The following is a 60,948-nucleotide window of genomic DNA, read 5'->3' on the forward strand; positions in this document are numbered from 1 at the left end:
TGGTCGAGGGGGAGTTGGAGTATGTGGTGGAGAAGATTTTGGATTCTCGTGTTTCGAGACGGAAACTCCAGTACCTGGTCAAGTGGAAGGGTTATGTTCAGGAAGATAATTCCTGGGTTTTTGCCTCTGATCTTCATGCTGCCGATCTGGTTCGTGCCTTTCATTTGGCTCATCCTGATCGGCCTGGGGGCTCTGGTGAGGGTTCGGTGACCCCTCCTCAAGGGGGGGTACTGTTGTGAATTCTGTTGTCGAACTCCCTCCTGTGGTCGTGAATGGTACTTCGGCGAGTTCTGTCCATGGACTCCCTCTGGTGGCTGTGAGTGGAGCTGCTGCTTCTGAGGTTCCTTCCACAGGTAAAGTGATTTATCCTTTGGTTGGCTGCTCTATTTAACTCCACTCAGATCGTTACTCCATGCCAGCTGTCAATGATCCTGCATTTGTTCAGTTTGCTCTTGGATCTTTCTGGTGACCTGTCTACTCCAGCAGAAGCTAAGTTCCTGCCAGTTATTATTTGTTCATTGTTGCCTTGTCCAGCTGGATATCATGATTTTGCCTTACTAGCTGGAAGCTCTGGGATGCAGAGTGGCATCTCCGCACCGTTAGTCGGTGCGGAGGTCTTTTTGCACACTCTGCGTGGTCTTTTGTAGTTTTTTGTGCTGACCGCAAAGATACCTTTCCTATCCTCTGTCTGTTTAGTAAGTCTGGCCTCCCTTTGCTGAAACCTGTTTCATTTCTGCGTTTGTGACTTTCATCTTTACTCACAGTCAATATATGTGGGGGGCTCCCTTTTCCTTTGGGGAATTTCTCTGAGGCAAGGTAGGCTTTATTTTCTATCTCTAGGGCTAGCTAGCTCTTAGGCTGTGAAGAGGCGTCTAGGGAGAGTCAGGAACGCTCCACGGCTATTTCTAGTTGTTGTGATAGGATTAGGGGTTGCGGTCAGCAGAGCTCCCACATCCCAGAGCTTGTCCTGTGTCAGTTTAACTATCAGGTCGTGCCGGGTGCTCCTAACCACCAGGTCCATAACATATATGGGCCCATCATCAACTTTATGGAGCATTAGATGGGCCCATCATCAACTATATGGAGCATTAAATGGGCCATCATGAACTTGATGGAGCATTATATGGGCTCATCATGAACTGTATGGAGCATTATATGGTCTTTGGTCTTGGATATACAGTATGTACAGTATTTTGAGAATTTAATCGCTATAGTATGGATTTTTTTAAAAAGTCTTTTTTTACCGCGTTAAAAATGGATCTCAATACTTCTGATCCTGGACCAAAACAAAAACGCAGATCATATGAAGCTGGTTTCAAACTTAAGGTTGTGCCAAGACTCAGAGCAGAAGAAAGCAATAACAGTATAGCAAGTAGGGAATTTTGTGTTAACAAGAAACAAGTGAGGGAGTGGCAGAAAATGAAAGCTGACTTGGAAAAGATTCCAAAGGCAAAAGAAGCTCGACGTAGTTTAAAGATGTCATACGAGGCTCTAGAGACTGAATTGCATAAATAGGTTATGGAGTGTCGTCAAAATGGTTACTGCGTAACATGCATGGGAATTCGCTTACGTGCCCTTCATATCGCTAAAGAAGACAAATTGAGCGCCCCAGGCATTGAAAATTTTGTTGCATCAGCAGGATGGTGTATCCGCTTCATGAGTAGATTTGGCCTATGTTTGCGGCAAAGAACAAAGATTTCACAGAAGTTGCCAAAAGACCTTGATGAAAAAGTGATGTCATTCCATTCATTCATCATAAAACAAAGAAGGATCCATAACTATGACCTGGGAGATATTGGAAATATGGATGATACACCTATGACTTTTGATCTTTCAAGCAACAGAACTGTGGCAAATATGGGAGACAAAACTATTTTACTCAGAACCACAGGAAATGAAAAAACCGTTTCACAGTCGTTCTTTCATGTTTGGCTAATGGAACTAAGCTGCGGCCTGTCATTATTTTTAAAAGGAAAACATTGCCTAAAAAGGTCAAATTTCCACCACAAATTACAGTGCGTGCGCATGTTAAAGGATGGATGGATGAAGACGGAACAAAAAAATGGCTGGATGAAATTTGGAATGGACGACCAGGAGCAACCTTAAAGAAAAAACCATCATTGCTAGTCTGGGATATGTTCAGAGCACACACATCTGATGACATAAAAAAACTGGCAAAGTCTTCTCAAGTTACTTTGGCGGTTATGCCAGGTGGACTTACATCTGTATTGCAGCCCCTAGATGTGTGTTTAAATAAACCTTTCAAAGACCGTGTGCGAAGGATGTGGCATGAATGGATGTCATCTGGTCAAGCCCGAATGACAAAACTTGGAAATCTGATGAAGCCGGACATAGAATTAATAGCAAGGTGGGTTTGTGATGCATGGGAAGAGATTCCAGAGGACATGGTGCAACGGGCCTTCAAGAAGTGTGTCATTAGTAACGCTATGGATGGCAGTGAAGACAACGCTTTGTATGAGAATGACAGCAGTGACGGTGATGGCAAACTCAGTGATGATGACAACGTCTATGCAAGATAACCTCTTACTACCTGAATTTGAAGCTCTGTTTGGAGATACAGATGAGGAATCCAGTGAATTTGAAGGATTTTAACTTTTGTTTTAGCTTGGTTGCTGATTGATCTATGGTTTTTGTACTTTTAAAGTTATTGTTGTTACCATATTGTTTTTGTTGACCCTTTTTTCCACTTACAGTGCTAATTTAATGTTTTCTTTTAAATAAATAGTCAAAAACACTTAACCTACTGATGTCTCAATCAATTTTACTTTTATTGGTATCTATTTTTATTTTTGAAATTTACCAGTAGCTGCTGCATTTTCCACCCTAGGCTTATACTCGAGTCAATAAGTTTTCCCAGTTTTTTGTGGCAAAATTAGGGGTCTTGGCTCATAATCGGGTTGGCTTATACTCTTATACTTGAGCATATACGGTAACTCTCCCTTGGTCTCCCTGCTCACAGACAATACACACAGTTCTTCCCCTTTTTAGTTACCTTCTTCAGCTTCGATCTTGGACATCCAGTAGTACTACACATCCAGGTAATACAAAGTCCACAGAGGCAACGAGTATCCAAGGGGGAATAACTTTAATAACAGGGTAGAGTTAAAGTTGCAAAATAATACAGCACTGGATTCCTGATCTTTCCCTGACAGTTCCACAGCTGCACCCACAGCAGCCTTGGTAGCCAAAAACCAAACAGACAGTCCTCCACTCGCCGGGCGTAGCCCTTCAGAAGCTGGGGGCCCTTCGGGAATTCTGAGGCCCGTACTGTGATCCCTTTGTTTTGCTGCAGCCACAGTTCCTTTCCTCACAGGACAGCAGTTCCCTCGCTCACCGAGGCCTGGCAATGTCCGTCTCTCACACCTCTGCCTCTCTCCAGCTCCATGGGAGAAAATTACAAATATATAGTAAGCCACCAAGAGAGTAACATGACGTTTCGACTATCCTGAGTCTTACTCATATAATCTCTTAGTATGCTAGTAATAAGTATGCAAAGCAAATCCTTGATTAAAGGGAGCGCCACTCAGCAGACAAGACTTCTCAGGTCCCACACACAGGGCAACAGCCCTTTATTGGCTACACACCGCTTCGCCACAATTTAGCACTACTCATACCTTTAATCAAGGATGCACTATGCATACTTATTGGGCCTCTATCACACTTCCGTCTTTCTTTTTCCGTCACAATGCGTCGTTTTGTGAAAAACGGATCCAGCAAATGGTGCTGCTTGATCCGTTTTTTTTTTCTCATAGACTTGTATAAGGCTTCTTTCACACTTGCGATGGTACGGCGCGACATACCGACGCATGTTGTGAAATTTGTGCACGACATGGGCAGTGGATGCAGTTTTTCACCACATCCGCTGCTCATTCTAAAGTCTGGGGAGGAGGGGGCAGAGTTCCGGTAGAAAATGGCGGACGTGACGTACGGAAAAACGTTCCCTTGAACGTTTTTTCGTGCCGACGGTCCGCCAAAACATGATGCATCCAGTGCACGACGGACGCCACGTATGGCCATATGTCACGATCCGTCGGCTATGGGAAAAAAAAGCATCCTGCAGGCACATTTGCAGGATCCGTTTTTTCCCAAAACGACGGATTGCGACGTACGTCACACGACGCAAGTGTGAAAAAAGCCTTAGCGACGGATTGTGACGGATGGCCACACGTTTCATCCGTTGTGCGCTAGATCCGTCGTAAAACTGCTGTCAGTCGGGCAGAGACAACGCACAGAGGAACGTTTTTCTGTACGTCGGAAAATCGCTCAGCGATCTGTTGCTGACTGTCAAAAGACGGAATCCAGCGACGGATGCTGTCTTTTGAAACTGAGCATGCGCGGAAGAATTTTGCGTCAGGGAAATTTTCTCTCTCGCGCTCTCTTTTTACTATTGATGCTGCCTATGCAGCATCAATAGTAAAAAGACATAATGTTAACCCCTTCTTGACCTTTGACGCCACGTAGGCGTCATGAAAGTCGGTGCCAATCCGACCCATGACGCCTATGTGGCGTCATGGAAAGATCGCGTCCCTGCAGATCGGTTGAAAGGGTTAACTCCCATTTCACCCGATCTGCAGGGACAGGGGGAGTGGTAGTTTAGCCCAGGGGGGGGGTGGCTTCACCCCCCCCCCGTGGCTACGATCGCTCTGATTGGCTGTTGAAAGTGAAACTGCCAATCAGAGCGATTTGTAATATTTCACAACACTGATGTGCCCCCACCCCACCCCACCGATCGCCCCCTCAAGCCACCGATCTGTCCGGTACACTGCTCCGGCTCCCCTCCATCCTGTGCTCCGCTCCCCCCATGCTCTTGTCCGCTCCCCCCGTGCTCCAATCACCCCCCGTGCTCTGATCCAACCCCCCTGCACTCCGATCCACCCCCGTGCTCCGATCCACTCCCCCATGCTCCGATCCACCCCCCGCGCTCCGATCCACCCCTGCACTCCGATCCACCCCTCCATGCTCCGATCCCCCCCCCCGTGCTCCCTTTCCTACCCCATCATACTTACCGATCCTCCCGGGGTCCGTCCGTCTTCTCCCTGGGCGCCGCCATCTTCCAAAATGGCGGGCGAATGCGCAGTGAGCCCGCCGAATCTGCCGGCTGGCAGATTCGTTCCAAAGTGCATTTTGATCACTGAGATATAACCTATCACAGTGATCAAAATAAAAAAAAATAGTAAATGACCCCCCCCCCTTTGTCACCCCCATAGGTAGGGACAATAAAAAAATAAAGAATTTTTTTTTTCCACTAAGGTTAGAATAGGGTTAGGGTTAGGGTTTCGGTATGTGCATACGTATTCTGGTCCTCTGCGGATTTTTCCGCTGCGGATTTGATAAATCCGCAGTACTAAACCGCTGCGGATTTATGGCGGATTTACCGCGGTTTTTCTGCACATTTCACTGCAGTTTTACAACTGCGATTTTCTATTGGAGCAGTTGTAAAACCACTGCGGAATCCGCAGAAAGAAGTGACATGCTGCGGAATGTAAACCGCTGCGTTTCCGTGCAGTTTTTCTGCAGCATGTGTACAGCGATTTTTGTTTCCCGTAGGTTTACATTGAACTGTAAACTCATGGGAAACTGCTGCGGATCCGCAGCATTTTCCGCATCGTGTGCACATACCTTTAGAATTAGTCTATGTGCACACGGTGCGGATTTGGCTGCGCATCCGCAGCGGGTTGGCCGCTGCGGATTCGCAGCAGTGTTCCATCAAGTTTACAGTACCATGTAAACCTATGGAAAACCAAATCCGCTGTACCCATGGTGCGGAAAATACAGCGCGGAAAGCATGTCAATTCTTTGTGCAGATTCCGCAGCGTTTTACACCTGTTCCTCAATAGGAATCCACAGGTGAAATCCACACAAAAAACACTGGAAATCTGCAGTAAATCCGCAGGTAAAGCGCAGTGCCTTTTACCCGCGGATTTTTCAAAAATGATGCAGAAAAATCTCACACGAATCCGCAACGTGGGCACATAGCCTTAGGGTTAGGGTTGGAATTAGGGTTGTGGTTAGGGTTGTGATTAGGGTTATGGCTACAGTTGGGATTAGGGTTAGGGGTGTGGGGGGGTTAGTGTTGGAGGTAGAATTCAGGGGTTTCCACTGTTTAGGCACATCAGGGGTCTCCAAACGCAACATGGCGCCACCATTGATTCCAGCCAATCTTGTATTCAAAAAGTCAAATGGTGCTCCCTCACTTCCGAGCCCTGACGTGTGCCCAAACAGTGGTTTACCCCCACATATGGGGTACCAGCATACTCAGGACAAACTGCGCAACAATTACTGGGGTCCAATTTCTCCTGTTACCCTTGTGAAAATAAAAAAATGCTTGCTAAAACATCATTTTTGGGGAAAGAAAAATGATTTTTTATTTTCACGGCTCTGCGTTGTAAACGTCTGTGAAGCACTTGGGGGTTCAAAGTGCTCACCACATATCTAGATAAGTTCCTTGGGGGGTCTAGTTTCTACAATGGGGTCACTTGTGGGGGGTTTCTACTGTTTAGGCACACCAGGGGCTCTGCAAACGCAACGTGATGCCCGCAGACCATTCCATCAAAGTCTGCATTTCAAAAGTCACTACTTCCCTTCTGATCCCCGACGTGTGCCCAAACAGTGGTTTACCCCCACACATGGTGTATCAGCGTACTCAAGAGAAACTGGACAACAACTTTTGGGGTCCAATTTCTCATGTAACCCTTGGGAAAATAAAAAATTCTGGGCTAAATAATTATTTTTGAGGAAAGAAAACGTATTTATTATTTTCACGGCTCTGCATTATAAACTTCTGTGAAGCACTTGGGGGTTCAAAGTGCTCACCACACATCTAGATAAGTTCCTTTCGGGGTCTAGTTTCCAAAATGGGGTCACTTGTGGGGGGTTTCTACTGCTTAGCCACATCAGGGGCTCTCCAAACGCGACATGGTGTCCACTAACAATTGGAGCAAATTTTCCATTCAAAAAGTCAAATGGCGCACCTTCCCTTCCGAGCCCTGCCGTGTGCCCAAACAGTGGTTTACCCCCACATATGAGGTATCGGCGTACTCTGGAGAAATTGCCCAACAAATTTTAGGATCCATTTTATCCTATTGCCTATGTGAAAATTAAAAAATTGAGGCGAAAATAAATTTTTTGTGAAAAAAAAGTACTTTTTCATTTTTACAGATCAATTTGTGAAGCACCTGAGGGTTTAAAGTGCTCACTAGGCATCTAGATAAGTTCCTTGGGGGGTCTCGTTTCCAAAATGGGGTCACTTGTGGGGGAGCTCCAATGTTTAGGCACACAGGGGCTCTCCAAACGCGACATGGTGTCCGCTAACGATGGAGATAATTTTTCATTCAAAAAGTCAAATGGCGCTCCTTCCCTTCCGAGCCTTACCATGTGCCCAAACAGTGGTTTACCCACACATGTGAGGTATCGGTGTACTCAGGAGAAATTGCCCAACAAATTTTAGGATCCATTTTATCCTGTTGCCCATGTGAAAATGAAAAAATTGAGGCTAAAAGAATTTTTTTGTGAAAAAAAAGTACTTTTTCATTTTTACAGATCAATTTGTGAAGCACCTGGGGATTCAAAGTGCTCACTATGCATCTAGATAAGTTCCTTGGGGCGTCTAGTTTCCAAAATGGGGTCACTTGTGGGGGAGCTCCAATGTTTAGGCACACGGGGGCTCTCCAAACTTGACATGGTGTCCGCTAAAGAGTGGAGCCAATTTTTCATTCAAAAAGTCAAATGGCGCTCCTTCCCTTCCAAGCCCTGCCGTGCGCCCAAACAGTGGTTTACCCCCACATATGAGGTATCAGCGTACTCAGGACAAATTGGACAACAACCTTCGTGGTTCAGTTTCTCCTTTTACCATTGGGAAAATAAAAAAATTGTTGCTAAAAGATAATTTTTGTGACTAAAAAGTTAAATGTTCATTTTTTCCTTCCATGTTGCTTCTGCTGCTGTGAAGCACCTGAAGGGTTAATAAACTTCTTGAATGTGGTTTTGTGCACCTTGAGGGGTGCAGTTTTTAGAATGGTGTCACTTTTGGGTATTTTCAGTCATATAGACCCCCAAACTGGCTTCAAATGTGAGGTGGTCCCTAAAAAAAATGGTTTTGTAAATTTCGTTGTAAAAATGAGAAATCGCTGGTCAAATTTTAACCCTTATAACTTCCTAGCAAAAAAAAAATTTTGTTTCCAAAATTGTGCTGATGTAAAGTAGACATGTGGGAAATGTTATTTATTAACTATTTTGTGTCACATAACTCTCTGGTTTAACAGAATAAAAATTCAAAATGTGAAAACTGCTAAATTTTCAAAATTTTCGCCAAATTTCCGTTTTTATCACAAATAAACGCAGAATTTATTGACCTAAATTTACCACTAACATGAAGCCCAATATGTCACGATAAAACAATCTCAGAACCGCTAGGATCCGTTGAAGCGTTCCTTAGTTATTACCTCATAAAGGGACACTGGTCAGAATTGCAAAAAACGGCAAGGTCTTTAACCCCTTTCTGACATGGGACGTACTATCCCGTCGAGGTGGGGTGGGCCCCCATGACCATGGACGGGATAGTACGTCCAGCGCGATCGGCGGTGCTCATGGGGGGAGCGACGCCGATCGCGGCCGGGTGTCAGCTGTTTATCGCAGCTGACATCCGGCACTATGTGCCAGGAGCGGTCACGGACGGCCCCCGGCACATTAACTCCTGGCACACTGCGATCAAAGATGATCGCGATGTGCCGGCGGTATAGGGAAGCTTCCCGCAGGGAGGGGGGCTCCTTGCGGGCTTCCCTGAGCCCCCGCAGCAACGCGATGTGATCGCGTTGCTGCGAGGGTCTCACCTCCCTCCCTGCTTCCTCCAGCCCCGGATCCAAGATGGCTGCGGATCCGGGTCCTGCAGGGAGGGAGGTGGCTTCACAGAGCCTGCTCAGAGCAGGCACTGTGAAGGCTGCAGCGCTGCATGTCAGATCAGTGATCTGACAGAGTGCTGTGCAAACTGTCAGATCACTGATCTGTGATGTCCCCCCCTGGGACAATGTAAAAAAGTTTAAAAAAATTTTTCAAAATGTGTAAAAAAAAATAAAAAAAAATATCCCTAAATAATGAAAAAAAATAAAAAATATATTATTCCCCTAAATACATTTCTTTATCTAAATAAAAAAAAAACAATAAAAGTACACATATTTAGTATCGCCGCGTCCGTAACGGCCCGACCTATAAAACTGGCCCACTAGTTAACCCCTTCAGTAAACACCGTAAGGAAAAAAAAAAAAAAAAACGAGGCAAAAAACAACGCTTTATTATCATACCGCCAAACAAAAAGTGGAATAACACGCGATCAAAAAGACAGATATAAATAACCATGATACCGCTGAAAGCGTCATCTTGTCCCGCAAAAAACGAGCCGCCATACAGCATCATCAGCAAAAAAAAAAAAAAGTTATAGTCCTGAGAATAAAGCGATGCAAAAATAATTATTTTTTCTATAAAATAGTTTTTATCGTATAAAAGCGCCAAAACATAAAAAAATGATATAAATGAGGTGAATTACTTGTACGATGGACTCCTCGCCAGAGATGGACTACACCTCAACAAACCTGGGAAACACACATTCGCCAGAAGACTCGCTACACTCATCAGGAGGGCGTTAAACTAGAAGAAGAGGGGACGGGAAGAAAAACATTAGACTTGAACAAAGAAGACCCAGGAAAATATACTCAGATGGGAGGTAAGAACATTTCTAAAACAATCCACAGCGAGGAGATTGGAACAAAACAAAATCCTCTAAACTGCATGCTCGCAAACGCCAGAAGCCTGACAAACAAGATGGAAGAACTAGAAGCAGAAATATCTACAGGTAACTTTGACATAGTGGGAATAACCGAGACATGGTTAGATGAAAGCTATGACTGGGTAGTTAACTTACAGGGTTACAGTCTGTTTAGAAAGGATCGTAAAAATCGGAGAGGAGGAGGGGTTTGTCTCTATGTAAAGTCTTGTCTAAAGTCCACTTTAAGGGAGGATATTAGCGAAGGAAATGAGGATGTCGAGTCCATATGGGTCGAAATTCATGGAGGGAAAAATGGTAACAAAATTCTCATTGGGGTCTGTTACAAACCCCCAAATATAACAGAAACCATGGAAAGTCTACTTCTAAAGCAGATAGATGAAGCTGCAACCCATAATGAGGTCCTGGTTATGGGGGACTTTAACTACCCGGATATTAACTGGGAAACAGAAACCTGTGAAACCCATAAAGGCAACAGGTTTCTGCTAATAACCAAGAAAAATTATCTTTCACAATTGGTGCAGAATCCAACCAGAGGAGCAGCACTTTTAGACCTAATACTATCTAATAGACCTGACAGAATAACAAATCTGCAGGTGGTTGGGCATCTAGGAAATAGCGACCACAATATTGTACAGTTTCACCTGTCTTTCACTAGGGGGACTTGTCAGGGAGTCACAAAAACATTGAACTTTAGGAAGGCAAAGTTTGACCAGCTTAGAGATGCCCTTAATCTGGTAGACTGGGACAATATCCTCAGAAATAAGAATACAGATAATAAATGGGAAATGTTTAAGAACATCCTAAATAGGCAGTGTAAGCGGTTTATACCTTGTGGGAATAAAAGGACTAGAAATAGGAAAAATCCAATGTGGCTAAACAAAGAAGAAAGACAGGCAATTAACAGTAAAAAGAAAGCATTTGCACTACTAAAGCAGGATGGCACCATTGAAGCTCTAAAAAACTATAGGGAGAAAAATACTTTATCTAAAAAACTAATTAAAGCTGCCAAAAAGGAAACAGAGAAGCACATTGCGAAGGAGAGTAAAACTAATCCCAAACTGTTCTTCAACTATATCAATAGTAAAAGAATAAAAACTGAAAATGTAGGCACCTTAAAAAATAGTGAGGAAAGAATGGTTGTAGATGACGAGGAAAAAGCTAACATATTAAACACCTTCTTCTCCACGGTATTCACGGTGGAAAATGAAATGCTAGGTGAAATCCCAAGAAACAATGAAAACCCTATATTAAGGGTCACCAATCTAACCCAAGAAGAGGTGCGAAATCGGCTAAATAAGATTAAAATAGATAAATCTCTGGGTCCGGATGGCATACACCCAGGAGTACTAAGGGAACTAAGTAATGTAATAGATAAACCATTATTTCTTATTTTTAGGGACTCTATAGCGACAGGATCTGTTCCGCAGGACTGGCGCATAGCAAATGTGGTGCCAATATTCAAAAAGGGCTCTAAAAGTGAACCTGGAAATTATAGGCCAGTAAGTCTAACCTCTATTGTTGGTAAAATATTTGAAGGGTTTCTGAGGGATGTTATTCTGGATTATCTCAATGAGAATAACTGTTTAACTCCATATCAGCATGGGTTTATGAGAAATCGCTCCTGTCAAACCAATCTAATCAGTTTTTATGAAGAGGTAAGCTATAGGCTGGACCACGGTGAGTCATTGGACGTGGTATATCTCGATTTTTCCAAAGCGTTTGATACCGTGCCGCACAAGAGGTTGGTACACAAAATGAGAATGCTTGGTCTGGGGGAAAATGTGTGTAAATGGGTTAGTAACTGGCTTAGTGATAGAAAGCAGAGGGTGGTTATAAATGGTATAGTCTCTAACTGGGTCGCTGTGACCAGTGGGGTACCGCAGGGGTCAGTATTGGGACCTGTTCTCTTCAACATATTCATTAATGATCTGGTAGAAGGTTTACACAGTAAAATATCGATATTTGCAGATGATACAAAACTATGTAAAGCAGTTAATACAAGAGAAGATAGTATTCTGCTACAGATGGATCTGGATAAGTTGGAAACTTGGGCTGAAAGGTGGCAGATGAGGTTTAACAATGATAAATGTAAGGTTATACACATGGGAAGAAGGAATCAATATCACCATTACACACTGAATGGGAAACCACTGGGTAAATCTGACAGGCAGAAGGACTTGGGGATCCTAGTTAATGATAAACTTACCTGGAGCAGCCAGTGCCAGGCAGCAGCTGCCAAGGCAAACAGGATCATGGGGTGCATTAAAAGAGGTCTGGATACACATGATGAGAGCATTATACTGCCTCTGTACAAATCCCTAGTTAGACCGCACATGGAGTACTGTGTCCAGTTTTGGGCACCGGTGCTCAGGAAGGATATAATGGAACTAGAGAGAGTAAAAAGGAGGGCAACAAAATTAATAAAGGGGATGGGAGAACTACAATACCCAGATAGATTAGCGAAATTAGGATTATTTAGTCTAGAAAAAAGACGACTGAGGGGCGATCTAATAACCATGTATAAGTATATAAGGGGACAATACAAATATCTCGCTGAGGATCTGTTTATACCAAGGAAGGTGACGGGCACAAGGGGGCATTCTTTGCGTCTGGAGGAGAGAAGGTTTTTCCACCAACATAGAAGAGGATTCTTTACTGTTAGGGCAGTGAGAATCTGGAATTGCTTGCCTGAGGAGGTGGTGATGGCGAACTCAGTCGAGGGGTTCAAGAGAGGCCTGGATGTCTTCCTGGAGCAGAACAGTATTGTATCATACAATTATTAGGTTCTGTAGAAGGACGTAGATCTGGGGATTTATTATGATGGAATATAGGCTGAACTGGATGGACAAATGTCTTTTTTCGGCCTTACTAACTATGTTACTATGTACTGACCCGAAGAATAAAACTCATTTATCAATTTTACCAAACGCGATCAAAAAATGTAACGTGCCCGAAAATGTTACCAATAAAAACGTCAACTCGTCCCGCAAAAAACAAGACCTCACATGACTCTGTGAACCAAAATATGGAAAAATTATAGCTCTCAAAATGTGGTAACGCAAAAAATATTTTTTGCAATAAAAAGCGTCTTTCAGTGTGTGACGGCTACCAATCATAAAAATCCGCTAAATAACCCGCTATAAAAGTAAATCAAACCCCCCTTCATCACCCCCTTAGTTAGGGAAAAATTAAAAAAATGTATTTATTTCTATTTTTCCATTAGGGCTAGGGTTAGGGCTAGGGTTAGGGTTTGGGCTAGGGTTAGGGCTAGGGTTAGGGCTAGGGTTAGGGCTAGGGTTAGGGCTATGGTTAGGGCTAGGGTTAAGGCTACAGTTATGGTTGGGGCTAAAGTTAGGGTTAGGGCTATGGTTAGGGCTAGGGTTAGGGCTACAGTTTGGGTTGGGGCTAAAGTTAGGGTTGGGGCTAGGGTTAAGGCTACAGTTAGGGTTGGGGCTAAAGTTACGGTTAGGGTTTAGATTACATTTACAGTTGGGAATAGTGTTGGGATTAGGGTTAGGTGTGTGTCAGGGTTAGAGGTGTGGTTAGGGTTACTGTTGGGATTAGGGTTTGGGGTGTGTTTGGATTAGGGTTTCAGTTATAATTGGGGGGTTTCCACTGTTTAGGCACATCAGGGGCTCTCCAAACGCGACATGGCGTCCGATCTCAATTCCAGCCAATTCTGCGTTGAAAAAGTAAAACAGTGCTTCTTCCCTTCCGAGCTCTCCCGTGTGCCCAAACAGGGGTTTACCCCAACATATGGGGTATCAGCGTACTCAGGACAAATTGGACAACAACTTTTGGGGTCCAATTTCTCCTGTTACCCTTGGGAAAATACAAAACTGGGGGCTAAAAAATAATTTTTGTGGGAAAAAAAAGATTTTTTATTTTCACGGCTCTGCGTTATAAACTGTAGTGAAACACTTGGGGGCTCAAAGTTCTCACAACACATCTAGATAAGTTCCATGGGGGTCTAGTTTCCAATATGGGGTCACTTGTGGGGGATTTCTACTGTTTAGGTACATTAGGGGTTCTGCAAACGCAATGTGACGCCTGCAGACCATTCCATCTAAGTCTGCATTCCAAATGGCACTCCTTCCCTTCCGAGCCCTCCCATGCGCCCAAACGGTGGTTCCCCCAACATATGGGGTATCAGCGTACTCAGGACAAATTGGACAACAACTTTTGGGGTCAAATTTCTCCTCTTACCCTCGGGAAAATACAAAACTGGGGGCTAAAAAATAATTTTTTGGGGAAAGATTTTTTTTTTCAATTTTCACGGCTCTGCGTTACAAACTGTAGTGAAACACTTGGGGGTTCAAAGCTCTCACAACACATCTAGATGAGTTCCTTAGGGGGTCTAGTTTCCAAAATGGTGTCACTTGTGGGGGGTTTCTACTGTTTCGGTACATTAGGGGCTCTGCAAATGCAATGTGACACCTGCAGACCATTCCATCTAAGCCTGCATTCCAAATGGAGCTCCTTCCCTTCCGAGCCCTCCCATGCGCCCAAACAGTGGTTCCCCCCCACATCTGGGGTATCAGCGCACTCAGAACAAATTGGACAACAAATTTTGGGGTCCAATTTCTCCTGTTACCCTCGGGAAAATACAAAACTGGGGGCTAAAAAATAATTTTTGTGGAAAAAAATTTTTGTTTTATTTTTACGGCTCTCCATTATAAACTTCTGTGAAGCCCTTGGTGGGTCAAAGTGCTCACCACACATGTAGGTAAGTTCCTTAGGGGGTCTACTTTCCAAAATGGTGTCACTTGTGGGGGGTTTCTACTGTTTAGGTACATTAGGGGCTCTGCAAACGCAATGTGACACCTGCAGACCATTCCATCTAAGTCTGCATTCAAATGGCACTCCTTCTCTTCCGAACCCTCCCATGCGCCCAAACAGTGGTTCCCCCCACATATGGTGTATCATCGCACTCAGGACAAATTGGGCAACAAATTTTGCGGTCCACTTTCTCCTGTTACCCTCGGGAAAATACAAAACTGGGGGCTAAAAAAATAATTTTTGTGGGAAAAATTTTGTTTTATTTTTACGGCTCTGCATTATAAACTTCTGTGAAGCACTTGGTGGGTCAAAGTGCTCACCACACCTCTAGATAAGTTCCTTAGGGGGTCTACTTTCCAAAATGGTGTCACTTGTGGGGGGTTTCAATGTTTAGGCACATCAGTGGCTCTCCAAACGCAACATGGCGTCCCATCTCAATTCCTGTCAATTTTGCATTGAAAAGTCAAACAGCGCTCCTTCCCTTCCGAGCTCTCCCATCCGCCCAAACAGTGGTTTACCCCCACATATGGGGTATCAGCGTACTCAGGACAAATTGTACAACAACTTTTGGGGTCCAATTTCTTCTCTTACCCTTGGGAAAATAAAAAATTGGGGGCCGAAAGTTAATTTTTGTGAAAAAATATGATTTTTTATTTTTACGGTTCTACATTATAAACTTCTGTGAAGCACTTGGTGGGTCAAAGTGCTCACCACGAATCTAGATAAGTTCCTTAAGGGGTCTACTTTCCAAAATGGTGTCACTTGTGGGGGGTTTCAATGTTTAGGCACATCAGGGGCTCTCCAAACGCAACATGGCGTCCCATCTCAATTCCAGTCAATTTTGCATTGAAAAGTCAAATGGCGCTCCTTCGCTTCCGAGCTCTGCCATGCGCCCAAACAGTGGTTTACCCCCACATGTGGGGTATTGTCGTGCTCAGGACAATTTGTACAACAATGTTTGGGGTCTATTTTCTCCTGTTACCCTTGGTAAAATTAAACAAATTGGAGCTGAATTAAATTTTTTGTGAAAAAAAGTTAAATGTTCATTTTTATTTAAACATTCAAAAAATTCCTGTGAAGCAGCAGAAGGGTTAATAAACTTCTTGAATATGGTTTTGAGCACCTTGAGGGGTGTAGTTTTTAGAATGGTGTCACACTTGGGTATTTTCTATCATATAGACCCCTCAAAATGACTTCAAATGAGATGTGGTCCCTAAAATAAAATGGTGTTGTAGAAATGAGAAATTGCTGGTCAACTTTTAACCCTTATAACTCCCTAACTGCACGGGACGCCGGGGCTGCGCGGGTTCATTGAACCCAGGCGGAATCACCGCATCGTATTCATAGACTGTGTCTCCGCAAGATAGACATGCTGCGGTCTATAAAGAAGTGCCGCATGTGCGTATACAGAGATCCGCCACCTGCGTCTTTGTACGCTTAGTGGAGACGGGATTTCATAAAATCCTCTCCACTATGCTGTAACATCTGGAGGCTGCGGATTGGACGCTGCGACTGTACGCAGCACCCAAACTGCAGCAAATATGCCACGTGGAAACATACCCTAATAGTTTATATAGGTCAGTGTATACAGGTCAAATGTGGAGACAGATTCCCTTGAAGTATGTTATGGCATATTGATGGTCAATATTAAGGTTTTAACCAGTTAGAAGAGGCAATCATGTGTGTCCAGATCTAGAATACCCTAAAAATATCGTACTGCAGTTACATACAGGAAATCCAGTGTGACAGCCGAAGCCAAGACGGCAGGAAGTCGTCACTACAGTGAATAAATGCAATGTGTAATACGCATGCGCTCAAAATAAGAAGCACGCTTGGAACGCAAGCCATCACACTCAAGTACTGCGCATGCGTTAAGGTCAGTCATAAGCGGAAGCCGGGCTGTGACATTGCCTGTCACCTCCCACAATCCTCTGCGTAGAGACAAGGTCAGGATTGTGACAGTAAGATGGCCGGTCATATGCGGCTGTTTCAGGGAGGTCTGAGGAACCTCGTGTACGTGCAGATGCGCCGCTCTTCTGATCAGGTAATGGCGGCTGCGTCTGAGTGACGGGTTGGGCTGGAAGGGGACGAGGGCACCATCACTTGCTTGTCGGAGAGGTTTGTAGTCAGGCCTGGTACGGGGCAGAACCCATTGGAGTGGCAGGTGGGGTTATGTAGTTATGGGCTGGCACCGCACTGGTGGGGACGTTCTGGTAATGATGTGCAGGTGCGGGTCATAATGGGAACTACTACTCCCCTCTGGGCATGCTGGGAGTAGTAGTCAGCTTCTCTCCTGGTTCATCCTTAGCATGGCGCTGTCTGGGGGGGGGATACTGCTCCCTGCATGGCGCTGTCTGGGGGGGGGAGAGAGGGATACTGCTCCCTGCATGGCGCTGTCTGGGGGGGGGGGGGGGAGGGATACTGCTCCCTGCATGGCGCTGTCTGGGGGGGGATACTGCTCCCTGCATGGCGCTGTCTGGGGGGGGATACTGCTCCCTGCATGGCGCTGTCTGGGGGGGGGATACTGCTCCCTGCATGGCGCTGTCTGGGGGGGAGGGATACTGCTCCCTGCATGGCGCTGTCTGGGGAGGGGGATACTGCTCCCTGCATGGCGCTGTCTGGGGAGGGGGATACTGCTCCCTGCATGGCGCTGTCTGGGGGGGGGGGGGATACTGCTCCCTGCATGGCGCTGTCTGGGGGGGGGGGGGGATACTGCTCCCTGCATGGCGCTGTCTGGGGGGGGGGATACTGCTCCCTGCATGGCGCTGTCTGGGGGGGGGGATACTGCTCCCTGCATGGCGCTGTCTGGGGGGGGGGGAGGGATACTGCTCCCTGCATGGCGCTGTCTGGGGGGGGGGGGAGGGATACTGCTCCCTGCATGGCGCTGTCTGGGGGGGGGGATACTGCTCCCTGCATGGCGCTGTCTGGGGGGGGGGGGATACTGCTCCCTGCATGGCGCTGTCTGGGGGGGGGGGGAGGGATACTGCTCCCTGCATGGCGCTGTCTGGGGGGGGGGGGGAGGGATACTGCTCCCTGCATGGCGCTGTCTGGGGGGGGGGGGGAGGGATACTGCTCCCTGCATGGCGCTGTCTGGGGATACTGCTCCCTGCATGGCGCTGTCTGGGGGGGGGGATACTGCTCCCTGCATGGCGCTGTCTGGGGGGGGGGGATACTGCTCCCTGCATGGCGCTGTCTGGGGGGGGGGGGGAGGGATACTGCTCCCTGCATGGCGCTGTCTGGGGATACTGCTCCCTGCATGGCGCTGTCTGGGGGGGGGATACTGCTCCCTGCATGGCGCTGTCTGGGGGGGGGATACTGCTCCCTGCATGGCGCTGTCTGGGGGGGAGGGATACTGCTCCCTGCATGGCGCTGTCTGGGGAGGGGGATACTGCTCCCTGCATGGCGCTGTCTGGGGGGGGGGATACTGCTCCCTGCATGGCGCTGTCTGGGGGGGGGGGAGGGATACTGCTCCCTGCATGGCGCTGTCTGGGGGGGAGGGATACTGCTCCCTGCATGGCGCTGTCTGGGGAGGGGGATACTGCTCCCTGCATGGCGCTGTCTGGGGAGGGGGGATACTGCTCCCTGCATGGCGCTGTCTGGGGGGGGGGGATACTGCTCCCTGCATGGCGCTGTCTGGGGGGGGGATACTGCTCCCTGCATGGCGCTGTCTGGGGGGGGGGGATACTGCTCCCTGCATGGCGCTGTCTGGGGGGGGGGGAGGGATACTGCTCCCTGCATGGCGCTGTCTGGGGGGGGGGAGGGATACTGCTCCCTGCATGGCGCTGTCTGGGGGGGGATACTGCTCCCTGCATGGCGCTGTCTGGGGGGGGGGATACTGCTCCCTGCATGGCGCTGTCTGGGGGGGAGGGATACTGCTCCCTGCATGGCGCTGTCTGGGGAGGGGGATACTGCTCCCTGCATGGCGCTGTCTGGGGAGGGGGATACTGCTCCCTGCATGGCGCTGTCTGGGGGGGGGGATACTGCTCCCTGCATGGCGCTGTCTGGGGGGGGATACTGCTCCCTGCATGGCGCTGTCTGGGGGGGGGGATACTGCTCCCTGCATGGCGCTGTCTGGGGGGGGGGAGGGATACTGCTCCCTGCATGGCGCTGTCTGGGGGGGGGGGGGAGGGATACTGCTCCCTGCATGGCGCTGTCTGGGGGGGGATACTGCTCCCTGCATGGCGCTGTCTGGGGGGGGGATACTGCTCCCTGCATGGCGCTGTCTGGGGGGGAGGGATACTGCTCCCTGCATGGCGCTGTCTGGGGAGGGGGATACTGCTCCCTGCATGGCGCTGTCTGGGGGGGGGGATACTGCTCCCTGCATGGCGCTGTCTGGGGGGGGATACTGCTCCCTGCATGGCGCTGTCTGGGGGGGGGGATACTGCTCCCTGCATGGCGCTGTCTGGGGGGGGGGGGAGGGATACTGCTCCCTGCATGGCGCTGTCTGGGGAGGGGGATACTGCTCCCTGCATGGCGCTGTCTGGGGGGGGATACTGCTCCCTGCATGGCGCTGTCTGGGGGGGGGGGATACTGCTCCCTGCATGGCGCTGTCTGGGGGGGAGGGATACTGCTCCCTGCATGGCGCTGTCTGGGGAGGGGGATACTGCTCCCTGCATGGCGCTCTCTGGGGAGGGGGATACTGCTCCCTGCATGGCGCTGTCTGGGGGGGGGGGATACTGCTCCCTGCATGGCGCTGTCTGGGGGGGGGGATACTGCTCCCTGCATGGCGCTGTCTGGGGGGGGGAATACTGCTCCCTGCATGGCGCTGTCTGGGGGGGGGGATACTGCTCCCTGCATGGCGCTGTCTGGGGGGGGATACTGCTCCCTGCATGGCGCTGTCTGGGGGGGGGATACTGCTCCCTGCATGGCGCTGTCTGGGGGGGGGGGGGAGGGATACTGCTCCCTGCATGGCGCTGTCTGGGGGGGGGGGGAGGGATACTGCTCCCTGCATGGCGCTGTCTGGGGGGGGGGGAGGGATACTGCTGCCTGCATGGCGCTGTCTGGGGATACTGCTCCCTGCATGGCGCTGTCTGGGGGGGGGGGATACTGCTCCCTGCATGGCGCTGTCTGGGGGGGAGGGATACTGCTCCCTGCATGGCGCTGTCTGGGGAGGGGGATACTGCTCCCTGCATGGCGCTGTCTGGGGGGGGGATACTGCTCCCTGCATGGCGCTGTCTGGGGGGGGGATACTGCTCCCTGCATGGCGCTGTCTGGGGGGGGGGGGAGGGATACTGCTCCCTGCATGGCGCTGTCTGGGGGGGGGGGAGGGATACTGCTCCCTGCATGGCGCTGTCTGGGGAGGGGGATACTGCTCCCTGCATGGCGCTGTCTGGGGAGGGGGATACTGCTCCCTGCATGGCGCTGTCTGGGGGGGGGGGGATACTGCTCCCTGCATGGCGCTGTCTGGGGGGGGGGATACTGCTCCCTGCATGGCGCTGTCTGGGGGGGGGGGATACTGCTCCCTGCATGGCGCTGTCTGGGGGGGGGGGGGGAGGGATACTGCTCCCTGCATGGTGCTGTCTGGGGGGGGGGGAGGGATACTGCTCCCTGCATGGCGCTGTCTGGGGGGGGGGGGGGAGGGATACTGCTCCCTGCATGGCGCTGTCTGGGGATACTGCTCCCTGCATGGCGCTGTCTGGGGGGGGGATACTGCTCCCTGCATGGCGCTGTCTGGGGGGGGGATACTGCTCCCTGCATGGCGCTGTCTGGGGGGGAGGGATACTGCTCCCTGCATGGCGCTGTCTGGGGAGGGGGATACTGCTCCCTGCATGGCGCTGTCTGGGGGGGGGGATACTGCTCCCTGCATGGCGCTGTCTGGGGGGGGGGGGGAGGGATACTGCTCCCTGCATGGCGCTGTCTGGGGGGGAGGGATACTGCTCCCTGCATGGCGCTGTCTGGGGAGGGGGATACTGCTCCCTGCATGGCGCTGTCTGGGGAGGGGGGATACTGCTCCCTGCATGGCGCTGTCTGGGGGGGGGGGGGATACTGCTCCCTGCATGGCGCTGTCTGGGGGGGGATACTGCTCCCTGCATGGCGCTGTCTGGGGGGGGGGATACTGCTCCCTGCATGGCGCTGTCTGGGGGGGGGGAGGGATACTGCTCCCTGCATGGCGCTGTCTGGGGGGGGGAGGGATACTGCTCCCTGCATGGCGCTGTCTGGGGGGGGGATACTGCTCCCTGCATGGCGCTGTCTGGGGGGGGGGATACTGCTCCCTGCATGGCGCTGTCTGGGGGGGGGGATACTGCTCCCTGCATGGCGCTGTCTGGGGGGGGGGAGGGATACTGCTCCCTGCATGGCGCTGTCTGGGGAGGGGGATACTGCTCCCTGCATGGCGCTGTCTGGGGGGGGGGATACTGCTCCCTGCATGGCGCTGTCTGGGGGGGGGATACTGCTCCCTGCATGGCGCTGTCTGGGGGGGGGGATACTGCTCCCTGCATGGCGCTGTCTGGGGGGGGGGGAGGGATACTGCTCCCTGCATGGCGCTGTCTGGGGAGGGGGATACTGCTCCCTGCATGGCGCTGTCTGGGGGGGGATACTGCTCCCTGCATGGCGCTGTCTGGGGGGGGGGATACTGCTCCCTGCATGGCGCTGTCTGGGGGGGAGGGATACTGCTCCCTGCATGGCGCTGTCTGGGGAGGGGGATACTGCTCCCTGCATGGCGCTCTCTGGGGAGGGGGATACTGCTCCCTGCATGGCGCTGTCTGGGGGGGGGATACTGCTCCCTGCATGGCGCTGTCTGGGGGGGGGGGATACTGCTCCCTGCATGGCGCTGTCTGGGGGGGGGATACTGCTCCCTGCATGGCGCTGTCTGGGGGGGGGGGGATACTGCTCCCTGCATGGCGCTGTCTGGGGGGGGGGGAGGGATACTGCTCCCTGCATGGCGCTGTCTGGGGGGGGGGGAGGGATACTGCTCCCTGCATGGCGCTGTCTGGGGGGGGGGGGAGGGATACTGCTCCCTGCATGGCGCTGTCTGGGGATACTGCTCCCTGCATGGCGCTGTCTGGGGGGGGGATACTGCTCCCTGCATGGCGCTGTCTGGGGGGGAGGGATACTGCTCCCTGCATGGCGCTGTCTGGGGAGGGGGATACTGCTCCCTGCATGGCGCTGTCTGGGGGGGAGGGATACTGCTCCCTGCATGGCGCTGTCTGGGGAGGGGGATACTGCTCCCTGCATGGCGCTGTCTGGGGGGGGGATACTGCTCCCTGCATGGCGCTGTCTGGGGGGGGATACTGCTCCCTGCATGGCGCTGTCTGGGGGGGGGGGAGGGATACTGCTCCCTGCATGGCGCTGTCTGGGGAGGGGGATACTGCTCCCTGCATGGCGCTGTCTGGGGAGGGGGGATACTGCTCCCTGCATGGCGCTGTCTGGGGGGGGGGGGATACTGCTCCCTGCATGGCGCTGTCTGGGGGGGGATACTGCTCCCTGCATGGCGCTGTCTGGGGGGGGGGATACTGCTCCCTGCATGGCGCTGTCTGGGGGGGGGGAGGGATACTGCTCCCTGCATGGCGCTGTCTGGGGGGGGGAGGGATACTGCTCCCTGCATGGCGCTGTCTGGGGGGGGATACTGCTCCCTGCATGGCGCTGTCTGGGGGGGGGGATACTGCTCCCTGCATGGCGCTGTCTGGGGGGGGGGATACTGCTCCCTGCATGGCGCTGTCTGGGGGGGGGGAGGGATACTGCTCCCTGCATGGCGCTGTCTGGGGAGGGGGATACTGCTCCCTGCATGGCGCTGTCTGGGGGGGGGGATACTGCTCCCTGCATGGCGCTGTCTGGGGGGGGGATACTGCTCCCTGCATGGCGCTGTCTGGGGGGGGGGATACTGCTCCCTGCATGGCGCTGTCTGGGGGGGGGGGGAGGGATACTGCTCCCTGCATGGCGCTGTCTGGGGAGGGGGATACTGCTCCCTGCATGGCGCTGTCTGGGGGGGGATACTGCTCCCTGCATGGCGCTGTCTGGGGGGGGGGATACTGCTCCCTGCATGGCGCTGTCTGGGGGGGAGGGATACTGCTCCCTGCATGGCGCTGTCTGGGGAGGGGGATACTGCTCCCTGCATGGCGCTCTCTGGGGAGGGGGATACTGCTCCCTGCATGGCGCTGTCTGGGGGGGGGGGATACTGCTCCCTGCATGGCGCTGTCTGGGGGGGGGGATACTGCTCCCTGCATGGCGCTGTCTGGGGGGGGGGGGATACTGCTCCCTGCATGGCGCTGTCTGGGGGGGGGGGGAGGGATACTGCTCCCTGCATGGCGCTGTCTGGGGGGGGGGGAGGGATACTGCTCCCTGCATGGCGCTGTCTGGGGGGGGGGGGAGGGATACTGCTCCCTGCATGGCGCTGTCTGGGGGATACTGCTCCCTGCATGGCGCTGTCTGGGGGGGGGATACGCTCCCTGCATGGCGCTGTCTGGGGGGGGGGATACTGCTCCCTGCATGGCGCTGTCTGGGGGGGAGGGATACTGCTCCCTGCATGGCGCTGTCTGGGGAGGGGGATACTGCTCCCTGCATGGCGCTGTCTGGGGGGGAGGGATACTGCTCCCTGCATGGCGCTGTCTGGGGAGGGGGATACTGCTCCCTGCATGGCGCTGTCTGGGGGGGGGATACTGCTCCCTGCATGGCGCTGTCTGGGGGGGGGATACTGCTCCCTGCATGGCGCTGTCTGGGGGGGGGGGGAGGGATACTGCTCCCTGCATGGCGCTGTCTGGGGGGGGGGAGGGATACTGCTCCCTGCATGGCGCTGTCTGGGGGGGGGGGGAGGGATACTGCTCCCTGCATGGCGCTGTCTGGGGGGGGGGGAGGGATACTGCTCCCTGCATGGCGCTGTCTGGGGAGGGGGATACTGCTCCCTGCATGGCGCTGTCTGGGGAGGGGGATACTGCTCCCTGCATGGCGCTGTCTGGGGGGGGGGGATACTGCTCCCTGCATGGCGCTGTCTGGGGGGGGATACTGCTCCCTGCATGGCGCTGTCTGGGGGGGGGGGATACTGCTCCCTGCATGGCGCTGTCTGGGGGGGGGGGAGGGATACTGCTCCCTGCATGGCGCTGTCTGGGGGGGGGGGAGGGATACTGCTCCCTGCATGGCGCTGTCTGGGGGGGGGGGAGGGATACTGCTCCCTGCATGGCGCTGTCTGGGGGGGGATACTGCTCCCTGCATGGCGCTGTCTGGGGGGGGGGGGATACTGCTCCCTGCATGGCGCTGTCTGGGGGGGAGGGATACTGCTCCCTGCATGGCGCTGTCTGGGGAGGGGGATACTGCTCCCTGCATGGCGCTGTCTGGGGAGGGGGATACTGCTCCCTGCATGGCGCTGTCTGGGGGGGGGGGGATACTGCTCCCTGCATGGCGCTGTCTGGGGGGGGGGATACTGCTCCCTGCATGGCGCTGTCTGGGGGGGGGGGGATACTGCTCCCTGCATGGCGCTGTCTGGGGGGGGGGGGGGAGGGATACTGCTCCCTGCATGGCGCTGTCTGGGGGGGGGGGGGAGGGATACTGCTCCCTGCATGGCGCTGTCTGGGGGGGGGGGAGGGATACTGCTCCCTGCATGGCGCTGTCTGGGGATACTGCTCCCTGCATGGCGCTGTCTGGGGGGGGGGATACTGCTCCCTGCATGGCGCTGTCTGGGGGGGGATACTGCTCCCTGCATGGCGCTGGCTGGGGGGGAGGGATACTGCTCCCTGCATGGCGCTGTCTGGGGGGGGGATACTGCTCCCTGCATGGCGCTGTCTGGGGGGGGGATACTGCTCCCTGCATGGCGCTGTCTGGGGGGGGGGATACTGCTCCCTGCATGGCGCTGTCTGGGGGGGGGATACTGCTCCCTGCATGGCGCTGTCTGGGGGGGGGGGGGAAGGATACTGCTCCCTGCATGGCGCTGTCTGGGGGGGGGGGAGGGATACTGCTCCCTGCATGGCGCTGTCTGGGGGGGGGATACTGCTCCCTGCATGGCGCTGTCTGGGGGGGAGGGATACTGCTCCCTGCATGGCGCTGTCTGGGGAGGGGGATACTGCTCCCTGCATGGCGCTGTCTGGGGAGGGGGGATACTGCTCCCTGCATGGCGCTGTCTGGGGGGGGGGATACTGCTCCCTGCATGGCGCTGTCTGGGGGGGGATACTGCTCCCTGCATGGCGCTGTCTGGGGGGGGGATACTGCTCCCTGCATGGCGCTGTCTGGGGGGGGGGAGGGATACTGCTCCCTGCATGGCGCTGTCTGGGGGGGGGGGGGGAGGGATACTGCTCCCTGTATGGCGCTGTCTGGGGGGGGATACTGCTCCCTGCATGGCGCTGTCTGGGGGGGGGGATACTGCTCCCTGCATGGCGCTGTCTGGGGGGGAGGGATACTGCTCCCTGCATGGCGCTGTCTGGGGAGGGGGATACTGCTCCCTGCATGGCGCTGTCTGGGGAGGGGGAAACTGCTCCCTGCATGGCGCTGTCTGGGGGGGGGGGATACTGCTCCCTGCATGGCGCTGTCTGGGGGGGGATACTGCTCCCTGCATGGCGCTGTCTGGGGGGGGGGATACTGCTCCCTGCATGGCGCTGTCTGGGGGGGGGAGGGATACTGCTCCCTGCATGGCGCTGTCTGGGTGGGGGGGAGGGATACTGCTCCCTGCATGGCGCTGTCTGGGGGGGGGATACTGCTCCCTGCATGGCGCTGTCTGGGGGGGGATACTGCTCCCTGCATGGCGCTGTCTGGGGGGGAGGGATACTGCTCCCTGCATGGCGCTGTCTGGGGAGGGGGATACTGCTCCCTGCATGGCGCTGTCTGGGGGGGGGGGGGATACTGCTCCCTGCATGGCGCTGTCTGGGGGGGGGGGATACTGCTCCCTGCATGGCGCTGTCTGGGGGGGGGGGATACTGCTCCCTGCATGGCGCTGTCTGGGGGGGGGGGGAGGGATACTGCTCCCTGCATGGCGCTGTCTGGGGAGGGGGATACTGCTCCCTGCATGGCGCTGTCTGGGGGGGGATACTGCTCCCTGCATGGCGCTGTTTGGGGGGGGGGGGATACTGCTCCCTGCATGGCGCTGTCTGGGGGGGAGGGATACTGCTCCCTGCATGGCGCTGTCTGGGGAGGGGGATACTGCTCCCTGCATGGCGCTGTCTGGGGAGGGGGATACTGCTCCCTGCATGGCGCTGTCTGGGGGGGGGGGGGATACTGCTCCCTGCATGGCGCTGTCTGGGGGGGGGGATACTGCTCCCTGCATGGCGCTGTCTGGGGGGGGGGATACTGCTCCCTGCATGGCGCTGTCTGGGGGGGGGAGGGATACTGCTCCCTGCATGGCGCTGTCTGGGGGGGGGGGGGGAGGGATACTGCTCCCTGCATGGCGCTGTCTGGGGGGGGGGAGGGATACTGCTCCCTGCATGGCGCTGTCTGGGGATACTGCTCCCTGCATGGCGCTGTCTGGGGGGGGGATACTGCTCCCTGCATGGCGCTGTCTGGGGGGGAGGGATACTGCTCCCTGCATGGCGCTGTCTGGGGAGGGGGATACTGCTCCCTGCATGGCGCTGTCTGGGGGGGGGATACTGCTCCCTGCATGGCGCTGTCTGGGGGGGGGATACTGCTCCCTGCATGGCGCTGTCTGGGGGGGGGGGAGGGATACTGCTCCCTGCATGGCGCTGTCTGGGGGGGGGATACTGCTCCCTGCATGGCGCTGTCTGGGGGGGAGGGATACTGCTCCCTGCATGGCGCTGTCTGGGGAGGGGGATACTGCTCCCTGCATGGCGCTGTCTGGGGAGGGGGATACTGCTCCCTGCATGGCGCTGTCTGGGGGGGGGGGGGGATACTGCTCCCTGCATGGCGCTGTCTGGGGGGGGGGGGGGATACTGCTCCCTGCATGGCGCTGTCTGGGGGGGGGGATATTGCTCCCTGCATGGCGCTGTCTGGGGGGGGGGATACTGCTCCCTGCATGGCGCTGTCTGGGGGGGGGGGGAGGGATACTGCTCCCTGCATGGCGCTGTCTGGGGGGGGGGAGGGATACTGCTCCCTGCATGGCGCTGTCTGGGGGGGGGGAGGGATACTGCTCCCTGCATGGCGCTGTCTGGGGATACTGCTCCCTGCATGGCGCTGTCTGGGGGGGGGGATACTGCTGTCTGGGGGGGAGGGATACTGCTCCCTGCATGGCGCTGTCTGGGGGGGGATACTGCTCCCTGCATGGCGCTGTCTGGGGGGGAGGGATACTGCTCCCTGCATGGCGCTGTCTGGGGGGGGGGGAGGGATACTGCTCCCTGCATGGCGCTGTCTGGGGATACTGCTCCCTGCATGGCGCTGTCTGGGGATACTGCTCCCTGCATGGCGCTGTCTGGGGGGGGGAGGGATACTGCTCCCTGCATGGCGCTGTCTGGGGGGGGGGGAGGGATACTGCTCCCTGCATGGCGCTGTCTGGGGATACTGCTCCCTGCATGGCGCTGTCTGGGGGGGGGAGGGATACTGCTCCCTGCATGGCGCTGTCTGGGGGGGGAGGGATACTGCTCCCTGCATGGCGCTGTCTGGGGGGGGGGGAGGGATACTGCTCCCTGCATGGCGCTGTCTGGGGGGGGGGGGGAGATACTGCTCCCTGCATGGCGCTGTCTGGGGGGGGGGATACTGCTCCCTGCATGGCGCTGTCTGGGGGGGAGGGGGATACTGCATGTGGCGGTTGTTGCCTCTCCCCCTGTCAGTGCTGGTTTATGGCCGCCCCATTCTAGCTGTACATTTTACTCCCAAACTGCCAGTTTCCTTCTGTGGATTTTTCCCCACTACCTACTTGCATCAGCAATAAGTGAAGTCTAGTGAGACCGAGGGAGCGTGGCTGATTAGTGATGCCGTAGGGCTTACCGGGGCCTCTAGCATGGGGCACCTGGATAGCCGGGGACTGTGTGTGCTAACCCCCCTCATGGAGAGACTTATTTCATGTATCTGCCTCTGTAGACTACATACTGCATGTTTAACCACTTGAAATGTGTGAAATTCAGGGCTTAAAAAGAATATTAAAAAAAAAAAAGCTGCTAAGATGCCAGTTTGCTTGTCTTACAGAGGCCTATGTAAACCGAAATGGGACATATAAAGTGGTTTGAGAAAAGAAAAAAAGCCTTGTTATGGCTCCATTACTTTATACAGTATTTATTTCCTCTGTTCAATCTGATGCCCGTTGTGTGAAGAGGAGCCAAGCACTGAATGGGGGGATCGTTCTGATGCCATCTGTGACGCTGCCTCTCTATTCTCAGCTAGGCGAGTTGGGTAAAGGAGCAGGAAAAGGTGGCGGTGGAGGAGGATCCGTGAGAGAAGCTGGAGGAGCTTTCGGTAAACGTCAGGCTGCTGAGGAAGAGCGATATTTCAGGTAACTTGGTGTTTATCACAAGTGTATGTAAACCTGGTGGGGACATAAAGCTGGTGACCTGGGTGGAGTGCTGATTTGTGACTACTCCATAGAAGGGGCTGACCCCTCCATGCACGTTCCTTCCTGTGTAAGGTAACTGGAGCAAAGACCCAGAGAACCGCCATTAGAGGATTAGGGCACATGGCCAACAACAGGTATATTAGTAAGTTATGTAAATAACTATTCACAGCTAATTTATGAAGATTTTTTTTCTTTTCTTGGGATCACTTTAAATAGTGGAATTTACAGTTTTATGACTTTACTGACCTGGTCCTTCACACCAGGCACTGACTTCATTACAAGACAGTCTAGCCCTTTCACTGGAGTTTATCTCCTGCTGTAGGTACTAAGAAATGTACTCAGGCTTAACCCCTTAGTGACATCCGACGTAGACATACAGGTCCTTCTCAAAAAATTAGCATATAGTGTTAAATTTCATTATTTACCATAATGTAATGATTACAATTAAACTTTCATATATTATAGATTCATTATCCACCAACTGAAATTTGTCAGGTCTTTTATTGTTTTAATACTGATGATTTTGGCATACAACTCCTGATAACCCAAAAAACCTGTCTCAATAAATTAGCATATTTCACCCATCCAATCAAATAAAAGTGTTTTTTAATAACAAACAAAAAAACCATCAAATAATAATGTTCAGTTATGCACTCAATACTTGGTCGGGAATCCTTTGGCAGAAATGACTGCTTCAATGCGGCGTGGCATGGAGGCAATCAGCCTGTGACACTGCTGAGATGTTATGGAGGCCCAGGATGCTTCAATAGCGGCCTTAAGCTCATCCAGAGTGTTGGGTCTTGCGTCTCTCAACTTTCTCTTCACAATATCCCACAGATTCTCTATGGGGTTCAGGTCAGGAGAGTTGGCAGGCCAATTGAGCACAGTAATACCATGGTCAGTAAACCATTTACCAGTGGTTTTGGCACTGTGAGCAGGTGCCAGGTCGTGCTGAAAAATGAAATCTTCATCTCCATAAAGCATTTCAGCCGATGGAAGCATGAAGTGCTCCAAAATCTCCTGATAGCTAGCTGCATTGACCCTGCCCTTGATGAAACACAGTGGACCAACACCAGCAGCTGACATGGCACCCCACACCATCACTGACTGTGGGTACTTGACACTGGACTTCAGGCATTTTGGCATTTCCTTCTCCCCAGTCTTCCTCCAGACTCTGGCACCTTGATTTCCGAATGACATGCAAAATTTGCTTTCATCAGAAAAAAGTACTTGGGACCACTTAGCAACAGTCCAGTGCTGCTTCTCTGTAGCCCAGGTCAGGCGCCTCTGCCGCTGTTTATGGTTCAAAAGTGGCTTTACCTGGGGAATGCGGCACCTGTAGCCCATTTCCTGTGCACGGTGGCTCTGGATGTTTCCACACCAGACTCAGTCCACTGCTTCCTCAGGTTCCCCAAGGTCTGGAATCGGTCCTTCTCCACAATCTTCCTCAGGGTCCGGTCTCCTCTTCTCGTTGTACAGCGTTTTCTGCCACATTGTTTCCTTCCAACAGACTTACCATTGAGGTGCCTTGATACAGCACTCTGGGAACAGCCTATTTGTTGAGAAATTTCTTTCTGGGTCTTACCCTCTTGCTTGAGGGTGTCAATGATGGCCTTCTTGACATCTGTCAGGTCGCTAGTCTTACCCATGATGGGGGTTTTGAGTAATGAACCAGGCAGGGAGTTTATAAAAGCCTCAGGTATCTTTTGCATGTGTTTAGAGTTAATTAGTTGATTCAGAAGATTAGGGTAATAGGTCGTTTAGAGAACCTTTTCTTGATATGCTAATTTATTGAGACAGGTTTTTTGGGTTATCAGGAGTTGTATGCCAAAATCATCAGTATTAAAACAATAAAAGACCTGACAAATTTCAGTTGGTGGATAATGAATCTATAATATATGAAAGTTTAATTGTAATCATTACATTATGGTAAATAATGAAATTTAACACTATATGCTAATTTTTTGAGAAGGACCTGTACAGCACAAGTCGGGAGCGGGTGTATGGAGTTGGCTCATGGGAAGAGTCCACCAATATCTGAGTGATTTGCTGTGATATATATCGGCAGGATTTACCCCTATCAGCTGTGGGTGGAACAGAAATTTTCTCGCTACTGTCAGTCTGTTGAAGACCTCTATACCTGTCGTCATCATGTAGCTCAATTGAAACCCAGCCTGTGTCTAGGCTTCAAACGAGATTGACCTCCTTTTTTTTTTTTTTTTTTTTTTTTTTTGTTTTGTTTTGTTTGTTCTTTCCTATATACAGATCTAAAATAGATAGATACACTGTGTGCAGAATTATTAGGCAAGTTGTATTTTGATCACATGATACTTTTTATACATGTTGTCCTACTCCAAGCTGTTCAGGCTTGACAGCCAGCTACCAATTAAGTAAATCAGGTGATGTGCATCTCTGTAATGAGGAGGGGTGTTGTTTAATGACATCAACACCCTATATAAGGTGTGCTTAATTATTAGGCAACTTCCTTTCCTTTGGCAAAATGGGTCAGAAGAGAGATTTGACGGACTCTGAAAAGTCCAAAATTGTGAGATGTCTTGCAGAGGGATGCAGAAGTCTTGAAATTGCCAAACTTTTGAAGCGTGATCACCGAACAATCAAGCGTTTCATGGCAAATGGCCAACAGGGTCACAAGAAGCATGTTGGTAAAAAAAAAGCGCAAAATAACTGCCTATGAATTGAGGAAAATCAAGCGTGAAGCTGCCAAGATGCCATTTGCCACCAGTTTTGCCATATTTCAGAGCTGTAACATTACTGGAGTAACAAAAAGCACAAGGTGTGCAATACTCAGAGACATGGCCAAGGTAAGGAAGGCTGAAAAATGACCACCTTTGAACAAGAAACATAAGAGAAAACATCAAGACTGGGCCAAGAAATATCTTAAGACTGACTTTTCAAAGGTTTTCTGGACTGATGAAATGAGTGTCTCTTGATGGGCCAGAGGCTGGATCAGTAAAGGGCAGAGAGCTCCACTCCAACTCAGACGCCAGCAAGGTGGAGGTGGGGTACTGGTATGGGCTGGTATCATCAAAGATGAACTTGTGGGACCTTTTCTGGTTGAGGGTGGAGTGAAGCTCAACTCTCAGACCTGCTACCAGGACCTGGATGATAACTTCTTCAAGCAGTGGTACAGGAAGAAGTCGGTATCGTTCAAGAAAAACATGATTTTCATGCATGACAATGCTCCATCACATGCCTTCAACTACTCCACACCGTGACTGGCCAGTAAAGGTCTCAAAGAAAAAATAATGACTTGGCCCCCATGTACACCTGACCTGAACCCCATAGAGAGCCTGTGGTCCCTCATAAAATGTGAGATCTACAGGGAGGGAAAACAGTACACCTCTCGGAATAGTGTCTGGGAGGCTGTGGTGGCTGCTGCACGCAATATTGATCGTAAACAGATCAAGCAACTGACAGAATCTATGGATGGAAGGCTGCTGAGTGTCATCATAAAGAAAGATGGCTATAATGGTCACTAATTTTTTGGAGTTTTTGTTTTTGCATGTCAGAAATGTTTATTTCTAAATTTTGTGCAGCGATATTGGTTTACCTGGTGAAAATAAACAAGTGAGATGGGAATATATTTGGTTTTTATTAAGTTGCTTAATAATACTGCACAGTAATAGTTACCTGCACAAACAGATATCCTCCTAAGACAGCCAAATCTAAAAAAACCCCACTCCAACTGCCAAAAATATTAAGCTTTGATATTTGAGTCTTTTGTGTTGATTGAGAACATAGCTGATGATCAATAATAAAAAAAAAATAATCCTCTAAAATACAACTTGCCTAATAATTCTGCACACAGTGTATGTATCTATAATAGACATGCGTGTATGTATATACATACACACTCACTCACTCTAGATGGTAGCCCGATTCTAACGCATCGGGTATTCTAGAATATGCATGTCCACGTAGTATATTGCCCAGCCATGTAGTATATTGCTCATTTACATAGTATATTGCCCAGCCACGTAGTATATTGCTCATTTACATAGTATATTGCCCAACCACGTAGTATATTGCTCATTTACATAGTATATTGCCCAGCCACGTATATATTGCCCAGCGTCATAGTATATTGCCCAGCCACGTATTGCCCAGCCACATAGTTTATAGCAGAGCCACGTAGTATATTGCCCAGCACAGAGGCACGTAGTATAGACTTAAAAAAAAAAAAAAAACATATACTCACCTATAGTCCGTTTAAGTCCTGCTATACTCACCCTCCGCCGCCTTTCTCGCTCCTCTCCACGCTCCTGGGACCGCTCCATTGCAAGCGGCAGCTTGCGGTCCCGTCTCAGGGCTGGTGTGAGCAGTACCTATGATGATGTCGCGGTCACATGACCGACCGTGACGTCACGGCAGGTCTTTGTCCCACACCAGCCCTGAGACGGGAGTGGAACCTGCCGCATGCAATGGAGCGGTCCCAGGAGCGTGGAGAGGAGCGAGAAAGGCGGCAGAGGGTGAGTATAGCAGGTTTTTTATTTATTTATTTATTTTACTTTTAACATGACATATTTTTACTCTTGATGCCGCCTAGGCAGCATCAATAGTAAAAGGTTGGGGACACAGGGTTAATAGCATTAACCCTGTGTTAGCGGTGACCGGAGGGGAGTATGGAGCCTGCGGGGAGCGGAGCGCCGGGGACAGTGACTGCGGGGAGCAGGCGCCGGCCACTGACTGCAGGGAGTATGGAGCGGCCATTTTCTTCCGGACTGTGCCCGTCGCTGATTGGTCGTGGCTGTTTTGCGACTTGGATTCCCATGATAGACAGAGGCCAGGACCAATGAATATCCGTGACAGAAGGACAGACAGACGGAAGTACCCCTTAGACATATATACAGGTCCTTCTCAAAAAATTAGCATATAGTGTTAAATTTCATTATTTACCATAATGTAATGATTACAATTAAACTTTCATATATTATAGATTCATTATCCACCAACTGAAATTTGTCAGGTCTTTTATTGTTTTAATACTGATGATTTTGGCATACAACTCCTGATAACCCAAAAAACCTGTCTCAATAAATTAGCATATCAAGAAAAGGTTCTCTAAACGACCTATTACCCTAATCTTCTGAATCAACTAATTAACTCTAAACACATGCAAAAGATACCTGAGGCTTTTATAAACTCCCTGCCTGGTTCATTACTCAAAACCCCCATCATGGGTAAGACTAGCGACCTGACAGATGTCAAGAAGGCCATCATTGACACCCTCAAGCAAGAGGGTAAGACCCAGAAAGAAATTTCTCAACAAATAGGCTGTTCCCAGAGTGCTGTATCAAGGCACCTCAATGGTAAGTCTGTTGGAAGGAAACAATGTGGCAGAAAACGCTGTACAACGAGAAGAGGAGACCGGACCCTGAGGAAGATTGTGGAGAAGGACCGATTCCAGACCTTGAGGAACCTGAGGAAGCAGTGGACTGAGTCTGGTGTGGAAACATCCAGAGCCACCGTGCACAGGCGTGTGCAGGAAATGAGCTACAGGTGCCGCATTCCCCAGGTAAAGCCACTTTTGAGCTACAGAGAAGCAGCACTGGACTGTTGCTAAGTGGTCCCAAGTACTTTTTTCTGATGAAAGCAAATTTTGCATGTCATTCGGAAATCAAGGTGCCAGAGTCTGGAGGAAGACTGGGGAGAAGGAAATGCCAAAATGCCTGAAGTCCAGTGTCAAGTACCCACAGTCAGTGATGGTGTGGGGTGCCATGTCAGCTGCTGGTGTTGGTCCACTGTGTTTCATCAAGGGCAGGGTCAATACAGCTAGCTATCAGGAGATTTTGGAGCACTTCATGCTTCCATCGGCTGAAATGCTTTATGGAGATGAAGATTTCATTTTTCAGCACGACCTGGCACCTGCTCACAGTGCCAAAACCACTGGTAAATGGTTTACTGACCATGGTATTACTGTGCTCAATTGGCCTGCCAACTCTCCTGACCTGAACCCCATAGAGAATCTGTGGGATATTGTGAAGAGAAAGTTGAGAGACGCAAGACCCAACACTCTGGATGAGCTTAAGGCCGCTATTGAAGCATCCTGGGCCTCCATAACATCTCAGCAGTGTCACAGGCTGATTGCCTCCATGCCACGCCGCATTGAAGCAGTCATTTCTGCCAAAGGATTCCCGACCAAGTATTGAGTGCATAACTGAACATTATTATTTGATGGTTTTTTTGTTTGTTATTAAAAACACTTTTATTTGATTGGATGGGTGAAATATGCTAATTTATTGAGACAGGTTTTTTGGGTTATCAGGAGTTGTATGCCAAAATCATCAGTATTAAAACAATAAAAGACCTGACAAATTTCAGTTGGTGGATAATGAATCTATAATATATGAAAGTTTAATTGTAATCATTACATTGTGGTAAATAATGAAATTTAACACTATATGCTAATTTTTTGAGAAGGACCTGTGTGTGTGTGTGTATATATATATATATATATATATATATATATATATATATATATATATATATATATATATATATATATATATATATATATATATTCTCTCTCATAATTGTGAACATCTCGATTAAATATCGATGCGAATACTTTTCTGCCCGATGATGACAAAAGTATTCCCTGAGAATACTTTTGTCATCATAAGGCAGAAAAGTATTCACATCAGGGTGGATTTGATTTAAATCTAACTGATTTAAATCACGATTTAGATCACTAGTCAGTAAGGCTTGATTTAAATCAGTGATTTAAATCAAAGTTTCTACCTAAACTAGTTCTTGCTACTTTAACATGCAAGTAGATGAAGATTTTTAGAATCACTTTTTATATTACTTTTTTTCTCCCCAGTTTAATGGGTTAATCATTCATATTTGGACACCACTGTTCTGTTGTACTTAGGAAGGAGAAAAATAATCCTGACCTTAATAACAATTTAAATAGATTTATTCAACTGAAACAATAACAACATTACAGCATAAGTTATTTGCTTAAACAAACATCCATGTTTGTTAACTAATTTGGCTAAACAAAATATATATATTATAAGAAACTTAGACTGTCAGCCCAGCCGACACATGAAAAACTTAAATACTACTGTCCCTGCTGTCCTCTGTAGCTCACTTGTCGTCAGCTTCATCATCATCTTCTTCTTTGTTCCTATTCATAATCTGGAAAAGAAAAAGAAGCTTTCCTGCTTTATTGGGTCCCAACCGATTTCTCAATTTAGAATGAATGAGTCCAAAGGAAGAGAATATTCTTTCAACGCCTGCAGAAGAAGCTACTGCTGTTAAAAGTGAAATCATTACTTGGAACAGTCTCTAAATCCAAGCGCTTAAGTGACTTCCACCAGTTTACTGGTGTGACCTTCCTTAAAATATCTTCAGCAAACATATATTTCTTGAATGGTTCCCCCCTTAGCTCTGAAGTTTATTATAGTTGGCATTAAAGATGGATGAGTGCTGGATACCCATGTCATAGCTAACTCCTCTTCCTCAGCACTTAGGTTTTGACCCTGATATTGGATATTGACAATATTTGCCAAAAAAATAAGCTGGAGTCAGTGCTTGTCCGATTCCTTTGTTTACTGCTTGTAATTTAATTCTGTCCATGTGTAGTTCTGTTTTTAAGTGTTCACTCAGTTCCTTCCAAATTTCAACAGCATCCGCAATAAAACAGCTATTTTTCTGTATTTTGTTTAAAGCATGAGAGATGGGTTTCAGGAAGCTCAGTATATGTTCAACATTTCTCTTAAGCCCAATGTTGAGGATTTTGGCCGTGACAGTGCCATCTCTTTTATCTCGATTTTCTTCAGTGTCATCAGAATAGGCCAGTTTTTGATATACTGCTCAAAACAGTCCACCACAGAGTTCCATCTAACATCTTGTGGGAGCGTTAGCTTGGTTCCACCCATCCTTTTCAGAGCTGCTGCAGCAAAATGATTATTACGGAAGTATTTAGCAATTTCAACAACATTAGCCTTTATTTCTGGAATACTTAAATCTTTGGCTAAGAGGTGCAGCAAATGAGCACTGCAACCATATGTTATTAGCAGCTTTGTATTCCCTCCCTGCTCTCCTAAATCTCTTCTCATCTTGGATACGTTTGCAGCATTGTCAGTGACCAAACTGCGTACTAGACATTTGAATTTTTGTTCACATGTCGTTATTGCTTTTACTGCCACTTCTTGTAAGTATTCTGCTGTGTGCATTTCCTGACATATCAGTTGTTTGTTTACCTTCTTCTGTTATACAAGCACATACAATAGGATCATTGTGGACAATACTCCACCCATCAATACTTAGGTTAACAATTTTACCCTCCAGAGCTGTTGCACATTGCTCCATTTCTCTGTCATACACTTGATCCAGCAGTTTCCCTGCAACATCAGCTCTGCTGGGTGGACTGTATCCTGGTCTCAATGCCTGAACCATATTAATGAAATGTGGGTTCTCAGTCAGATGGAAAGAAGAGTTCGTTGCATAAATAAACTTGGCAATTTTTTCATCAATCAACTCTTTTTCTAATCTGCTAGTTCTTATCACAAACCTATCTATGGTGGTTCCAGGAGGTAAAGGATTTTTCTTCCTTTTGGGTGATGGTGATATGTGGCTGTGGGTGTCTGATGCTGCTGCTAATGAAGCACTATCCTGGATGGATAACTCTGAAACTGTAGAACAGGATGATGGTGATCTTGGAGGTGGATAGTTTCCACAATCCACAAATTCCCCTAAACAAAAAAACCCTGTTGTTTGCATCTTTTGCTAGCACTTGCGGATTGCTGCAGACGTTTTTTCAAACTGAGTGTTTTTGGTTTTGCCGTTCTCTTTTGTGTCTTCGGGTTTCTTGGTGGTGTGTGAACGTGTTCTTGCAGACTTGTTCACTGTGCAGGTGGCCCATGTGTTCCTGTTTCCATGATTGTTCTCTTGTGTCTACAAGACTGGGGAGTTCCACCACTCCTCTTGGGCTAGCTGCACAAAAGCTGTTCTGCCCTGTATGCACACATGGATTTTTCCTCTCTGAACCCTGTTCACACAGGTAATATACAGATGATCAGGTTTTTAAATACATCAGATAGGGATTGCATACATTAGTTAGGACTGCTCTGATATGGGTATACCGTGAAGATTGGTAGAGCAGCTTAGTATACATTTTTTGCAAAAAACGTATCAGCCAAATACCCTGTTGTTTGCATCTTTTGCTAGCACTTGCGGATTGCTGCAGACGTTTTTTCAAACTGAGTGTTTTTGGTTTTGCCGTTCTCTTTTGTGTCTTCGGGTATTTTATTGTTTATACAATTTCTGCTTATTGTACACAACACATCACTGCCCCTGCCCCAAAAGGAATATTTGTTTTTCTTCATAACTGTACCAAATGACAGTAACATGCAGTAATAATAAGAAATATAACTTTTCTCACACATGACAGTTCAGTCTTTAGAAATAGGATTCAATAAAAATGTTTACCAACCTGAAGATCCTGCCTGTTCAGAAGTGTTTCTTCGGTCATCTTCATCACCGCACTTCTCATGATGTTGCCTCATTCGCGCCACCAGGCCTTGCATCTTTGTTGCATCGTTTGCATTTTGCACGCATGCCTGCCTTACCGATAGGTGAAGGAGCTTCATTAAAATATTCCCAAACTGGGTCTCTTTTACGGCCTGCTGCCATTATAAGGAAAGAATGTAATAAACCTCAGATCGTACACACAAACAGATCCAGACTTGTCTGTCTGTGGCTATGCTGCAGTATTGTGCTCAAAGTTTCACTTTCATTTTCTTGTCTGTTTGCCCTTCCTCCTCCTCACACTTAGATTCACATTCTTCTTGTGTTGTGCAGATCTATTCCACTCCAAACAATCAAACATATTGTCTAACTTCTTGGACTTGGCACTGAAGGGGTTGATTCTGTATTCATAGGTTTGTAGAACAATAGGATTAAGGTCTTTTTCTCAACTCTGTTCATGTTGTAACATTTTTGCCGTGAAGAAGAGGCTGGGACCTCTGCGTAGTCAAATTCAGTTTTGAGAACTGCGTAAGTAAAGCGAGCGTCTGTTATAATAGAGGAGAGAAACTGCCCACTAATCCTACAGAAACCTCCGGAAGAGCATGGCATTGTGAATGTTACACATATACAGCCTTTATTCTACTGAGTTAAACAACTCAGCTTTATATCATGATGGAAGAACCTTTGGATGGTAAAATATTTTCCTCAAAAAGCAGTTTATTGAAAAAAATCCGATTTAAATAAAAAAAAAAATCCTTTTTTTTTTTTTTTTTTTTTTTTTAAACATTGATTTTTATCCACCCTGATTCACATCAATTTTTCTGGCTAACATGGTACCACAATATAACTTGTTGTTGTACATCACTCCATTAAATATAAAAAAAAAAAAAAAATGCACATGTAGTATCTCCAAGTCTGTGAGAGTCTGACATATTATTTTTATTTATTTATTTTTTCGTCCAACAACTAAAAAAGAAAAAAAAAACAGTGGACAAGATTGAGTTAGTCGTACTCATACTGATGAGAATAATACCAAGTCATTTTTACTACACCATGTACACCATAAAATCAGTTCCCAAAAAACCTGTCAATTTCTTTTTGTTTCGCAATTTCACCACACTTGGAATTTGTTTTCCTATTTTCCAGTACACTATGAAGTAAAATAAATGGTGTCATTCAAAAATGCAACTCTTCCTGGGGAAAAAAGCAAGCCCTCATATGTCTGTGGGTCGAAAATTAAAAGTAATGGCCCTTAAAGGAAGGGGAGGAAAAAATGGATATTGGCCATGTTGGGAAGGGTTAACTGTTTAAATGAATGTTTGGTATTATAGGACCTCAATCACAGCACATGTGCTGTCCGAGGAGGCTTCTGTATTTGATGAGCAGTCCTGTCCTTAATGGCTGTCCTTACAGGCTTGGCTTTTAACCCCTTAAAACCAAAAATACCTCTGGTCCTTGTTTTTTTTTTTTTTTTTTTAATTTTTTCCGTCAATATGGCCATGTGAGTGAGGGCTTGTTTCTTGCGGGATTAGTTGTATTTATAACGAAACCATTGGTTTTAACATCCCACAGTTTTTGTTTTTTTTGCTTTTGCGTTTTTTTTTTTTTGTTTTTTTTTAGCGCATGCTTCAACAGTCTCCATGGGAGACTAGAAGCTGCAGTTGTCTAATCGGCACTGCTACATATAGGCGAAGATCAGATCGCCTGTGTGTAGGACAAATGCTCACTTGCTATAAGCGCCAGGCAGTGCTCATAGCAATCTTGCTATGTCAACCATAGAAGTCTGCTCAAGACCTCTGGTTGTCATGCCAACCCATCGGTGACCCGTGATCACATGACTGGATCACCGATGGGCAGGATTTCTGGCGTGCTTCCTGGAAGCACGAGTTAAATGCTGCTGTCAAACATTGACAGCGGCATTTAACTAGTTAACAGCCACAGGTGGATTGTGACTCCACCCGGCTGTTGCTGGCTCATGTCAGCTGTATATATCAGTTGTCATAAGCCCGGAAAGGTGCAGGCTCAGCCAGCACCAAAAAGGGAAGTCCCACTTCGGTGTACTACCATGCCCGTTGTCGGAAAGGGGGTTAATGAGGGAAGGGGTTCCTGTACAGTGGCGTTATGGTGATTATGATAAGCTGTGCCTACACAAACGCAGGAAATGCTGCTTAAATGATAGCCAAGCTCCGACTGTCACAGACAGGTGCCTGCAATCGCGGACTGTCAGTGTATGTGTGTATATCTATCCATCCATCAGATCTTGGCCCATGCCCGAAGCATGCTTTAAAAGGTGTTTACACTAACAAATGTAATGCATTTGCAGTATATGTGTGTTGTAATGCATTATACCAGCGATCAAAGTAATTAAAGTTCCATAGAGGGACTTGGTGAAAAAAAAAAAAAATTTATGTAGTGATGTATTAAGAAAAAAAAAAAAAAAGTCAAAAGCTGCATCCATAAATATGTATATTTTTGATAAAATTTAAAACCCCTGGTATCGCTGCATGGGAACACCGTAAAAAAATTTTTTTTCATCATATAGCTGAACAAAATGTAGAATAAAACGCAATCAAAAAGATTTATGTAAATAGAAATGGCATATCTGAAAACGTCTTGTCCTGCAAAAAAACAAACTCATTCAGACTTTCAGCAGAAAAGTGAAAAAAAGCTACAACTGTCAGAATATAGCTATGTAAAAAAACCTGACCTGAAGAAGAAAGCTCTTTAAAAAAAAATAAAAAAAAATCTGCGTTTTTTTTTTTTTTGGTAATTGTCTCACAAAAATCAGAGTAGAAAGTGATTTTAAAACAGAAATGCTCTCACATAACTGTCAGCCGAAAAATAGGAAAATGATAGCTTTCAAAGTGTGATTAGTGATGAGCGAGCGTGCTCGGATAGCGTGTTATCAAAGTATTTTCGGTGTGCTTTAACCCCTTCATGACCCAGCCTATTTTGACCTTAAAGACCTTGCCGTTTTTTGCAATTCTGACCAGTGTCCCTTTATGAGGTAATAACTCAGGAACGCTTCAACGGATCCTAGCGGTTCTGAGATTGTTTTTTCGTGACATATTGGGCTTCATGTTAGTGGTAAATTCTGCGTTTATTTGTGATAAAAACGGAAATTTGGCAAATTTTGAAAATTTCGCAATTTTCACATTTTGAATTTTTATTCTGTTAAACCAGAGAGTTATGTGACACAAAATAGTTAATAAATAACATTACCCACATGTATACTTTACATCAGCACAATTTTGGAAACAAAATTTTTTTTTTTGCTAGGAAGTTATAAGGGTTAAAATTTGACCAGCGATTTCTCATTTTTACAAAACCATTTTTTTTTAGGGACCACCTCACATTTGAAGTCAGTTTGAGGGGTCTATATGGCTGAAAATACCCAAAAGTGACACCATTCTAAAAAATGCACCCCTCAAGGTGCACAAAACCACATTCAAGAAGTTTATTAACCCTTCAGGTACTTCACAGCATCAGAAGCAACATGGAAGGAAAAAATGAACATTTAACTTTTTAGTCACAAAAATTCTTTTAGCAACAATTTTTTTTTTTTTTTTTATTTTCCCAATGGTAAAAGGAGAAACTGAACCACGAAAGTTGTTGTCCAATTTGTCCTGAGTACGCTGATACCTCATATGTGGGGGTAAACCACTGGGCGCACAGCAGGGCTTGGAAGGGAAGGCGCGCCATTTGACTTTTTAAATGGAAAATTGGCTCCAATCATTAGCGGACACCATGTCACGTTTGGAGAGCCCCTGTGTGCCCAAACATTGGAGCTCCCCCACAAGTGACCCCATTTTGGAAACTAGACCCCCCCCCCCCCCCAAGGAAATTATCTAGATGCATATTGAGCACTTTAAACCCCCAAGTGCTTCACAGAAGTTTATAACGCAGAGCCATGAAAAAAAAAAAAATTATTTTCTCAAAAATGATCTTTTAGCCTGCAATTTTTTATTTTCCCAAGGGTAACGGGAGAAATTTGACCCCAATATTTGTTGTCCAGTTTCTCCTGAGTACGGTGATACCCCACGTGGGGGTAAACCACTGTTTGGGCACATGTCGGGGCTCGGAAGTGAAGTAGTGATGTTTTGAAATGCAGACTTTGATGGAATGCTCTGTGGGCGTCACGTTGCGTTTGCAGAGCCCCTGATGTGGCTAAACAGTAGAAACCCCCCACAAGTGACCCCATTTTGGAAACTAGACCCCCCAAAGGAACTAATCTAGATGTGTGGTGAGCACTTTGAACCCCCAAGTGCTTCACAGAAGTTTATAATGCAGAGCCGTGAAAATAATAAATACGTTTTTTCCTCAAAAATGATTTAGCAAGCATTTTTTTTTATTTTCACAAGGGTAACAGGAGAAATTAGACCCCAGTAATTGTTGCGCAGTTTGTCCTGAGTATGCTGGTACCCCATATGTGGGGGTAAACCACTGTTTGGGCGCACGTCGGGGCTGGGAAGTGAGGGAGCACCATTTGACTTTTTGAATACAAGATTGGCTGGAATCAATGGTGGCGCCATGTTGCGTTTGGAGACCCCTGATGTGCCTAAACAGTGGAAACCCCTCAATTCTAACTCCAACACTAACCCCCCCCCCCCCCCCCCCCACACACACACACACACACACACCCCTAACCCTAATCCCAACTGTAGCCCTAACCCTAATCACAACCCTAACCACAACCCTAATTCCAACCCAACCCTAACCCTAAGGCTATGTGCCCACGTTGCGGATTCGTGTGAGATTTTTCAGCATCATTTTTGAAATATCCGCGGGTAAAAGGCACTGCGTTTTACCTGCGGATTTACCACGGATTTCCAGTGTTTTTTGTGCGGATTTCACCTGTGGATTCCTATTGAGGAACAGGTGTAAAACGCTGCGGAATCCGCACAAAGAATTGACATGCTGCGGAAAATACAACGCAGCATTTCCGAGCGGTATTTTCCGCACCATGGGCACAGCGGATTTGGTTTTCCATAGGTTTACATGGTACTGTAAATCTGATGGAACACTACTGCGAATCCACAGCGGCCAATCCGCTGCGGATCCGCAGCCAAATCCGCACCGTGTGCACATAGCCTAATTCTAAAGGTATGTGCACACGCTGTGGATCCGCAGCAGTTTCCTATGAGTTTACAGTTCAATGTAAACCTATGGGAAACAAAAATCGCTGTACACATGCTGCAGAAAAACTGCACGGAAACGCAGCGGTTTACATTCTGCAGCATGTCACTTTCTGCATATTCTGCAGCGGTATTACAACTGCTCCAATAGAAAATCGCAGTTGTAAAACCGCAGTGAAATGCGCAGAAAAACCGCGGTAAGTCCGCCATAAATCTGCAGCGGTTTAGCACTGCGGATTTATCAAATCCGCAGCGGAAAAATCCGCAGAGGAACAGAATAAGTGTGCACATACCGTACCCTAACCCTATTCTAACCTTAGTGGGAAAAAAAAATAAAAATCTTTTTTTGTCCTTTTTTTTTTTTTTTTTTTTTTTTTTCTTTTTTTTTATTGTCCCTACCTATGGGGGGAAGGGGTCATTTAGTATTTTTTTTTTTTTTTTATTTTGATCACTGTGATAGATTATCTCAGTGATCAAAATGCACTTTGGAACGAATCAGCCGGCCGGCAGATTCGGCGGGCGCACTGCACATGCGCCCGCCATTTTGAAAGATGGCGGCGCCCAGGGAGAAGACGGACGGACCCCGGCAGGATCGGTAATTATGATGGGGTGGGGGGGTGAGCACCGGTGGGGGGGGGTTGGAGCACGGGGGGTGGAACGGAGCTCTGGGGGGGGGGGGGTGGATCGGAGTGCAGGGGGGTTGGAGTGGACAAGAGCACGGGGGGAGCGGAGCACAGGACGGAGCGGTGCATAGCACTGATCGGAGGACTGGGGGGGGAGATCGGTGGGGTGGGGGCACATTAGTGTTTCCAGCCATGGCCGATGATATTGCATCGGCCATGGCTGGATTGTAATATTTCACCAGTTTTAATAGGTGAAATATTACAAATCGCTCTGATTGGCAGTTTCACTTTCAACAGCCAATCAGAGCGATCGTAGCCACGGGGGGGTGAAGCCTCCCCCCTTGGGCTAAACTACCACTCCCCCTGTCCCTGCAGATCGGGTGAAATTGGAGTTAACCCTTTCACCCGATCTGCAGGGACGCGATCTTTCCATGACGTCACATAGGCGTCATGGGTCGGATTGGCACCAACTTTCATGACGCCTACGTGGCGTCATGGGTTGGGAACGGGTTAATATGTTCAAGTCCCTGCGGCTGCGTGTTTCACGGCTGTTAGATATGAGTATCTCAGGCATGCTCGAATAATATAACAACCAGGCATGCTCGTTTATCACTAGTGGTGATGCAAAAACATTTTTTTGAAGGTGAGGGGTAGGCGTTTAGGGTGTGATGGTGTTTTTTTACTTTCTTAAGGTTTTGCCACTATTTAAATCCAGTATTGTTGTAATGGTAGTGACACAATGAATGGAGCCATCTTATCACTCATACTGCAAGGTGAACAACATAAAAAAAAAAAATACAAACAAACAAACCTTGAACAGTTGATTGGTTCTTTCTGCCTCAAAACGATCGCAGTAAGGCTCAGCTCAGGTTTATCCTGCACTCTACGCTGAGTGCTTACACTGGGGTTTTCATGTAAATCTCTAAAATTCATGATTCACTCAAGATCCCCAACAAAACAATCCATATAATGAGGCAGATGAAGTTATTTTGGACTGTCTGGCCTATGATCCAGCAGTGTCTGTTTCTTTAGGCGAGAGCACAGTTCTGTGCACCTCTAAAAAGCCGGACAGAGACAAAACTGAGTCTGGAGTAATTCTGCCTGCCTCATTAGTGAATGGATCCATCTGAATCATGTATTACGAGATTTGGATGGAAACCCTGATGTAGTCTCGCATGTTATTTGTCGCCGTCACTCAGGAGCGGAGCGTGCGGCTCCATGTATTGCTATGCGGCAGCACGCTCCGCTCCTGAGTGATGTCGACAATGCCGGGTATTAACATGCGAGACTCAGCCGTATTTCTCGCATGTGTGATCCCGGCCTTATAGTTTGACAGGGACCGTGCAAAAATGTTTCACCCCAGAGTACCCTTTAATTAGTGCACTATGACTATTTTTGTTTTTGAGGACATAAAAATTAAAAGTTCAATAATTGCATATTTTTTGATATTTTCATAAAAAGCAAACCATGTCAACCTAAATTTACTATCATGAAATAGTGTGTCATATCCATATAGAACATGTGTAGCCAGAGCAGGAATGAACATGGCCAGTGTGTACAGTGCATTTTTGGTAATCGTGATATTTTTTTTTTTCATGTTCTTCCACCCTAAAGAAAAAAAACTCCTAAAAACGGACACGTGAAAAGCTCCATAGACTATAGTGGACTTGGGTGTACTGTGGCTTCCAGCACAGCTGATGTTAGGGAATGCTCTGTACAAGGAAGATTAAAAGGGTAGCACTACAAACGGCCCCTTTTATTTTCAGTATCCTAGTTAATAATGAAGAGTAGACCAAGTTAACTTATTGTACATACAACTGGTGCAAATTATAACCATGTACTTTTTTTTTTTTTCTCTGTATAAGTGCTTAGTAAAATATTGCTATTTGACCAAACCATGTCACTCACTCTGTATCCAAAATATTCCACAGGCAAAAAGAGCAGGAACAACTTGCTAATATGAAAAAGCTTCATGAAGAAGAGATTGGTCATTGTAAGACAGAAATTGAACGTCTGCAGAAGGAAATTGAGAGACACAAGAATAAAATCAAGAAACTGAAGCACGATGATTAAACCCATCTGCACTCTTATGTTTGGCTGCTCTTCCGTTTGTGGATCACACATTATGACGCTAGATATTGCATAAACTCTGATTGTGATGTCTTTGCATATATTAAATAATGAGAACCCATTAGTTGTACGTCATTTTGTCTTCCTTTGTGTATTGACCGGTTTGTAGATGTTGGTTACATAAGGTGGGTGACGTGGGGCACCCCGCTTTGCAAATTATTAAATTTCTGTACAAAAATCTACCCTTTTCCCATAAATCTGAACACATCCTAAAGAATCCTATAGGCTTTGTGGCAAAATGGCCCTATTGATTTGAATAATTGTGAGGTACAACATTTTCTGCAACAAAATCTGACACGTGTGAATTTACCTTAAATTTGTCAGACAGTAATTTCTCAGTCGCCCATGACAGCACTACCAGAGAGAGGGGATCTGCCCTTCAGGGACAGGAAACCTACAGGATAAAAGGGCGGTACCTCTCCCCTGCATCAGTTTGGTTTCCTGTCCCTGACGGGGAACCTTCTCGGACGGTACCTGTCATGACCGACCGGAACGTAAGGACTAACCTGGCGAAGATCCGGAGCCGGCCAGTCCGGGTTCTGGCAGCGGGGAGGCCCCTGCCACGGCTGGTCCGGTATCCGAAGCTGCCACGGCTTCGACCGAGGGGTCTGGAAGCGTGAGCGGGGGGAAGCACCGCGCCACTCCGGATAGGAGTTGGAGCGCTCCAGCACACTGCTGCAGGACGCCAGGATTCCAAGATGGCGCCGCACCGGAAGTAGTGGAGGAACTTCCTGTTCGGGGGCAGTGAGGTGAATGACTGCACCAAGATGGCGCTGCCCTGGAACCGGAATCCTTCATTTCCGGGTCACTGGCTGCGTGCGCATGCGCAGTGGCTGGGGAAGGAGAGGGAAAAAAAAAAAAGCGCTTCCTCTAAACAACGCAGCCACCGGGGGAGGGGGATAAGCGCCATCCTTTAAAAGAAGGTGCGCTTAGTAATACCCTTGCTGCATGCTGTTCCAAGGAGCCATGGAGGACAGCGATCAGCAGCTCCAGCCGCCGCCGCAGCAGCAGCGCCATCGTCAGCGGCAGAAGCCAGATGCCCAGGGGAAGAGAACTTCTGCAGGCAACCGGAGATCTCGATCCAGTAGCCATTCCACACAACGTAGTTCCAGTGTGGTAAACCTGCGGCCGGCCACAGATCATAATCTTCAGGATCCTACCCCTCCTCCAGAACGGTACCTGTGGCTGCGTCAGATTGGTGAGTGATCTTCGTGAAAGCTCTTTTTTTGTAATTGGGGTTCCCCTTCTCCCTTATCTTAGGCAAGGAAGAGAACGGGGAAGATGAAAAATAGAACCTGCCCCTTATGCGAGAAAGCATTACCACAATCCTGGGAGAAGAAACTGTGACTCCTGTATTGAGCGAGTCCTCTGTGAGGAGACCCCAAACTTCGCCTCTGAGTTACGTTCTGTAATTAAAGCGGAGGTTGAGACTGTGTTTAACTCCCTTAAAGGCGAAAGGAGATCATCTAAGAAACAATGAGTTCCTGATAGGAATTCCGACTCTTCCAGCTCCGAGAGTAAAGACTCGGATACGCAGGATTCATCCTTCTCCTCTTCAGATAGTGAAAGTGGGGGTCGTCATTGCTTCCCCCTAGATGAGGTTGACGGCCTCGTAAAGGCTGTGAGATCAACGATGGGGGTGTTGGATCCTCGTCCTGATAAAACTGTGCAGGACATTGTTTGGAGGGCTATCCCAAAAAAAGCGTAAGGTGTTTCCCCTTAACGAAAACATTCTAACATTAATAAAAAAGGAGTGGGAGAAACCTGAAAGGAAAAATGCATCGGTTCCCTCTATTAAAAGGAAATACCCCTTTGAAGAAGAGGCTCCGGTCTCGTCGAATAAAGCCCCCAAACTAGACGTTGCGGTAGCTAAGGCCTCGAAAAAGTTCGCATTGCCATTCGAGGACATGGGAACCTTGAAAGATCCTCTTGATAAGAGAGCAGATACTTTTCTTAAAGGGGCCTGGGAGTCAGCAGGAGGATGCTTAAGGCCAACTATAGCGGCGGCCTGTACGTCACGTTCTTTAATGATTTTGGGTTGATAATCTAGAGAAACAGCTTAGAGATGGGGTCCCCAGAAATAAAATTTTAGAGTCCATCCCTATGATTAGAGGAGCCGTGGCATTCTTGGCAGACTCATCGGCCGACTCCATTAAATTAACATCTAAATCTGCAGCTCTCTCAAATGCGGCACGTAGAACCTTATGGTTAAAAAGCTGGCCGGGGGACTTACAAACCAAACAAAAACTGTGTTCAATCCCCTGTGAGGGTAAACTTCTCCTTGGAGAGACTTTGGACGATATCCTGCAAAAAGCAGGTGATAAAAAGAGGTTTTCCCATCCTGGCCCCAACATATAATAAACGGCCCTTTCGGAATAGAAAATTTTTTAGGAGACCACCAAAGGAGCATTACGTTGGGATGACGGGAGAAGGAAAGACGGGGGTTTCCTTTTTGGTAACTCCCCTCGGGATAGACCCCCCCCCCCCCCCACCCACAAGTGACATCTTCCCCAGGGTGGGAGGGAGATTGTCTCAATTCTTCCCGGCCTGGGAGAAAATTTCGACCAGCCCTTGGATATTGAAATTAATAGGAGAAGGGCTTCGCATAGAATTTTTATCCCTACCCCCACGGAATTATGTGGTAACACCGCTGAGATCATCTCCTCAACAACAAGAAGCTCTAGAACTAGAAATCGTAAAACTAGTAAACAAAGCTGTCATCCAAGAAGTCCCCCCCCCTCTGGAGAGAGGGAAGGGTTTCTACTCTCCATTGTTCCTGGTTCCCAAACCGGACGGAACCTTCCGGACTATAATAAACCTACGGAAGTTGAACACTTATGTAAAAAAACTACAGATTCAAAATGGAGTCAATAAAGTCAACGATAAAAAATTTGTTTCCCAACTGTTTTATGATAGTTCTAGATCTTAGCGACGCGTATTATCACGTTTCCATCCACAAGACCTCTCAGAAGTTCCTCAGACTGGCAGTAGTCAAAAGGACAGACCAGGGAATACCAATACAGGGCTCTTCCCCTTGGCATATCAATTGCTCCCACGCATCTTCACGAAGTTGATAGCAGAGATGATGGCACATCTGAGAGAGGAAGACGTCTTGATTATTCCATATCTAGACGACTTTCTGATTGTGAGCAACTAGGCCGAACTCTGCCGTCAACAATGCGACAGAGTGATAGACACCTTAAGGAAATTGGGCTGGCTGGTGAACCTCCAAAAATCAAGACTGGAACCAACCAGGGTTCAAGAATTCCTGGGTCTCACCCTGGACTCAAGTTCTCAGGTGTGTCACCTACCAGACAAGAAAAAACAAAACATAATCCACCTAGTGTCAGAAGCGCGTGCAAACCCTACCATGACTCTAAGGAAGGCAATGTCATTACTGGGGTCCCTCTCTGCCTGTCTCCCAGCGGTTCAGTGGGCACAGCTCCACACAAGGACACTCCAGTGGGATATTTTAAGGAACCAAAAAATACTAGGAGGGCGGTTAGAAAGTCGAATGACTCTAAGTTTACCCACTATTCATTCCCTAGTCTGGTGGTTAAATCCCAGCAACTTATCAAAAGGGATTCCCTGGGTGATAGAGGCGTCTCAGATAGTCACCACAGACGCAAGTCCCACAGGGTGGGGGGCTCACCTGGACGACAAAGTCGCTCAAGGGATATGGACAAGTCAGGAGCTCAGATCTTCCTCAAATCAAAAAGAGCTGAGGGCAGTAAATCATGCACTACTGTATTTCCTAGACCAACTACAAGGCCATCATGTCCGAGTATTCTCGGACAACAAAGTAGTAGTAGCTTACTTAAACCACCAGGGGGGAACCAGGTCTCAATCATTAATGGAAACCACCTCCGAAATTTTCAGCCTGGTACAAAACAACTTCCTGTCCCTATCAGCCCTACATATAAAGGGGGTAGAAAACCAGAAAGCTGACTTCCTGAGTCGTACCCAACTAAAGCAGGGGGAGTGGTTTCTAAATCAGGGCATATTCAGCAAAATTACAGATATATGGGGAATCCCTGTAATAGACCTCTTTGCCAATATGCACAACAAGAAAGTGGAAACTTTCTGTTCCCTAGATCCCAGGGGGAACCCTCAGGCTGTGGATGCATTCACAATTCCCTGGACACAGTCCCTGGCGTATGCATTTCCCCCTACTATTCTCATCCCAGCAGTTCTGAGGAAGATCAGGCAGGACAAATCCAGACTCATCTTAATAGCCCCCTTCTGGCCCAAGAGAGCCTGGTTCTCATGGCTGAGGATGCTATCGATCACCGATCCCTGGGTGCTTCCGGATCTTCCGGACCTCCTCTCTCAGGAACCGATGTTACACCCTCAGTCTGAGAATCTCCATCTGACAGTGTGGCATTTGTGAGGTCACTATTGAGGGAAAGAGGGTTTTCTGACAAACTAGTATCCACTCTAATGAAAAGTAGAAAACCTGTGACCACAAAAATATACGGCAAAACCTGGAAAAAATTTTTTGTCCTCCGGGGTAAGGTTACAAGATGGTGTTCCAGTGTCTGAAATACTAGAATTTCTACAAAAGGGCTTAGACTTAGGCCCTTCAGTAAGTACCTTAAAGGTACAGATAGCAGCTCTAGGAGCGTTATACTGTGAAAACATAGCGGCCAATCCTTGGGTTATGCGGTTTATCAGAGCAGCCGCAAGGTCTAAACCTGTAACTACAGGTCCTTCTCAAAAAATTAGCATATAGTGTTAAATTTCATTATTTACCATAATGTAATGATTACAATTAAACTTTCATATATTATAGATTCATTATCCACCAACTGAAATTTGTCAGGTCTTTTATTGTTTTAATACTGATGATTTTGGCATACAACTCCTGATAACCCAAAAAACCTGTCTCAATAAATTAGCATATTTCACCCATCCAATCAAATAAAAGTGTTTTTTAATAACAAACAAAAAAACCATCAAATAATAATGTTCAGTTATGCACTCAATACTTGGTCGGGAATCCTTTGGCAGAAATGACTGCTTCAATGCGGCGTGGCATGGAGGCAATCAGCCTGTGACACTGCTGAGATGTTATGGAGGCCCAGGATGCTTCAATAGCGGCCTTAAGCTCATCCAGAGTGTTGGGTCTTGCGTCTCTCAACTTTCTCTTCACAATATCCCACAGATTCTCTATGGGGTTCAGGTCAGGAGAGTTGGCAGGCCAATTGAGCACAGTAATACCATGGTCAGTAAACCATTTACCAGTGGTTTTGGCACTGTGAGCAGGTGCCAGGTCGTGCTGAAAAATGAAATCTTCATCTCCATAAAGCATTTCAGCCGATGGAAGCATGAAGTGCTCCAAAATCTCCTGATAGCTAGCTGCATTGACCCTGCCCTTGATGAAACACAGTGGACCAACACCAGCAGCTGACATGGCACCCCACACCATCACTGACTGTGGGTACTTGACACTGGACTTCAGGCATTTTGGCATTTCCTTCTCCCCAGTCTTCCTCCAGACTCTGGCACCTTGATTTCCGAATGACATGCAAAATTTGCTTTCATCAGAAAAAAGTACTGGGGACCACTTAGCAACAGTCCAGTGCTGCTTCTCTGTAGCCCAGGTCAGGCGCCTCTGCCGCTGTTTATGGTTCAAAAGTGGCTTTACCTGGGGAATGCGGCACCTGTAGCCCATTTCCTGCACACGCCTGTGCACGGTGGCTCTGGATGTTTCCACTTCTCCACAATCTTCCTCAGGGTCCGGTCTCCTCTTCTCGTTGTACAGCGTTTTCTGCCACATTGTTTCCTTCCAACAGACTTACCATTGAGGTGCCTTGATACAGCACTCTGGGAACAGCCTATTTGTTGAGAAATTTCTTTCTGGGTCTTACCCTCTTGCTTGAGGGTGTCAATGATGGCCTTCTTGACATCTGTCAGGTCGCTAGTCTTACCCATGATGGGGGTTTTGAGTAATGAACCAGGCAGGGAGTTTATAAAAGCCTCAGGTATCTTTTGCATGTGTTTAGAGTTAATTAGTTGATTCAGAAGATTAGGGTAATAGGTCGTTTAGAGAACCTTTTCTTGATATGCTAATTTATTGAGACAGGTTTTTTGGGTTATCAGGAGTTGTATGCCAAAATCATCAGTATTAAAACAATAAAAGACCTGACAAATTTCAGTTGGTGGATAATGAATCTATAATATATGAAAGTTTAATTGTAATCATTACATTATGGTAAATAATGAAATTTAACACTATATGCTAATTTTTTGAGAAGGACCTGTATAAGTAAATTACCAACCTGGGATCTGAACTTAGTCCTGTCAGCCCTAACAGAATCCCCGTTTGAGCCTTTAGAATCGGTACCCCTTCGGATTCTTTCTCTTAAAACGGCCCTCCTAATAGCCCTGACTTCGGCCCGTAGGATAAGTGACCTCCAAGCCTTGTCTGCAAACCCTCCATTTACACAAATTCTGGATAAGGTTATACTAAAAATAGACCCTGCCTATCTACCAAAAGTTGCGTCAACATTCCATAGATCTCAGGAAATAATCCTTCCTTCTGTCAAAACCCTAAAAATAAGAAGGAAGAGAAATTCCATACACTAGACGTTAAAAGGTGCCTGGTCCAATACATTAAAATCACCCAGCAGTATAGGAAGGAAGGGTCTCTTTTTATCTGCTTCCAGGGGCCTAGGAAAGGACTAAAAGCTTCTAAGGGCACTATAGCTCGATGGGTCACAGACGCAATAGCCTTGGCGTACTCATCCTCCGGGAACGCCGTTCCGCAAGGACTGAAGGCACACTCTACAAGGGCTATGGCGACCTGGGCCGAAAGGTCAGAGGTACCATTAGATCAGATTTGTAAGGCGGCCACCTGGTCATCACCTTCAACCTTCTTCAGACACTACCGCTTAGACCTAGCCTCTTCGTCTGACCTAACCTTCAGGAGAAGGGTTCTGCAGGCTGTGGTTCCTCCCTAAGCAATGATCTCTGTAATTCTCTCTGGTAGTGCTGTCATGGGCGACTGAGAAAAGTGTAGTTACTCACCGATAACGGTGTTTCTCAGAGCCCATGACAGCACCTGCTTATTCCCCCCCTCATCACGTGTGCGGTGAGCACATTATTTGTGTGAAGTGGTTTTCCATCTAGACACGGTGTTCACTTGTTAAGCATTATGATTAAATTGCGTATTTTTTATGTTGTTGTGACTAACCTGGAGGACCTCCGATGCTCTGTAAACAAAACTGATGCAGGGGAGAGGTACCGCCCTTTTATCCTGTAGGTTTCCTGTCCCTGAAGGGCGGATCCCCTCTCTCTGGTAGTGCTGTCATGGGCTCTGAGAAACACCGTTATCGGTGAGTAACTACACTTTTTCCCACCTAAATTCTTGCATTGAGATTAATATAGAGCTTCTTTGTATGAAGATAGAAGTGGCTAACCTACCTGATCTGTGGAGATAACAAGCAGAAACTCGCTCATGGGATATAGAAAGGTGAGACCTCTTCCACCTGACAGGTGCAACCTCGTAACTACCCCAGCACCAGACCCTAAGGACATGCATGCTTCCCTATTGTCATTAGTCAAGTTCACGTGCCCATATATATTTGCAGGCCATGTTTCCTGCACAAAATCATGGACCTGGGATTACAGCACTTGGATGCCATCTGTGTTCTGTTTTTCACGGACTATTTAAAGGGTACATGTCCTGTGGGGGGAAACAAACTATTAACCTGCAGACATCAGGTTAATAGCATTCTGAACCTGCCTGGTGCCTTTAACTTAAGGGTACCATTGAATTGTTCACACAAACCATTATTCTGTGGGTGATCTAATCTTAATTCCAGGTACTTCACCTGTATTTTCTTACAGAGGGACTGCATTAGATGAGACATGAACTGGGTCCTTTTGGTATGTAAGCATCTCCCTTGGAAATTATATTTTTCCTATCTCCACGACAGCACCCACAGCGAGAGAGGGGATCCGCCCACCTTCCGGACAGGACCCTACAGGTTAAAAAGGGGCGGTCCCCCTCGCCCTCCAGTTTGGGTTCCTGTCCGGACGGCGGGAGCCTACAGGTCTCGTTCACCTACCCGGGTCCACTAAGCCTCTGTGCGGTGTCCAGGTGAGAACGGCAGAGTCGGGGGCCCGGAAGCAGCGTCGGGGGGAAGTCCTGTGTTCAGCTTCCCCCCTCGTCTGGCAAGGAGCGGCATGGCCGAGCGTTCGAAGTGGCGTTCCCGGGGGAAGGCACGCTGCCCTGGGTCGTCCACACGCGCGTGACGCTGCGGGAGCAGGTCGGCGCTTATGACCCGGAAGTGATCTAACGACTTCCGGAGGAGGCCGGGAGGAGGAGCGCGGGACCTTTGAAAAGAAGGCAGCGCTTGGTGAGTGGTGTGCGGCAACATGTCTTCCACAGGAGACGCCGAACACCGACAGGAGATCAGAGGAGGAGCAGCGGATCTCGTAATGGAGATGTGGCACGCGGGCAGCAGGACCCTGACAACCCGACGTCACGTCGCACCTCACCCCCTCAGAAACCGGTACTCTAATTTCATCAGCAGTAGTGAGTGTTATATCTGAGCCACTGGCTGATACAACTGTCTTCTATACTATGCTTTGTTATAGGGGAAGAAGGTCTCAAAGTCTAAACATAAGCAGTGTGCGTTATGCACGGAGCCACTACCTGACACCTATGTAAAGAAATTATGTCAAACGTGTATATGCCGTACGTTAGAGGAAGAGGCCCCCCTCCGTGTATCGGATTTGAGGGAAGTAATTAGGGAAGAAATAAAATCTTCCCTTAAATCTAGGCGGCATGAGAAGAGTAGTATGGAAATGGTATCCGATTCCAGCCCTTCGTTGCAAGAGGGCGAGTGCTCGGAGAGTTCATCACCATCCTCAGATGAGGAGGGAAGGCCTTGCTTTGCCACCGATAATATGGAGACTCTAAGGCAGTCCGTGCGACTATGGGTGTGGCTGAGAGTAAAGAACCGAAAACAACCCAGGAGATCATGTTCGCAGGGCTGAGCCAGAGAAGTCGCAAAGCTTTCCCGGTGGTAGATACCATTAAAGATCTGGTCAAACGGGAGTGGGACAAGCTGGATAAAGGGTTCTTACCTTCGGCCGCAAAAAGAAGGTACCCTTTTGAGGATGACACCTTATCCCAGTGGATGAAGATCCCAAAAGTAGATGCGGCAGTAGCCTCTACCTCGAAAACAGCTTCGCTACCATTAGAGGATGTAGGACTCCTTAAAGATCCTTCAGACAGGAAGGCTGACATGCTCCTTAAGAAGGTGTGGGAAGCATCATCTGGAGCCTTTAAACCCGCAATCGCAGGCACTTGTACGGCAAGATCAGTTATGGTCTGGGTAACTCAGCTGGAAGAACAGCTTAAAGCTAAAGTACCCAGGGATAAATTGTTAAACTCCCTGTCTCAGGTCAGGGAAGGAGCGGCTTATCTAGCGGATGCCTCGATTGATTCCCTGAAATTGGCTGCAAGATCGGCGGGTCTCTCAAATGCAGCCCGACGGGCACTTTGGCTAAAGACCTGGAAGGGGGATGCTCAGGCAAAAGCCAAATTGTGCTCCATTCCGTGTAGGGGTGAGTACCTTTTCGGCCCGGTGCTGGATGACATCCTTGCAAAGGCAGAAGACAGAAAGAAGGGTTTTCCTAAAACATTTAATCCCACTTTTAGGAATGCCTTCCGGAGACGCATGCCCTTCAGAAAATTCCAGTCAGACCAGCAGGGATATAATCGTGACTGGGAGACGTCGGACCAAAAGAAGAAAGGTGGATACTATAAAAACCCTTCGTCTTTCTCAAGACGTAATTACAGATAGAACAGATCTACCAGTAGGGGGAAGACTACGGTTCTTCTCAGCAGAATGGAAAAAGATAACTTCTAGCGCCTGGATAATGGGAGTAGTCGAGTCAGGATTAAAATTAGAATTTTTGAGAACTCCCCCAAAACATTTTGTTATAACATCACTGGACACTCCGGCCCAACAACAGGCCTTAGAATTAGAGATTCAACAATTGCTTACAAAGCGAGTTATTGAAGAAGTACCAAAACATCAGGAGAAGACGGGCTTTTATTCTCCGCTATTCTTAATCTCTAAACCTGATGGGTCCTTTAGGACTATCATAAATTTACGTAAATTGAATAAATATCTTCAGTACCACGCTTTTAAGATGGAATCCATTAAATCAACAACTAAGCTTTTGTTTCCTAGGTGCTACATGTCGGTCTTGGATCTAAAAGATGCGTACTACCATCTTCCAATTCACAGAAATCACCAGCAATTCCTCAGGATGGCAGTATGGGTAAACCATCAGATTAAACATTTTCAATTTTTGGCAATGCCCTTTGGCCTGTCCATGGCACCTAGAGTTTTTACAAAGGTTGTGTCGGAAGTAATGGCCCATATCAGGGAAAAGGAAACCCTTGTAGTGCCCTATTTAGACGATTTTTTAATAGTCGGAAATTCAATTGCTCAGTGTACGTCTAGTGTAAATGCCATAATATCATCCCTACAGGAACTCGGATGGATAATCAATTGGGAAAAGTCAAAACTGGAACCCACAAGACATCAAATGTTCCTAGGAGTTCTTCTAGACTCAGAAGATCAGTCATCCTTCCTACCAGAAGAGAAGAAGCAGAAGATCATTCAAAGGATCACGGCTGTAAGGAAAGTTCCAAACTTAAGTTTAAGAGACGCAATGTCTCTACTAGGATCTTTGACTGCGTGTATATCGGCGGTGAGATGGGCTCAGGCTCATACCCGAATGCTTCAATACGAGGTTCTTCAAGCAGAGAAAGATCTTCACGGTGCTCTGAGCAGAAAGTTGTCTATCACCCGCCACTCTTCACGATCTGAGATGGTGGCTCAATCTGGCACATTTGTCAAAAGGAGTTCTCTGGACCATCACTCCGGACAACGTAATTACAACAGATGCCAGTCCGTTCGGTTGGGGAGCCCATATGGGAGACATTCTAACCCAAGGGCGATGGTCGATTCAAGAGTCCCAGAATTCCTCAAATCTAAGAGAGCTTGCTGCAGTCAAACAGGCTCTTCTTTGCTTACTACCATCCCTGAGGAATTCACATGTACAGATACAAACAGACAATATGACTGTGGTGGCCTACATCAATCATCAGGTGGGGACAAGATCACGATCCCTAATGACCACTACAGCACAGATATTGTCTTTGGCCGAGAATCACTTACAATCTCTGTCGGCAGTTCATATAAAAGGGGAACTCAATATAGAGGCGGACTATATCAGTCACCATTCCCTTCGTCAGGGAGAGTGGTCCCTAAACCAACACATATTCGATCAAATAGTCAATCTGTGGGGATTGCCGATAATAGATCTATTTGCTACGAGGAAGAACAGGAAGGTCAGGAGGTTCGCATCCTTACACATAGCAGACCAACCATTCATAGTGGATTCCCTTCGTGTCCGTTGGGACTTCCAGCTGGCATATGCCTTTCCCCCTATGTGTCTGATTCCGATAGTTCTCAGGAAGATCCGGGAGGAAGAAGTCAGAGTGATCCTAATTGCCCCCTTCTGGCCCAGGAGGCCTTGGTTCTCTCTCCTCAGGACAATGTCTGTGACCGATCCCTGGGTGCTGCCAGTAGTTCCGGAACTCCTTTCTCAAGGTCCATTTCGTCATCCAAATTTGGAGACTCTTCACTTAACGGCTTGGAACTTGAGAGGGAGCTTCTGAAGGAGAGAGGGTTCTCTAATGCTTTAATTACTACCTTATTGAAAAGCAGGAAGGAGGTTACTACAAAGATCTATTCAAAAATTTGGAAAAAATTCCTTATGTTTTATCAGCAACCATTAGGAGATAAGGCTCCGATTTCAGCTATTTTAGAATTCCTTCAGAAAGGCTGGGAATTGGGTTTAGCAGTCAACACTCTAAGAGTTCATGTTTCAGCCTTGGGAGCTCTATATAACAGTGATATAGCTGGTAATAGATGGGTTGCTAGGTTTATTAAGGCATGTCAGCGTTCTAACCCAATCCATATTGTAAGAATACCCCCTTGGGATCTAAATTTGGTGCTTGAGGCGTTGACCGAACCTCCTTTTGAGCCATTAGACTCTATTTCGATAAAAAATTTAACTTTAAAGACAGCTCTACTTTTAGCATTAACGTCTGCCAGGAGGGTCAGTGATATACATGCGTTATCAGTAGATCCTCCCTATCTAATAATTCTCCAGGATAAGATTGTCTTAAAGCCTGATCCTGCATATTTACCAAAAGTAGCAACAAAATTTCATAGAAGTCAGGAGATTTATTTACCATCTTTCTATGAAAATCCAGGTTCAGAAGAAGAGAAAAAATATCATACCCTAGATGTAAAGAGGGCGATATTAGAATACCTGGATAGGACACAAAGCTGGAGACAGAGTAGGGCTCTGTTTATTTCTTTCCAGAATCGGAAAAAGGGTTCTGGTGTCACGAAGAACTCTATCGCTAGATGGATTAGAGAAGCGATATGTCTTGCCTACTCTGCCAGGGGAGTAACACCACCAGAAGGCATCAGGGCGCACTCCACTCGGGCCATGGCATCATCCTGGGCGGAGAAGGCAGATGTCCCCATTGAAATGATATGTAAGGCGGCAACTTGGTCATCACCTTCCACCTTTTATAAGCACTATCGCCTTGATCTATCCGCTAATTCCAGCTTACAGTTTGGCCGTTCAGTACTTAGTGCTGTGGTCCCTCCCAAATAGATAATCTTTGAAAGTCTCTCGCTGTGGGTGCTGTCGTGGCGATAGGAAAACTGTTTTTTACGTACCGGTAATAGGATTTTACAGAGTCCACGACAGCACCCATACATTCCCCCCCGTATTTAGTTACTTATTCCTGCACTCTGTTGGAAGGTGTGCCTTAGAGATCACTCTATAGAGGTGGTGGTATTTAGTAGTGTTTAAGATAATATTGTCATGTACTGATGCATTGGCGGTATCCCTTGTACTCTGGAACACAAACTGGAGGGCGAGGGGGACCGCCCCTTTTTAACCTGTAGGTTCCTGTCCGGAAGGTGGGCGGATCCCCTCTCTCGCTGTGGGTGCTGTCGTGGACTCTGTAAAATCCTATTACCGGTACGTAAAAACCGGTATCTGGCTGAAAGGGGCTGTGCCACCTTATAGGACAGAGCCACTGCCTGTCGGTACAGGGTAGCATAGTCTACCACAGTATGGAAGAAGCATAGGCAAAAGGATCAAGGAAGGCTTGGGGATAGGCCCCCACTTTGACAGAAGTCCCTAATGAAGCATTTGTGGGGTGGTACTCTTGACACCTCCATTTCCTTCAAGGTTGTTCCAGTTTCCTTACAGCCTTAAGAGTTTGAGTGCTCATGGATTGCACCCTTCCTCTTTCCTTCTCAATTAGCTAATGGTCCCCTGATGAATTTTAGGTAGGGGAAACATTGGAACATGGGACAATAGACCTCCACGAAAATGCTATTTAGTTAAGTATTTATTATTGCAGATTTTTTGCCGGTGAGGTTGAGGTGGGCCTGCCAACAACGCCAGATCTTCAACTGAATGTACGTCCGATGCACATTCAGCTGAAATGTATTGAGATGCAGTGAATCTGCTGAGTCCCTGAAATGCAACACATGCCCCTGGCCAATCAGATTCTGGCAGCTGACATCGACAGGTGGGGGGGGCGGCATGGCAGAGATGTCAATCGCCATGGCTGGGATGCCGAAGTCAGCAGCTGCATCCTGCACTGGATATAGAAGAGGACTCCTGTGTGGCGTGGGAGTGGAGAAAGTTGAGAATAATTGTTTATTGGGGGTTTGTGTTAAGAGAGCAGGGCACAATAACTCCAAGAAGGTGACTAGGATGGGGAACGTTATGCCTAGGAAGGGACCAAGATGGGGCACATTCACCCCAGGAAGATGACCAGGATGGGACGCATTATGCCTAGGAAGGGACCAAGATGGGGCACATTAATCTCAGGAAGGGGACCAGGACGAAGGACATCATTATACGGGAGGCTAACACATTAGTTTTTATAAAAATTCTACTGCAAATCCTGATGTGATGGCTGGAAAAACGCTGCATAGAAAGTGTTTTGCTGTGTTTTATTTTTAAAATGCATTTATTTGCCTTTTTTTTACCACTCATTAGAATGGCAAAATATGCTGCAAAAACTGACATTATGCAAGAAAAATAAGCAACTTGTGCATGAGAATTCAGAAGTCTCATTCACTTTGCTTATACTATAAAATGTAACATTTTCCACAACAAATCTCTATAATTTACTCTGAAATATTGTTTTGTATTTTCTTCCTCAGAGAAAACATACTTTTAAGGCCACGGTCACATGTTCAGCATTTGGTCAGTGTTTTACTTCAGTATTTGTAAGCCAAAACCAGGAGTGGAAGAGTCAGAGGAAAATTATAAGGGTATAGGATTGGCTCAGGATTTGACGCAGGTGAAATCTGCATCTGAGGTCACTGGCAGGTCACCTGCGTTTTTACATGTGTTTTTGATGCGTTTTTTTCATTACATGCTTTTTTTGTCACTTGAAATAAAGCTTATTGAAAGTTGGCTTCTGGGAAAGAAAAATAAAGTGATTTCCTGTTTGCAGATATATTAGGGTACGTGCACACAGTCAGTAATCGCTGCAGGTTGGACACTGCGTACATCTGCAGCGTCCAACCCGCAGCGTCCAGATGCTACAGCGTAGTGGATGGGATTTCAAGAAATCCAACGTCCACTATGCGTTAAAAAAAAACGCGTCTTTCCAGACCGCAGCATGTCTATTCAGGATGCGGAGACGCTCAGTGCCCGCAGCGTAAATTTCCCATAGACTATCATGTGGTAAAACCGCATCTAATTATTAGTCACATGCGTAACAACTGTGGAAACGCAGCTTATTGCGCATGTGTACTAATTTACATAATGGTGAATCTTGTCACTTCAGGAAGTATGTGACAGGCCGGTGTCACACTTGCGAGTGTGATGTGAGAAACTCACACGAGTCTCTTGCATGTGTAAGGAGAAGACCCGGACCAGGCCTACCTACTGCGTGACGGATCCGGAACTGTCGGGGCTGTCACCCAGGTTTCACAGGGAAAAGCTTTAAGTCCCGCACCGACCTCTGCACCTAGGAGTAGGGTGTGTGGCTAAGATAAAAGGGCCACAGCGCTCGGCAAATCAGTTAGTTGCCATGGGAACATGCATCATGCAGGAGAGCAGTGTCAGGGCTTTTCAACTGCCAGAGCGGGCAAAAAGTTGTGAGGGGTTTCCCTTTGTACCTGAATCGAGTTGCTTGTTGTCCCTGTACGCTGATGGGGAAAGACTGCTCTGTCCAGCTCATCGTTTCCTGGAATCAGCGTCCAGGACGCCATCTTTTCCAGGGCCATACTGGACCCCTTATGCCCCACTGCTTTGGCGCCAACGTCCACATCCTGAACTAACCGCATTCTGAAGTTGTCAGACTGATATGCTTTATCTGTTTTCTCCCTGCGAGGAGTATACCTGTTAAACCCCACATTAACGCTTGCTCTGCCTCCGACCCCTTATTGCATCTTCCTTCCTGCTCACACTTGATGGCGGGAGGCAGTCTACTGGCAAGGAGGGGGCAGACCAAGCATCTGGGGAGAGCCCTAGGTCCAGCATTTC

General features: G+C 48.2%; 1 protein-coding gene across 1 annotated transcript; it reads left to right on the forward strand.

Moving 5' to 3' along the window:
* The first annotated feature begins 16,462 nt into the window (after window positions 1-16,462).
* On the forward strand, window positions 16,463-45,379 carry ATP5IF1 (ATP synthase inhibitory factor subunit 1). The gene is made up of 3 exons (XM_069756802.1): window positions 16,463-16,622; window positions 27,760-27,872; window positions 45,120-45,379. The coding sequence occupies exons 1-3, from the start codon at window positions 16,545-16,547 to the stop codon at window positions 45,259-45,261; spliced, it is 333 nt and encodes a 110-aa protein (XP_069612903.1). The 5' UTR covers window positions 16,463-16,544; the 3' UTR covers window positions 45,262-45,379.
* Window positions 45,380-60,948: the final 15,569 nt, after the last annotated feature.

Source organism: Ranitomeya imitator, chromosome 3, assembly GCF_032444005.1.
Source record: "Ranitomeya imitator isolate aRanImi1 chromosome 3, aRanImi1.pri, whole genome shotgun sequence".
Lineage (NCBI taxonomy): Eukaryota > Metazoa > Chordata > Amphibia > Anura > Dendrobatidae > Ranitomeya > Ranitomeya imitator.

Bases quoted from the DNA above. Each gene is read 5' to 3' on its own strand.
- ATP5IF1 (XM_069756802.1), top strand. From the start codon at position 16,545: ATGGCCGGTCATATGCGGCTGTTTCAGGGAGGTCTGAGGAACCTCGTG. The intron at 16,623-27,759 runs GTAATGGCGGCT...CTCTATTCTCAG, and splicing joins TGCGCCGCTCTTCTGATCAG to CTAGGCGAGTTGGGTAAAGG. The intron at 27,873-45,119 runs GTAACTTGGTGT...AATATTCCACAG, and splicing joins GAGGAAGAGCGATATTTCAG to GCAAAAAGAGCAGGAACAAC.